The sequence below is a fragment of the Elaeis guineensis genome, chromosome 2 (assembly GCF_000442705.2).
Source record: "Elaeis guineensis isolate ETL-2024a chromosome 2, EG11, whole genome shotgun sequence".
In the NCBI taxonomy this organism is placed as follows: domain Eukaryota; kingdom Viridiplantae; phylum Streptophyta; class Magnoliopsida; order Arecales; family Arecaceae; genus Elaeis; species Elaeis guineensis.
Window position 1 is genome coordinate 120250870 of NC_025994.2, and position 53324 is coordinate 120304193.

The following is a 53324-nucleotide window of genomic DNA, read 5'->3' on the forward strand; positions in this document are numbered from 1 at the left end:
GAAAGAAGAGACCAACCTACATTACAGTTGTCCAAGTCTACAGTTTGGAAAATGCCCCATCCAAAACATTTACTTGCTAAACTGAAAGGTGTGACCACCGGAGCATGTTCAAATTTGACTATTAAATAATCAAATATCGAACAATATTTCTCATCATTAATGTATTTGCATTTAGAATTGTTATTAACTATGATGATACTCAGTGATATCATGATGATGAAAAAGATTTTGCCATATCGACTGTTTCACATTTGAGAGCCCCGTTTGGCTGTCACTAACAGCAAAACATACCATGTCTATGCCCACTTGCAAAATCTCATAAACTTCGTACGTCCGTGACATGCCATCGTGACACATCACTATAATATCAGCTTTTTTTTTTTTTAACCCTTTTGTCTTGATTCTTTCTCTCCTCGCTCTTTCCTCCCTTGGCGTCTTCACCGACGATCACACCGTCCCACGCGATGCCTCTCATCTTTCTCGAGCTCAATACCAGCTCGGACTTCTCCTTTATTCCCCCTTTCTCCAATATCTCTCCTCTCCCGTCTTCCCCACCTCCGATCATCAGAGCTCAGTCCCAACACCAACCCGGATCGCGGCCACCTGTCTTCTCCATCCTCGCTGCAGCTTCCTCCTCTAATTTTTGTGGATCTGGACTCCGTTGCTACTTCACCCGGAATGGCGGCTTTGATCGGAGAATTGAGGGAGGTGAGAACGTGAGAAGGGAGCGACGGAAGGGCGATGTGCTCGTGTGCATAGCAGTACTCCGCCAGCAGCGTTCCTGGATTCAAACACGAGAAACTAGATGGAGGTGCGAGCATTCCCAGCAAAAGCTACCAAAAGAAAGATGCACGCCCAGTGGCAGGAGGGAACACTAGTATTCAGAGGGTTCGTGTGGTGTGAAGCTCCTGTCCCTGCATCATGACATATCAATTGGAGCTTTTCTTGGGAACCAGGGCTTTGGCCTCGAAGCATTTTTCCCACGAGCATCGATAAGGTGGCTGCATTATTGAAGGGCTGAGATAGAAATTAGATCAAGTGCTTTGAAACTCCGACGAGTATGAACCAGTACGCTTTGATATGCTGTACCATATGTAATTCTCGTCTGTAGTCAAGAAACATCCCCCCATCCACCCAAAAAAAAAAAAAAAGAAAAAAAAAAAAGGAAAAGGGGTAGATGTATGGCCATCAACACAAGCGTCAATGGTAAGCACACATCAACATCAGTTCTGCCTTCAAAAAAAAAATCAAGTCATGGACAGAGAGAGAGAGAGAGAGAGAGAGAGAGAGAGAAAGAGAGGCAGATATTGGTACTCTCCATCTTCGATGAGGCAAGTTCATATACTGACCTTTGGATTGCTACAAGACCAGTTATGATGACAAAAAAAAAAAAAAAAAAACGAAAAGAAAAAAGGAAAAAGCGACATTGATGAAACCACTAAATGAACCAATATATGCAAGTTACAGAGGATGTGACCCTTATTACCCTCAGCTTTTAAATACCGTAAACTTATATAAAAAAATGTAAAATTGAATGCAAAATTACTTTGACAGATCAGAACCTTAACAGCTTCGCATTAAGGAATAAATGCGCATGTACGGATACCTAATTCATAAATTTCCGACAGTTTGGAGCTTTGCAGAGACAGGGAACTTTATATTCATCACCTTCATCAGGATCAAACAAGTAGTCATACCTGCAGACAAACAGATTACAAAAACCTTAGCTTGCAAACAAGCTTTATGCAATCAGCCACTTGGGCATCTATTTACAAATCATGTGCGCACAGCTTGTTGAGTGGTGACCGGTATTATTTTCTGGTCCAGTGTTTTACCCATTTCAAGAAGAGCAAAAGCTAAAAAAGAAATGGTTGATTGTGAGATTATACAGTATAAGTACGTAAAAAGGAAGTATATTTCATCTTTTGAGAGTCATTTTCAATTTAATATAAGCAATCCAAGTCAATGATCCCATTTAAGAAGACTTAATCACCAACACACATGACCCCATGCGGGCCGCACGAGTAACTCACGGGGTGTAAGACGTAAACCAAAGTGCTCTGTGATTCACACGTCATGATATCTAGATACTTCTACAAGCTTGACGTATATGTGTTGAAGAGATAACAGATGAATGCCAAAGCATGCATTTTGTATGCACCTAGTAATGCTCAGTTTTCTGAAGGAAACAATGTAGTTAAGATGAATTTATGCCACATACTTTTGCTATATACAATACCAGTATTCATATCATATCCATGTCATTAATAATGTCCATAGATGTTTTGTTGTATCTTCATTCCACAAAGATCCATATCCATGTCAATATTTGGGCATCCTAGCCAAATCATAGCCTCAAAAATTGGCGAGGCAATCTTCCCACAGAGAAGATTTTCCTGTTGGTTATTCATAAATTCTACGTTATTATGCACCACTTTGAGTGGTAAAGAAAAGTTTTATGGAAGATTCCACGAAAGACTTGGTGACATCTTGAACCTCAACTCATATGAAATAAGAGAGAGAAATAATTCAACAGAAGTGAAATCAGAATTTTGAGTGAAGAGAAAAATAATAATACGTTAATTCATCTCCAGCAGAAACATTTGTCTTAGCTATTAAAACAATCCTGCTTTCATCATCACCCACGCTCATAATTCTTGCATAGCAATTGGGCATGCACTGCATAAAGAGTTTAATATTACATCAGTATAGGGCAGCACTCCCTCTACAAGCAATCAGAAGAAATTGGAGAAATTTTATGGAACGACTACTTACAGAATGATTAATTAAGCGTGCTATATTCCCTTTATCTGTAGCGTCAACCACTACTTCTTCACTGATTTTAAAAAGCTGCAAAATATGAAGAAAATATATGTTTCTAATCCAAATCCAGTTTAATGTGTGCAAGTAACAAAGAAAAGCACAGCTCTGCCCATGCATACCACTACTCATTCTAAGCAGCAAATGTAACAATTCACATAAACTAGATCAAAGAGTCAGTACCCTAATAAACAAATGTACCTTAGGAATTCAATGGAAATTCCTAACAAGGGGACCATTTTATACTAATCAAACATATTTTTCAAAGCAAAGGACAGACACATAAATGAAGGATCTGAGAAAGAGAACACTTTGCACGATGTCTTAAACCAACATTAGACCAAGCTAAAATTTCTTGATCACAGAGAACTGGAGGGTGCCACACATAGTTCAAGTTGTGCTCTTAGGAATGACTGATAATTAGTTGCTTGTACCAGTGCTTTTTTCTAGCTAAATTAGCTTTATAATCTATATGTCAATATCTTATATTCAAAATCAGGAATTTCATTGAAAACCCAAAACTTTCCAGGTTAAATTCAAACTAAGTCAATTAAATTCTTCATGCTAAATAGCAATTATAACCTTAGATTTATCCTACAATGATTATATTAAAAATGGGGATTGGAAATGTGGATCATTCAAGGAGTTTGTGTTTCAATAGTAAGAAAAAAAAAATGAAGTTATAATTGACATTTAACATAAAGAGATCTAATTTGAGTACGGTTGCAAAAGGACTAATCACTAATATGTTTGCACTACTTGGGAGAAAGGACTGTTATGTCCCATTCACAAAAAGAAGGGGGGAACGATTTGAGTGTCTTTTTACCAGAAAAAAGGTCTAATTTGAAGTTGCAAAATGATTAATAGGTCAGCATCCATTATTTTTTCCCAATCTCTCTGTGTGTGTGTGTTGCTTCATTGCTGAACAATTGGAAAAAAGATTCTCCCTTTCTATTTTTAAAACTTCCATATATATATTTAAAAAAGGATTTTTGAAGAGTTTCGAAGATATCTGGAACTGCATACCCAAGGCTGCCATAGATCTCAGGCATTAGAAGAGACATACTCAACTCCATGTTCCTTTGCCTCTACATGTCAAAACTCAAAGGTTCCATCTACTTAGCTAAAGGGACACCTTGAGAGTAGCCTTAAAAGAGTATGGAAATAGATGAGTACTTGTGTAAGTGGCAGCATTAACATGAGCACCTGACATTTCTATCACATTCAAGAATTCATGTTCTTAGTTGCTTCATCATAGTGAATTCTAAATAAAATCAAAACCTCTGAAGGTTTTCTGTCTAACTTTTTGGGAAAAAAAGAACTGACACAAAATACAAATGTATACGTTCAATCCTATGTTTCCTAACTGAGGTAGCAATTATTGATCCACTTAGCAAAATGGATTTAAATAGATAACCTAAAAAGCAGAACCAGTTACAACATCTACATTCAGATGCACCATCAAGCCTGTAAATAAATATGTTAAGATAATTTATCACATAGCTATTAGCTAATGAAAGAATTATTAAGAAGAAATTTATAGGTTAGCACAAATGCACTAAAAATGCACATCTGATACTTCCAAGTTACAGAATTAGCATACAATAAAAGATGCTGTCCAAACTCCAAACAGACAGATCAACATTGGAGTAAGTGTATCCACATCATACAAAAGTAATAAGTACTACTCTGTTATATATCAAAGACAGCTAACACATTTGCCAAAGCTAAATCTTAATTGATCACCACAAATTTTCAGTAGTACACTTATTGTTGTTTTATCAATATATTCTACATGAATTAAGAAAATTTCAGACAAAAAAAAGCCCTAATTCCAGTTTGACTTTCTTGTAATTATCATCACCAGACAACTATAAGAATAAAACAAGGATAGGCACATAAAGATGACTCACATAGCAATCTTTTCCTTCTAATCGATAGCGTGCTTCCCTCAAATCGGCAACACTGCGTCTGACCTGCTCCCCACGGTATTCAATGACCTGATTATAGGTTTCAAACTGTCATACTGCTTTTGAAATCAAGGTTTTTTACTGTCTTATACAACAAACTTATATACAAGTAATGCACTAACCTTTTTTTTTAAGCTATACTAGCAAAATTTAGACACCAACAAGATCTAGCACACAAACAAATTAGTCATAGAGGGCTTAGAACAAAAGATACACTTAACATATTTTTTGTCTACATGAATCCATGCTATTTCCTAATTACAATCATTTCTTCATAATTCTCCAATAGTTTTATTTCTCATATCAGCGTTCCTGCATAGATAATGTTAATTTATTTATATTTATATGTACACCTGTACACATATGCGTGCGCACACAAAATGATCGTTTCTAATGCTTCTAAGGCATAAGCATCATAGAAATTCGCTGGTGCCAGCATTTATGTCGAAATGAACCATCAAAACTGAAAGCATGCTATTCATCATGTTTTACATCATCCAAATGCCTCGCAATAAAGAAATGAAATAAATCGGTCATTTTAAAGTTCAACAAGTTGTCAAACAATAAATAATTTTCGGTAACAAGAGAGAGCATATTCTGATCCATATATGGTATCTATATATATTATTTGTAAAACTTGAATTTTATGAATTTTAGACTGTAATAGAAGATGTGGATTATCAATTTAGATGACACATCATGCATGTTGGCACCAAACATAACCATACATGGGGAATACTGAATCCATCAAAGACAATGATGAATTTGGAGGTAAATCTAGACAGACTAAATAACAATCAAGTACTCTTGAAAAGAAAAGAACATGAGGGAAAATTTACAGTCTGAATAGTACCATTTCTCCTTCTTGAATGTTCCTACGTGCAAAAAGGCCCCATCCATGTATTCCAGATCTCCCAAAACAAACTCTGCTATTCTCGGTCATCTAAAAGCATGAGTAGACAAAAAATGTCATGAGGATATTTTAATTAATACGTGAAAACATGTGGATCATAGTGCAATAGACAATTACTTGCAAATATTTAAGACGCTCCCTGAAAGTAGAAAATGATTCAGGATCCTTCTCATCCTGTTTTGCAAGAACATATACATTTCTCATGAATGCGCAATTGCTCGGCATCGAGTTCTAAAAAGAAAATTATGTGAAAAAGTGTAGCATAAGAAGAACAAGAGAATTACCCTAGGTGTATTAAGGCATCTAATTTCACCGAGAGGATGATGAATAGGCCCCATCACTTGGTGGGCAATGGTCTCTTCTTGTTTTCTCTATACAGCAGAAAAATGTAAGTAAAAACTGATTTACACACTTAATGTTCCATAGAAGAAATTTATCTTCCGGAAGCAGAAATCATTACTACTTTAAAAAAGAATATGATAATGAGGCTAAGACAAAAAGATATGATGATTATTATCCAGACAGCGCAAGAGCACATCAAGTATCAATTTTTACAACCAGCTACTTTCATGATGTTATATATCAAACCAATCATTTACCATATTGTTATTATGATCATGTCTGAATGGATATTTTAAAGCAAAGCACAAGTAATAAAGATCTTAAGCTCTGTCCATATCAAAAACATACATACATATTAAATAACAACTATCATGTCCTATTAGAAACAAAAACAAATTAAAGGATTAAAGACTAAGTCTACACACACAATAACTTTAAGAAATTCTCCCTCCATGACAATGATGATACCCCATTTGAGAAGATGCATCATTTTCTCATCAAACCAGCATTCTCAGGACACAGGCCAAGATTCAGAGAGAATGTTAAGTTCCATGCACCCGCTAAGAGTGCTTGAAGGCTTTAGCAGAGGGGAAAAGCAATATTAAGTGTAGCAGATTGCAAGGATAGCACCAAATAGACCATGCTTGATTATATGATTGCACAAGCAATAAATTTTTATCAAAGAGAAGTCCAAATGTTCTATGCCTGTCATACCTTAGTTTCTATTCTTTTATAGATCAGACACCTTGCAGCAGATGAGATTTCAGAATATTGAGAAGGTAAGTTTGGAATTTTAGGGATGTCTTTCCTAATCAGCCTTGAACCACTCTGCTTTTCGTTGGTCTGGAGCAACTTTTTGGAAGAGAACACCCCCACTGGGGTGCGTATGATTAAAACGGTATCTGGATTTGGAGCCCTGCACAGAAAATAAAAACTCTGCAGTTGCATTACCTCAATCAAAAGATAATTGATGCAAATTCTCGATAAATTCTTAAGAAGTAGGCTTGGAGTATAACACTGCAAAAAACAATAAAAGGAGATCCACCCCCCTCTTTTTAACCTTGATGACAGCAACTGGTTGAACTGCATATGGGTATATGACAAACACTGGACATTAACATCCATAAGAGGCGATTTCTGACATGTCATTCAGCTAGGCTACTGCTATTAAAATGCAACATAATATGGATTCTCAACATTGAGAAACAGACCACTGTCCAAGACACATAGGATAATTTGCTGGTGTGGCAGGTTTTGTTCCTAAATCTCAAGTCTAAATGTTCATAGACTGTTTATCTAGCAACTTCAAAAAAAGAAACAGATGGTGATAGAGGAAGGCATCAAAAGATACAGAAACCATTTCATTATTAACTGCCACCAGAAGAAGCTTACCGGTGATGTGCGCAATATGAGATCATTTTTGTTATCTGTTTCCCATTTCTCTCTAAGCAGTGCAACTGTGGTCCATCAACAGTGTATCAATATCAAACCATTTCTTGCATCAATGATTAAGCAAAAGACTGTGTTAATTCAATATCAAATGGAGAATTAAAACAGAAACTAGTATTTTGGATTAGAGGAGGTGTAAATATGCCAAACAGAACTGCAAACATGAAGGTGTCTTATATGTGCACAATGTACTCTTTCAGCCTAAGTCATGAACGTCATGCTACCTCCTCATTACTACTTGTCTTCCTAGGAGGATTCTAGTGGACCTCTTTTGCACAATCATACCTCTGACAAAATAAACTCACGTGCCAGCAATACTGCCTCTCTCTACACCTCAATGTTGCACGAAAATTACATCGGATAACATGCCAAAGTTTTGCACATTTATGCCACCACATTATAGTTGCAGTAAGAAATCAAAGAAAATTTTAAACTTCTTAGAATTGATATCCTTCTCTCACATGATTTGGTGGACACAAGAAACAATTTTCACAGACATTTTGACAACAAAGTTTTGAAATATCAAGCAATAGAAAACATATGACATATTACTTATCTATGACATTAGACCAGATCTTCCTTTTGATATGATTATGCAGGCTAATAAGTGTAGCCAATGGCAAAATCAACATTGATAAAACTTAAGGGCAAAACAAGAATTGTTAGATCAGCATGTCTTATGCACATCCACCAAACAACTTATTACGTACAGGAAGGGCCTCTGCTTCCTTAGTATGTATGGAGACTATCATTTTTAGAATTTCTTGGAAATTTCAGACTATTATAATTGGTTAATATATTAGTGTCAGTTTAAAAGAAAGAAATATCTGACTGAGGATTCATCAACAGAGAGCTTATACCAAAATTGTTATTAGAATTGATGGGAGTTTCTGAAATAATACTAGAAGCTCCTAATTAATAAATTCTATCAAACACTCAGCTTGAGGAGTCAAAATTATTGTTATTGTTAATGACCTACCTCCATGCGGTATCCTGCTCTTGATGCACACATGGCATGATAATAAGTGGAACATTTAAAGCATTGAGTGCAAGAGCCATGCATTTGCATACATATGACACAAACCTGGAGACAATGGAAAAACAAGTTATCAGTTAAATCTCTAATCTGATGCATATTATAAGATATGGAATAGAGCATAACAGTTTCCACATTGGAAGAAAGTTCTTAAAATAGTTTCTTAGTAGTCAGTGACTCAGTGTAATAAAATCCATAACCATATGATATTCTAACCTTCACAAAAGATTCAGATGGAATGTTCAATATGCCAACAGCAGGCTCCATTATTTCATCACTTGCAAAAGAAACCTGAGGCTGAAACCAGGCACACGTGACATGGACCCAAAATGCATCAACATCCGTCGGCTTTAAAGCACCACCTGAGGTTTTAAATGATCAAATCACTAAGATCTGGATTAACTTTAAAATATTTAATGAATAAAACCAATAGTTTCCCATCAAAAAATAAAAAGAAGAAATAATGAGTTAGTTGAATGACTCAAGACTTCGTTTCAAGCTATATATACTTATATGCTGAGGATAAAGTGGATTCTATTTGTGAATCTGGAAACCAGAAGAGCAATTCAATTGAACTGTCAGCTTTTGGATTGAGATATCTAGGTAACTCATTAACATGACTGATAAAAATTTTCATCATAATGCATAAAAGAATGCAGAACCTCATAGATGACAAAACAAGCAAGCAGTGCACTTCTGATAAAATGTGGAGACCATACCTTTTACAGGACAAAGGCAGCATTCCCTCTTTTGCTCTGGGGTTTCACAAGCTCGGCAAACCCAAGATGTGAAATCTTGTTTGCCTCTCACTCCATAGCATTCCTGGTGAACTGCTATTTGACATCTGGATATTCATGTGACTATTTGTTAATTATTCACAACTGATTCTCTTTTGCTTTTCATTTAGCATGGACTCCAGGAAGCAAAAATTACTAAATCTGCACCGAATAAGGTACTGCAGAATAGGTTTAGGATTGTATGAAATACCTGTTACAGATAATGATTTTATTGTAATCCCAGTCCTCAACCCACCTGCAGATTGCACATCGTTCTGTTGTCCATCTGACATAAACTGGGTCATATGCTTCTATCAAAATTGGAAACCACAAGCACTATCAGTTAATTCAAGGACTGGCACGCGGGATGCAACTGCCAAATGGGGCATCTCATCAAAGAACAAATAGTCTTAGAAAAATGGAATTACCTTGCAAGGAAGCAAGTATCTTTTGTTTCCTTACTTTTGGAGATGGGCGTTTAGCATGGTTTGCAGAAACAATAGTAGCCTGATAACGTTCTACCTGCAAGTTGGCAATATTGATAGTTAAACCACAAAGCAAGGATTTAACACTAATCTATGTGATCATTAATTGCAGCAGAAGTCTACCAAATCTAGATATACCAAAATGGAACATCACAAATGTTGAATTTAAATGCCTAAAATATGAGTGAATCAGAGTGATGCAGCAGCCAAAGCGCCAAACCCAAAGACCACATCCAGTACAAGAGAAACAAGCATACTAGGTGATCAAGAGCTTTACATAAAAATTCTTATGTACAGCCACTAATCAAATTTTCGATTTTCAATAATCAATAGTCTTTATCTATAAGTAATATTTTAAATAATCAACAGAAGAAATTCAGGAAAGTTCAACCTGAATATGCTGCATAACAAGAAAAACACTACAATAAAATTTATCATTGCCTTGGAAGAAAATTTCTTAATCGAATACAAACCCATTTTCCCAGTGGTGACATTATACTCTTGACTTTAACACTAGATCTCCAGTTTTTAGTTTTAGAACCAGTATGTCGCTCCCATTCAGTAAGCATGAACTTTTTCTGCCCCTTGCAAGAGCCACATTGACATGAGATTCTGTCCACATTTACAAAATTTAATAAGCATAATCACCAGATATCTGAGAAATAATAAACAATTAGACTGCATAAAACATGAACTCAAAAAGAAGGCAAAATAGGATAAGGAAGAGGATCAGGTTCACTAATGCATAGTTCGGGCAAATCAATACAGTGCTTTACAAAACTCTCCCTTGTCTAGATCTTGTCCAGAAGAAAAAGATGAGGGGAAGAACATAATTTTGTTAAGGTGGAACTCAAAAGGTTGAACAACCTAATCCAGACCACAAGCTAAAATACATGATAACTACTGTTAATATGAGGGTGGTAATTAAAACCAGCAATACTTAATCAGTGCATTGGCTAAGTTAGTCAGTCCATCTTCACTATTTCATCCAGTCAAAAGCTAAATACTGTGTCAAAGGTCTTTTGGCTCATTCAGGTTCTCTAAGGTCCCCCTGACCCTTGTTGAAATCATCTTGGCTATATCTTCCAACCAGAAAAACTAAATATGGCATTAAAGAAGACCCCTTAAAACTTTCTTACTGCTCCTGCTCCTACCACTGCCCCCATCAAGGTACTCTAGCTTCTAAGGTCTCTGAATCCTCTTTCCAACCATGCTAAGTGAATTTGACCCTCTTTATTACAGGACCTTTTTAAAATGTTGAGAACCATTTAAAGATGCTATCAAGATATGAAACACATCCTAAATTATCACTGTACTTGTGGTAGCATTTGAAGGAAAAAAGGGATCCAATCAATAACACAGTTTGTTGTCAGTGTGGTCATAATTAAGTATAACTTTTGCCAAGCAAAACTTTCTAATTATCTATAATATTGTAAGCAAGATTTGCCATACCGTATCGAACCGAGCAGTATGGACCATACCATACCATACTAGTACACAGTAGGAGGAAACACTGGCACTCAGTACGCCGAAGCGGCCCCGTATCAATATAGTAGCAAGTTGGCATTGATATGGGACCCGATACCGAGATGGCAAACCTTGATTATAAGTTCAGTAACTTATGATTACTTAGTCTTCTACATGTTGGAATGATAATTATTGCAAGTATAGAGTAATTATGAATATAAAACGATTCATTTGGTAATTATTTTGGTTCAACCCATGTCCTTCCTCACAAAGATAAAATTGGCTCATCTTCTTTAATGATTTATTTGACTTGATAGATTATACGATGAATTGCAGATATATTGAATAATATAAGGTACAAAGAATGACTGCTTATATCAAATTTTTCCTTCGGTCAAATTCACAAACTTCTAATACTTACATGTGTTGCTCTGGTAGGTAAGCCCCTTCCATCCCGAAACAACAAACAGTAATCTTGTTGGATCTTGCGTCTGGCCAACTGTTATTATAACGTGCTTAGAAGGTTAAAATAGAAATAACTAGCTCACGAAAATCCAGTTATCCTGAATATAGATGGAAAGTATAGATAATAAACAATATATCAAACAAGTCAATAACGGCATAAGCATACCTAGATTCCGAGTGCTTCTTCTCTGTATCTGATGATTCAAAATTTAACTTTGCCTTGCAGACAGGGCAAAGATATTGAGAGTCTTCCATATCCTTAAACATTGAAAACATTATCAGTCAACCTCATTTTTCACCATCTTTGATAATATCAAAAAATCATGATTAACACAATGCTTTCAAGATTAAGCTGAACCATAAGGTTACAGCTCAGATGCACCCAAGTTAGACATTCACAACAATGAACCTGACTTGGTTAAACTCAGGTATTAGACATTCAGGCCCAACCATTTAACATTAAATGTAAGCCTTACTTTAAATAAGAAATTAGCAAAACTTTTTCAGTTTGTGGATATCCTCTTACCAATTTCCCACCATCTTTGTGATGCCAAATCTTCTTGCATATTCCACAACATTGTTTTGAACTCAAATGCTGCAAATACAGCAATCATGCAGCCATAAAGTGTATAAAAAGATCAAGAAGAAAGGTTACGACAACGTCAGCTTTGGTGGATATTAAAAAAACAAAGAAAGAAAAGTTATAACAGCCACGGATCAGCACATTCAAACCTTAGCACAATATCTACACACGAATCCTTTGGATTTTTGCTTCATTTGCTTTGTGCTTTTGATTGGAAGGATCAGTCCACAACTCTCACAATGCATTCCTAATTTGTTTACGGCCTAAAAAATAAAATAACATAAAAAGAAATGAATTTAAAAAAATTCATGAGAAACTTTCTTCCATATACACACTACATTAGCAAGCAAAATATATACGATAGCAGACAAAAATTGCGGTTGTGCATAAACTTTTGGATGGATGGAATATACCATAAGTAGCACCAGAAGGACCCATAAAAAAGAAATCTATAAAGACAATAGTAAAATATCTGCATAAAAATTATATGTAACTGATGATTTTTTTATTACAATCATAATTATAATCCTAACCATCTAACCTTTTCCTAGCTATTTGGTGCTGGCTTTATGGATTTTTATCTGCCTAGTATTCGTATCTAGGGCTACCTCCAATGTTATTCCAAGTTTCTCTATATCCTTCCTCACAAACTCTATTCATGCTAATTTAAGGCTTCCTCCTACAACCTACTGTTGGATATATGCCCTAGAAGTCAATCTTGGCTGACGCATATCATATTACTAGGACATAGTTTTGTACTTAACGGACACTTATATTACCATTCATATTTTATGTGTCTATGAATCATCCAAGAAATTAACAAGATGATGATATATATTCTCAAAGAGTTGAGAATTTGAGACATGTGTCATTGATAGTTAATTCCTAAATTTCTCCTGATCATAGGATCATCATGGGGATGGTGATTAATTCAGATAGACCAGTACACGGATCGCTTCCTTCGGACAGATGAGTCTCGAGTCTGCGGTATAGTGACACTGGAGTAAGAGTGCAAGTGGTTGTTAGAGAACAACTAGCACTGAGTATGACCAACACGAGAAGTCACATGGATGTCTACTCACTCGTTAGTGACTTTCTCGATGCTGCAGTAGTATGACTGATCTTTTGACTTGCGGTGCTACAGCTGCTCGCAGTAAAGCTGCTGGAGTTTGACTACACATAAATATTGACTCAATGAGTCCTTGTAGTGGATGTTGGGGACAGTTGATCCACTGTAGGACTAGGATGTGCACCTAAATAGAATCTATCGACCCTAGCAAAAAGAAGTAGTCCTATGAAATTTAAGAAGCTGAGTCTTTAAATCTATGACCATAGCAGTGTGATTGATGGAAAAGAGTTTCCATAAAAATCATACATAGATTTGAGCTAATTGAATCTATCATATGATCGATGATGAGGTTTGACGATTCATCCATGGCTTGCCATCTGGTCGGGACTCACGATAGAGGGACTGTATCATACGTTAATTGCAACTAGAGATTCATCACCTTTTATTCTGCTGAGTTGCTACTACATACTGCTAGGTGTCACTGGTGGATTGTGGACTTATGAGCATTATCTCGATGATCGATGATCTTTGATGGATAGAGTTGGAATGGTTCCAATCCATTGAAAAAAATTTTAATGACATTGTGATAGGGATCACAATATATCTCACTACTAGACAGAATAAAATCTATGAAATCACACACAAAGAGGCTTTTGACTGATCAGATGATTGAATTATGATTATGAATCGTGATAAGATTTAATTATCAATTTGATTGATAATTAATCCAATGCAAAAATTATAATTAAGTAACTTGCTAAAGAGTTAGTGAGTTATAGGAGGATTAATTAGCAATTGGATTGCTAATTGGCTCAATTTGATTGAGCAATGGGGCTTGCATCAAGTCTAATTAAATTAGATTTAATTTGACTTGACATGGATTCTATTTGATTAAGCCTAATAGGGTTATGAGATAACCAAATTGCATGGGAGGATAACTCTTTATTTGATTAAGATTTGGATTCGACTTAATTCCTAATTAGATTAGGATTTATTTAAGAGTTTTTTTGAGTTCCTATTTGGACTAGGAATCCTCCTCTGATTAGGTAACTTCTAATTCCTAATTGGATTAGATTTTAATCTAAATAGTTTGGGCTCCTAATCAGATTAGGATTCCAATCTATTTGGGTCTAATCAATTTCTAATACGATTAAAATTGATTAAAATTGAATTGGTTTAAATTAGCCACCTAAAAAAGAGTCCTAAGTGGTTAGGACTCTCCCTCTCCATGCGCCATAAGGAAGCCCCATGCCCACTTTTAATTTGCACCTATTTTTCCTCCAAGGCGTGAGGTTTTTAGCATGGAAGAGTTCACGTTAAACTCCTTTCTCCGTGAGATATATTGGCACAAATAGGAAGGGTGGGCGGCATCATAAATCAAGAGTCCAAGAAAGTTTGGACTCTCACCTAAAAACCCTATCTCTTCCTATTTAAACATGGCATCATGTGGGGTGGTAGCAACTTGATGGAGATCAATTTGAAATGCTAAAAATCAGAGGAGCGTGCGTGAAAAATTTCTAAGGGAGAGGGCGCGGCATGAAGAGTCATGGCGTGAGGTTAGTTGGTTCCTATCCTTTCTTTCTTACCAATAACCAAAGATTGATTGTTAGAGCATTCTCTCTCTCTCTTTTGTCCAAGTTTGGATATGAAATTTTTCTCTCCCTTTTGTCCAAGAGTTGGATATGAATTTCTTAGATCTCTAGCATAGAGATTTTGTCCATGAATTTTAAGAAGAAAGAGAAGAAAGTGTTCTTCTCATGATCTCTAGCATAGAGATCATCATCCTCCTATTCTTTTCATCTTCTCTAAGAGGATCTTGAGAGAAATGAAGAGTTTTCAACTGTCAAGATGTGATCTCTGCAAGAGAGCTAGCACTCCGATGAGATCAAGAAGCTTTTGATCAGATCAAAGTCTCGTGTGGATATCCGTAGAGGTCGGATACTTGTGCAGTTTCAAAGAACCTTCGGAAGACATCTACGATCATCAGTTCGCAGTGTAGATTGACTCAAGCCAAGGTATGAAGATTAGATCTTCTCTATTTATTTTTCTCTATTTAATTTCTGTATCTGAATCTTATCTCACATATGTAGATTCTGTTTTATGATTTTAAGATTTGATCTTATGCATGCTTAGATAAAATTAGATTTAATCTAAATTTTTAAAATTTTTACTGCGTATTCATTTCAAAATTTTTACATGCATGAAATCATGAAATCCCAACACCTACAACACAAACTAAAGTACCTATCCTTACAGGAGCCTCTTCCTACAAGGTGAGCCACTTACAAACAATTTAAAACAAGCCATTGCGAACTTATCTGGTCTCAAAAAGTTTGATGTAGCCAGCTATTTCACAGAATGCATCAACAATCACCCAAAAATAGGATAAGCACATGACAGAATTACTACTTTGCACTGCTGAAATAATAAATCAATTTGCAAAAAATTAATCTTGCAAGCCTTATAACTTCACAAAGATTTTTGCATGTACAATAGGTGGGTCATATGTTCACTGTGTTAGTTGCTAGAAATGCAGTCAAAATATCTTAGCATCCTTTGACATCAATCCTCAAGCATCTTGCAAAAAGGAGCCCCAACAATTAAGGGTGTGCTTGTGAAAACATAAGTGTTATTAGAACTTGAGTTCTATCTATCTGTTTTGGAGGAAGTTGGTGCACAGAAAAAAAAATTAAGCATTAAAATAATTATTGGGTGATTTTAATGATAATTAGTGTTTAAATAGTGCTTAAATGACAACTTGTAATAGGAAAATATCATTATACAAGGGAATAGTGCAATATGGTGCATAAGTTTTATTTACTCTTTGTTTGCTGATATGGGGCAGTACAGCATGGTATGCACTGCAGTATGGTTGGTTTTCCAAACCTTGGTGGAAGAGCGTTAAAGTAACATTATATGCCCTTGCTCACCACATAGAACTTGATTTTGGAGACCACTCCTCTCTCTCTCTCAAGTGGGAAACCAAGTTCCCCATTTTGGGCTGAATAGCAGAGAAAGAAATGCCTAGAAGTAACTGTTCCTGACCCCAGCGTAGTTCAGGCTGTTTATTTGCATGGCAACAAACACAACCCTCAACAGAGGGTGACATGACAAAATCTCCTGGCATACCCCTCTCCATCTGCTAGATGATGGCAAAGTTTATAAGGTGACTCGATTCATCTAGCAGTCACCATCAAACCCACAACCCCAGCTGTCATTTTGGTTCAATGATGAGGACAAGGAGAAATTGCTGATGGTGCTTTGGTAAAGTATGGTGACCCTCAAGAAGTAAAGAAGGTAATGGAAAGAAAGTCTCTGATCAGAATGCATACAAAGTGAGGCATCATTCCTTGTATTGTAGCAAAAAAAGGCAAAATGCTTAAAAGAAATAAACATCATAAGACACTTCCTAATTTCACTCAATGTAGATTCAGTATTGCAAAAGATATTGGTGCCTAGAGTCCAACTTTCAGAAGTTGTTTCATGGACATTAGCAAGGGTAAAGACAATTGATCTAATGGTAGTGCTCCCCTCTATAAGCACATCCTTAAATTGAAAATATATGATCATGGAAGTCTATATCTTCTGCTCTACATGAAACATAATAGTGCCGGGCACGTGTCATGCACATAAAGTAGAAACTCTCTGCCACTTAAGCTTCCGTCTTTTTTCAGACTTGCAAGATAAAATTCTATAGACAAAATGAAAAGGGTATTAAAAGGATAAGTAAAAGAAAAGGAGTCCCTCTTTGAATGCCACATCACCCCTTCTGTTTCCTTCATATGGTCGGGATTTATAAGATGCATGCAAAATATCAAGAGGAGGGCAGCACAGGGGTGCAGGAGCCTTTTTTTTTTTTAATTTTCTTTTATCTTTTTTATGGGTCGCAGCTATGCAAAGGCTTCACTCTCTTGGTGCCGGCCATTACTTAGGCAAGAATTCCATTATAATATATAATATGGAAGATGGAAAACTATATCATATGTTCTCAATTAACACAACCGACCTTTCCATGTTATCAATTAATGCATGCAATGTGTCTATCTGAGTTGAAGTTGTTTAAGTTTTGGCAAAATTTGCAATAACCCATTAATGCATATGTAAACTGAATCAAGATGTCTTTACAGAACTTATATACAAACTGAATGTTTTGGTAATTTGATGGCAAATATCCTATCAAAGTATCCTTTTCTGTTGCAACCCAAGAAATATGTAACAAATTTCAAGCAAAGAATTCTTTTAAGGGTCCACAAGATTCACTAGAAGAGTATATTGAAAATGTGTTTGATCCTAATGCTGTAAACGACTTCTCTATTAGCAGATTATGATATTCCGGAGGTCACAATGTGCCGACTGAAAACCTTCCGCCCACAATATAATTATAGCAAAAATATCATAAATTTAATTTCAAATCAACTTGCCTGGATCTCTGATTGGCACTCCTGATCATGGTTCGAATCAGTGGCCTCTTGGATCCCTTTAGGAAAGGACTGATGATATGCAGGCTGCCCAGCCATATCATTGCCACCCGCTTGCACTCCTAAGAAACCATGCTCAGCTATGAAGGCCTCCTCTATAGCCAACCAAAAATCGCTTGGCTTGCACTTATGCAACTCTGTCTGCCCCTGAAACCTAGAGTGGAACTTCAAGGTTTTAGCGTAACCACTTCAAAATATTTTCATATTTTCCAAATCACGAAACTGACCTGTCTACGTAGTCTAAAAAAGGAAAGATCATCCCCTCCTTCACCCATGCATACTCCTGTTCCCGAACAAATGCTCATAATTAATTATAAATGACAGAACAACAGCTACAACGAGGATGAAACAGCATTAGCAACAAGTCAAAAGCATAGAAGCACATAACATTAGAGGGGGGATTTTATTAAGAAAATGGATAAAAGTTGAATTTTATTTACCCTATCGTTTCCATTTCCATAGTAACCAAAGAACATCACACAAACGGCCCCAGGAATGGAGGATTGCAGAACTGCCTCCGGAGCTTGCTGCATTGGATTAACCACGATCGCTGGCCAAGCAGGATACTTCTTCCCTAACTTAGCCCAAACGATATCACCGGGGACAAACTCCTCTGGCCAATTGAAATCTTTCCTCTGTTCTATGCTCTCCTTCAGCATCCTTGTTTCCCCTGTCATTGGGTCAGAATCATAAACAAGTGGAAACTCCACATCAACCGCCGGCGGCAGCCACTTCTCAACTCCCGCAAAACTCTCATTAAGAGATGTCAGAGTGCTCCGAGAAGAGGAATTTTTCTTGAATTTTAAATTTCTGCACGCCCAATACCGTTCTTCTTCGTCGAACAATGTGATTGAATTGGGGAAGACTGAGCCGAGTTCGGAATCTTGATGGATGAAACCTTGTTTCCTAGGTTCCATCAGGTCAGTCTTGATCGCAAAATCGGGGTCGAGCGCTTTCGCCTTGGGTTTCTCCTTCTTCCACGGGTCAATAAGGACGGAATCGTTAAACCTGGAAGGGAGCACCTGAACGCGCCCGCGTGACGTCCGGACGACTGGCGGTCGGGCCCGCGGTGGCGCCACCTCCTCGGGCATGTGCAGCCGATCCCTCTCTTTCTGCCTTGTATCTCTTGACTCCAACTCCACCTCACCGGAGCCGTACGAGACCTCGGTGCACCCAGAAGACGCCACGGCTATGCCGCTCATCTCCTCTCGCACGTCCGCGCCCGCCCGTTTGAATCCGAGGGGGAATGCCGGGAATCCGGCTGCTGAGACAATCCCGAGCACCTCCAGCGGAAAGAACCCGTCCTCACGCCGCCTCTTCCGCCGCCTCTCCCCGTCATCCTCGCCGGGGGCGGCGCCCTCTGCATTGCACCGCTTCAGCGTCGGCATTTGCGCCCTCTGGCTCCGCTTTATGATCATCTCTCCGGCGACGAGGAGCCCTAAATTCCACGGAGAAACCCCAGAATTCGATAGAGATCAAGGACGCAGAGACCTACCTCGAGGAAAAAAAAATAAAATCCTAGGAATCGCCGATGGACGAAGAAAGAAAGAACGGACGGAACGGAGAAACCCTAATTTATAAAGAGATTCGGAGGAATTGGGAGCGACCGTTGGAAAGGGGAGCTCGGGGAAGGGCGAGATCGGGGGGGTCGGCCCTCTGCTATGAAAAATAGGCGTTATTTCCTTCTTTTTTTTTTTTTTTTTAATAACCCGCCGGCTTCTCTTTAACGTTTTCTGATGTGATGATGAGGTTTTTTTTTAATTCATAGAGGTAAATATATTGTGACTTTGGTTCAATTTTTTCCTGATGCGAATTTAGAGGCGGAAGGAGAAAGAGAGGTGGCGGCATTGTCTCCGCGGGGTTGGGAAGGACAACCTTTCTACAATTCGGGCACGGTCCAGTCCAAGGCGTGGTAGCTTGTGATGGGCTCCAAGCTTGGGAATCGGAGAAGAGATGGGAGAGCTTTGTGCAATGGTCGTAATCCATGTCCTCATTGTTCAACGTTTCCTCGTGTGTAAATGTGCTCTGGTTAGCTAAGATGGAGACGGCGGCTATGGTAATTGTGGTGGTATGGTGGGTAGGGATGATGTTCTCCGCCTTCGAGTTCATCGTTAACCACTTCGAGTTCTTAAACATTGATCCGCGTGGCACTTGCTAGTTTTATTTGATCTAGCTCGTTTTTGATGTAAGGATGATCTATGGTATGGAGCTCTTGGGTGGAATTTAGATAAGAGTTGGATTGCTCCGAAGAAATGGGAGGGAAAATTTTAAATTCTGCCCCCTTTTTTGTTAAGATTTTTCTTTTATATATTTATTTATTTATTTTATTTTTGTGGGTATTTGCAGGGTTCTATGTCCCTGGCAGCTAAAACTGTGCATTTTAACGTTAATTTACACTTTTTCCTGGTAGAGGCTCATTTCTCAATAGCGCGATTGGTTACTTGGATTTGTGAAGGATCTTGTAACGGTTGCTTTGCATCCTCCTATTGTTTTGGTGTACTTGCCCTAGGAGGAATCTGGGGTGAGGTATGTGCTCATGGATTCGTCTTACATAGTGGGAAAAGATAATCTCGTTACCCGTCGGAGCGAGAGAGATCCAGACCCTGATCAAGTCGTACTTGGTGCTTCATCCGATTCGGGGGGCTCGCATATGGGAGGAAAGTTTAGGCTACGAGATCATGGTTGCTCGAGAGACCTACTGTCGCCTTCTTTGAAAATTTGCTGGTCGTTATGTGATTTTAGTTTTTATTGTTCCCTGGTACTTGTTGGATTTCGATGGGAGATGACACAACTTGGCTCGATTTTCTTTATAATCTAGTTCTTATCTGTGGAAATTTTGTATGGAGGCTAGGCTAATCTCTGCGTTGTTGCATGAGATTGATTGTTTATTTCCCCTTTCCATGTAGTCGCCCTTTAATAATTCTGAGAGCAGGGCTATAGAACAAGCTAAGAATAAAACATTAATGATGAGGAAATGGAGATATTTTTTCTTTATTATTATTATTATTTTTAAACAAAGAGAAATGGATAACTGATAGATCAGCTTGGATAAGCTAGAAAGGTAGCCATGGCGGTCTCATAGGCAAAACTGACAGTCCCACCTTGCGACGCTGGTCGGAATCGGAATCTTCCGACGGCGGCGCTGGTAGGGGTTCCACCATGGAAAGAACTTGGATGGAGCTGACGATCTTGTGTAGCTGTAAAATCCGGGTGAACAGTAAGGTGGTCCGGTGGTGACGTTTTTCCGGCACCACAGCCGCCATGTTAACTTGATCCGAGCCAGCCACATGAGCTCCCCAGCTGTCGGGTATCCTGTAGCCCGTGACATCCTTCTCTAAAAATTATGAGGTACTTGGCTGATGAGCTTTTAGTTGTCAGGATGTGGATGGATTGACTTGGAATTGGGGGATGGAGGAAGTTTGGACTGCTATTTTGGAGAAACTTTTAAGGTCCTCATTTTACTTTGAGAACCCATGTTGGCATCTACAAGAAATTATAAACAATCAGCTACCAAAAGCACATACTCTCCCTCCCCATCTCTTCCATGGGAAGTCCCGGGCACCAACTAAGCGATGGCGATGGGCACCCACCAAAGAGATGGTAGCTTTTGAGCAAGGTGGCAAACCGGGCATACTTGGACATGGCATGTCTCGGGAGAATTTAAGGTTACATGCACACGAGACTCATCCTTGTGTGCCGCTGAACGCGGTTGATGGAAATCCGGCGGCAAGTAGGAAGGAGGCTGCGGGCGCGAGGAGGGACTGCGAGCATGTGAAGAGGTAAACTAGGATAGGTAGCTTCTCTTTGGGCATGAGACCTGAACAAGTTTTGGGAGAACCTCCATGAGCCAACCACTTGGTGCCAACTGTAGGTAGGAATAATCCGGTGAGCTTGGGGAGGCTTGATTGAAAGGGGCCAGCCCTTATTTGCTAAAATAAATAAATAAATAATTTTGGCTGCCTCTATTAGCACTTGCTGGGGGTCTGGGATGGTGGGTGGAACTTGGAAGGGGACTGGAGAACGAATCATTTAGCTCGTCGGCAATCTACTTAATTTTCATGGCCTTTTTGGCACTGGGACGTGCGAGTGAAACTTTACATGCCACGCAACTCCAGTGCAAAGCAAATCAATCTGAGGACCGGCTTGCGTGGGAACAGATGAATGGGTTGTATGTTGTGGACATGAATATACATTATATCCCTTCAAATCCAACACCTCATCAACTAATATATACCAAAGGATTTAAATGGTGTTATTTATTTTCACAATTGCATCTGACAGGGTAAAGGTACAGAAGAAACAAAACTATATATTGTAGAAGCGTAGAATAATTAGAGAAGCAGAGTGGCGGAGAAGAGTGGAACGATATTTATATGGGCTAACTGGGTATAGCGAACCAGAGATGATGGTAGATTTCGGATAGACAGAGGGGTAAGATTTGGATGGTGAAGTGGATGCTGGTCGGATAGCATCAATAAGCAACGTCGCACATCCGTGCAGCACCAGAGGGCGGCCTTTCGATAACGCTGCTGACTTGGTAGGAGGAACAGCGCTAGGAGGAGCTTAGAGGTGTTGGGACACTGTATATAGTGGGAGCAACGAAGAAACAAAAAGCGAAGAGGAAAGGGAGTATCAAAAGAGGGTTGGCTAGCTCACTCATCGCTGGTACCACAAGTTAAAGAGGCAAACGGAGAGAAGCCATCCCCACCATCTCTCCCGTAATCGGGTCCCTTTTTTCGTCTAATGATGCAAAGAATGATCTACGAAGCTCTTGACGTCGTCGGAAATGGCCGTCATGGAGGCCTCTATTGCTACCGTCCCCATGCTCCTAACCTCTATGATCGTGGTCTTGTCACGTGTTAGAGAGGCAAACGAAGAGAGTTCGAAGTCACGTCCGCCATCTCCCCTGTTACGCATCCCTCCTCTCATCCTTTTAATTCCGATGCCGATAACATCGACAACTCTCTCTCTCTATGCAATGCTATGACATATCTACGAGACGATCATGACATCGCTGGACGTGCCCATGACGTCCAACGCCTCTGGGGCCACTGTAGCACTAATTTCCGCCGCTAATCTTCCATCAACGTTGGACTCGGCTTATCTCCGTCTCTCTCTCACGCGTGGTTAAGCGAGAACCTTTCGATTCAGAAACCAGCAATCTTGCGGCTATGCACTATAGAAGTAGAACATTCAGCTCTTCAAAATAAATAAATAAATAATCAGGCTAAATTGCAATTGAAAGATAAATCTTAGAACCAAGATGCCCTCCTACTAGGTTATCGAATTAAGCTGTAAACTAAAATAAAAGAAACAGATGGCAGATGTTTGGTATATGCATAAATAGAAATAAAAATAAATATAAATACTGGTTAATTTGATTATTTTTTTTAATTGTGTAAGTTCAATCTCTCTCTTTTTCTCCCTTTCTCTATGTTTTTGAATACACCTTTGTTGGCATATGCAAGTTTGAGCATCAGTTAGTAAAGCTTGTACAGGCATGCATGGCAATGAGCGACGTTATTAAGTTTTTGATATCTCGTACAATAATAAATGGAGATAATGTCGCAAATGCTAGTAAACCAAGTTATGATATTTTTACTTATTGGAATATTGGAGAACTTTAAAAGCAAGTCGTTCTGAAATTTGTCATGTATACTGTATACATGTGAGGTAATGTTTCATTGTTTTTTAAGTAGCAAGAATCATAATATCTAAATAGCTTTTTGTTATATTCTTAGACTAAGATAATCTGCACTCTACCATCTATATTGTTGTAGTATTTTGATCTTCAGGTGGATGTCTCATGGTTTTACTTAGTTATATAAAGTTTAATCTACAAACAAATGAATAAAAGAGCTCTGATTCTTAAAAAAAAAAAAAGAGTACTTAAAATAAATAAACATATGAATTTTATAAACCCCTTGAAAGTTCAAGTGTCACCGACTATAACTTATAGAAATAAATGTGCATCAATTTCTATAAATATAAAAGAAATTAAAAATCTAGGCATAAAGTAAAGATATTACTTTATCTCATAGAAAGTATCGAAAAGATAACATCATTGTTTTTTTTTTTTTTTTTGTAACCCTGTTACAACACTCATTAATTTAGTAATTATTTTAACACTGAAAATTTAAAATATATTTTTGAGACAATTATGATCGATATTATCGTCAATAACTGTTTTGGTTATGCGACGGTTGGCACGTCACTTCAGACCATGCTCCAAATATATTTCCCGTTTGACCCTTCATTTGAGCAAGACCACGTGCATCTCACGGTCCGATCCCTGGCTAGGAATGTCTCGGACCCAGCGCCACCGAACCAGCCTGGCCTGTGAGAACGAGAAAAGGCTCCATCAATCGCAGCAGGAACAAAAGATATTTTCCGCCCGTGATAACCGACGGGGTGAAAATGCTATCGACCGACTAATCTCGATCAGACGGACGGTGCACTCAGTTTATACATTGGACGATGTTGGAGTTGGTGTACCAAATTAAAGTGGGAGAGATTGGATGGCATCAGATCTAATGGACCAACTGCGTGATGTCTCTTTTACTGGTGGCTTGCGGCAGCTGATCGCGAGAGCTGGGAAGGTTAGGGGGCAGATGAAGCTCCGGTGAAACCCATAGATCCCTAGGGCTAGGAAACCGGGTAGTCCTCGTTAAATTACCAAAGCACCCTTCGTTTAGGTTTCATTATAGATTTGGGTTATGCTACGGTGCTTTAAAGAATTTTTAAATTTTTTTTAGTATTTATCTATTTCTCACGTGATTGATATGGTAAATATTTTAAAATTTAAAATTATTTTATATCATAATTAAATTGATGGTACATTTGGTTACATTTTTTTATTTTTTATTTTTATTTTTTAAAAGATATATTTTTTTATTTTTGCTGCAAAACAAAAATAAAAAAGCAAAAAGTATGTTTCGTAACTAGTTGCTATAAAACAAAAAACAAAAAAAAATATGCTTGGTAAGTACATAATATTCTGCTATTATTTTATATATTAAAAAATAAGATCCAAATCACTGAATCAAACCATATGCTCGAACTAATCTATTAGCAATTCTATCTCTAATTGCACATATCTCTCATCGAGAGTTAGCAGTCCTGTCAATACTTGTAGTAGTTTGGTTAGAAACGTCAATCTCATCTTCAATAATAATATTTTTATCTGCATACTGAATAAAAAATTATCATCTCGTGCCTTCTTCCTAATATAATTAGAACTACACATACAGCTATAACAATTCGTGCTTGTTTTTGTAAAGAATATGAAGGTATCTTTCTTAAAATAGGAAACCGTTCTTCAACACTCTGCTTGAGCACAGTAGAGTGTGTGCAAGCTAGGAGCATGCTTGCAATTGTTACCTAATTTGGCTTCACATCATTACCACCTACCGCATCTCCTCAAACAAAGTCAATGCACTGTCTGCCAGCCCATTTTAAAAGTATCTTGATATCATCGCAGTCCAAGAAACGACATTTCCACTAGGCAATGCCACAAAGAGCTCCTCTACAGTCTTAAAGTCCCCGGCTTTCATGTATCCTGCAATGAGGCCATTCCATGATGAGGTGTCTCTAATACTCATTAAATCAAATAGGTGACGCACATTATTGATCTCGCCATATTTAGCATACATATTGATCAAGGAGCTACCCACATGGAGGTCCTACTCGAGACCCCACCTCAAGTACTGGGAGTAGACAGATTATCCAAAGGGTACATAGCCGACATCAGTGCAGCATTTGAGCACAAATGGGAAGGTGAAGTGGTTGGACAACAGGCCAACGAAGAGCATTTTGTTGAAAAGCTTGAGGGTATCCTCCGATGTGCCATAAAGAGAGTGGCCCCAAATGAGGGCATTGAAGAGGAGGGAGGAACGGTGAGGAGTATGGCAGAGGAGGAGGAAGGCAACACGAAGATTGCTGGAGCTGGAGTACATGGCGGCGATCCTCGCAGTGAGGACGGCATCGGATTGGAAGCCTCAGAGGGTGATGTGGGCATGGAGCTGGCAGCCGAGGTGGAGGAACTTGGGGTGCAGGTAAGGAGCTGGAAGATTGGGATGTAGAGAGCCGGGGGCAGGAGGAGGTGGCGAGCATCGGGGGAGTCAGGGTAAGTTGGGAAAAAACAAAAGTAAATTTTAAAAAATAAAAAAAAATTACTTTTCATAAAAAATTATTATTATTATTATTATTATTTACTTTTTGTGGTGTTACCAAATATTATTTTTTAATTTTTATTTTTTAAAAATTAAAAAATAAAAAAATACTTTTTTTTATGGTTAACCAAATGCACCATGAATTTTTTTTCCTTTTCAAAGAGCCTTCTTTATTTTATGGAGGTAGAGAAGCCCAGTGGGGTGTGCAGAAGCAACAATGGCATTGGAGGGAGGGGGGCGGTGGGTTGCGGTAGTGTGGAGACGGCCCCTATCTACGCATCACTGCAGGGAGGAGGGGGGGCAGATATGAGGTTGTGGGGTGGCACCGAAGCCAGGGGCAGGCGCAGGGGGGTGTTGGAGAGCGGCGCAAAAGGCGAGGGCAGGCACATATAGGAGAGGACAATATAGAAGCAGCGGGCACTAGGAGGGGGGGTGTGTTGGGGAGATCAAGGTGGAGGAGTGCGGGCACTCGAGATTGCGGGGTTGGGAGGGAACTGCGGGTGTGCGTTAGGGAGGGTGGCGCAGAAGCTGCAGGCGTCGAGATGGGGGGGGTTACGGTTGAGGGGGCTATAGAGGGCGGAGAAGCCACGAGTAGCGCCGGAGTGTGGGGGTGGGAGGTCGGGCACGGAGAAGCTGCAAGCAAAGAAAGGAAGAAGAAAAAAAAATAATATAAAATATTTTTTTAAATAATAATAAAATATAAAAATAATAATGTGTAATGTTTTAAATATTTTTTATAATAAAATATTATAAGGAACACCATATCAAAACCCTTGTAGATTATATTAGTCGATAGCATTTTACATACGTACATATACTTGATCCCTGTATCATCCATATTAGCTTTATATCTACATTTTTACTTTTCTCAATTTAAAACTTATTCTGATTAGGAATATTGGTGATTGAAAGTTCACAAATCTGATATTGAACAAGGAAGAGATTTGATGGTTTGGTTATATTACTAGCATTTAGTATGTCTTCTGTACTTAATTTATATCACTAAGAACGAGAGCAAGGAGAAAACAATGGAGTCATTCCTTGGCACGGGCTCCAGCTAACTGGAACTTGGGGCAGAGCTGCCAACCTCAGCATTCGTACTTCTTTGCAGGTCCTGCAGCGTGGTGGAACCTGGGGGTTAGAGAGGCGACCCGTAGTAGTAGATGTCACGGCGAGTGGAGCCGGATATTGCATCGGCTGAGTTGATTAATACTGTTTGATAAAATCCAAAAGCTTCTCTGATGGATATTGTTTCTGTCTTATTCAGGCTGATGGATATGGTACTCACTTTTCTAGAACATAACAATACACAGTTTGTGATATTCATAAAACTATGGATGGTTGGATTATGTTGGTTTGTTTGGGCAGCCTATGGACACAGTTGTTGTCAACACACACTAATCTCACATTCTTGCTGTTCGTTCTTTCATCACTCATGGTATCAGCAGTGCATAAGATATTGTTTACATATCTTCATATGTATCTTTAATGTGTGCCAGAGCTTATCTGAATTGTGTTCTTCTGGTGTTAATTATTTATGTTGTATGTGGCCGTCATTAGTTTCATATTGCTGCCAGCTCTGGTTTAAGATGAACTTCACAGGATTTTACTTGGCAATGCAGCTTTCATTGACCGATTATAGGGGTGCCTATGCTTTCTTTATCCCAGATGATGTTTTAACTGATGGGATTGGCAGTTCAATTCATTCTTCCCACCTATTATGGGATCTTGATTGGCATTTCATTTACCTCCCAAATGATGTTATTCAAGTATTTGATACTGATGGGAGTTGGCCCTTATTCCAAATTTTCATTATATCTCAAACAGTCGGCCATCCTAGCTGTTCCGCTTCAGAGGTTGCCTCAGCTATTGGTTGGGATATGTTACAAAAGGGGCATAGCTGGTATGGTTCTTCTTGCTTACTTGCTTTGTGCTGCTGGTATTATTTCCTCCCAAATGATGTCTCAATGAAGGTAAATACTGATGGGAATGTTTACAGCAACTTGGTTGGAATTCATGCTCACTATATCATTTTCAATATTGCCGCTGCCTCATCCTTGATATATGTCCATGGCTGTCTAGAGTGCTCCACATTTGCCTAATCTTGCATATGCTTGCATTAGTAGTTGCTCATTTACATCTACTTGCTACCAGCAAGGTTTATGGAGAGGCATCAATTTCTTCACACACATTTAACGAGGTTTTTGATAGATTATAAAGACTTATGGATTATATAAACTGTTGAAAAACAGAAAAAATAGAAGAGAAGGTAAAGATGAGGATTCAGAGGAAGAAGGAATACTTCTCTAGGACCAAAAGGACCCTTTTTATTAATTTTTATGGGCTCTATTTAGGAATTATACAAATATATTTCTCTCTAATTAGACGATTGCATTCCTAATTAGAGGGATTCAATTTAAGAATTATACAAATATATTTTTCTCTAATTAGACGATTGCATTCCTAATCAGAGGGATTCAATTTAGAAATTATACAAACATATTTCCCTCTAATTAGATGATTGCATTCCTAATCGGAGGGATCTACAGCTCATTTCAACACTCCCCCTCAAGATGGGTTATAGATATCGTAAAGACCCATCTTGTCATGAATAAATGAAAAAGAAGGCACACTAAGACCTTTGGTCAAAATATCTGCTAGTTGACTAGCAGATCGCACATAAGGCATACAAATGATTCTGACATCAAGCTTTTCCTTGATAAAATATCGATCGATCTTGATGTGCTTCGTCCGATCATGCTGTACTGAATTATTAGCAATATTGATTGCTGCCTTGTTGTCACAATATAGCATAAGGGGCGATGACTGATAAAGACCTAGATCCAATAACAAGATCCGCAACCATAAAATTTCACACACGCCATGTGCCATAGCTCGATACTCTGCTTCAGCAGTAGATCGAGCAACTACATTCTGTTTCTTGCTTCGCCAAGTGACAAGATTACCTCCAACAAAAGTACAGTAACCTGAGGTAGAGCGACGGTCATCAAGTGATCCAGCCCAATCAGCATCTGTATAACACTCCACCCGTAGGTTGCCATGATAAGAATAAAGTAAACCACGACCAGGACAGCTTTTGAGGTAACGAAGTATCCGTGTCACAGCATCCATATGAACTGAATGTGGATCATGCATAAACTGACTTACCATACTACTGGCGAACGTAATATCAGGCCGTGTATGAGATAGATAAATCAAACGTCCTACCAATCGTTGATAACATTCTCGATCAATAGGGACACCGGTATCGGCTACTAGTCGATGATTTTGTTTAATAGGAGTAGCAATAGGTCGACATCCCAACATTCCGATTTCTGTAAGAAGATCTAGAATATATTTTCTTTGGGAGAGAAAATTTTTTTTTGAAGAACGAGCAACTTCTATCCCAAAAAAATATCGAAGATGTCCAAGATCCTTCACCTCAAATGTCTGTGCCAGCTGAGTCTTCAAATGAGCTATCTCCTCAGAATCATCTTCTGTGACCACAATATCATCAATATAGACAATCAAAACAGCAACTTACCCTTGTTGTGCTGAAAGAAGAGTGTGTGATTTGCATTGCTCTGTTTATACCCCATCTGAATGATTGCTCGTCGGAAGTGATCGAACCAAGTACGAGGTGACTGCTTCAGGCCATAAAGAGAGCATCGTAACTGGCATACTTTGTCCACTGTCTGAGCGGTAGCAAATCCTGGAGGAATATCCATATATACCTCCTCCTGAAGTTCTCCATGAAAAAAAGCATTCTTTACATCGAGCTGGAATAGATCCTATCCAAAGTTAGCAGCACATGATATAAGGGTTCTAACAGAGTTCATTTTTGCAACAGGCACAAAAGTTTCATCATAGTCGATGCCATAAGTCTGTGTATATCCTTTTGCTACCAAACGAGCTTTATACCGTTCAACAGTACCCTCAGGTGTCTGCTTAACTGTAAAAATTCATTTGCATCCCATAATTTGTTTACCAGCTGGTAAAGATACAAGTTTCCATGTATTATTTTTTTTCTAGTGCTCGCATTTCCTCAAGCATAGCGGCTTTCCACTTGGGGTCTTCCTTAACAACCTTCCAGTTCTTGGGTATGGAGACAGAGGACAAAGAAGCTATAAAACTCTGATAAAATGGAGAGAGAGACTCATAGGATACAAAGTTAGTGATGTCATGTTTGTACTCCACTCCATCCTTAAGTCGAGCAGGAATACCAGCATGACGAGTAGGTTTACGTAAAGCAATAGGAACATTTAGATCATCATTATCTAATATAAACTGAATGGGAGGTACAGGAGAATTATCATTTGTCGTAGAAGATGAAACCGTCAGGACAGGAGAGGAAGATCTGGAGACTGAAGAATGCATAATAGGCTCTCAGAGAGGAGATGAATCAGATGAAACTGAAGTAGCAGGCTATGTAGCAGGCTGTGAGAGAGTCTCAGATGCAGTTTTAGATGCTTCTTCTTGAGTGTCAGAACTAGCATTAATAGAAATAAATTCTCCCTGAGTATCAGATCCACCATTTGTAATAAACTCTCTCTGAGTATCATATCCACCATTTGTACCAACATCCACAGTAATAGGACTCCCTCCAGAGAACTCCCCCTCTCGACCAGTTCCAGAGGTGACGGGAGAGGAAGAAGACACAGAAGATATATAGAATGGCTCAGACTCCCGAAATATTACATCCATGCTGATAAACAACTTTCGCTCATTCGGACACCAACATTTGTACCCTTTTTGAGTAGAGGAATAACCAACAAAAATACACTTGAGGGCACGAGCGTCAAGCTTGCCAACCGAAGGTCGATAATCCCGAACAAAACAAACACAGCCAAATACCATGGGGGGAATTATGAAAGAATTAGTTTCTTGCAGACATTCAAGAGGTGTCTTATAGTCCAAAATTCGAAGTGGCATTCGGCTAATTAGATACGCTGTAGTTAACACTGCCTCTCCCCATAAGAACTTAGGAACATTCATAGAAAATATCAAACATCTTGTCACTTCAAGTAGGTGTCTATTCTTTCTTTCAGCAACTTCATTTTGAGCCGGTGTGTCAACACAAGTCATTTGATGTATAATACCATTATTATGTGTATACTCCTCAAATTCTTTATTAAGATATTCTGTCCCATTATCAGAGCGAAAAATCTTAAGAGTTGCTCCATATTGAGTACCAATCATTTTATGAAAATCTCTAAATGACTGAAACACTTCATTTTTATTTTTCAATAGATAAACCCAAGTGCAACGACTAAAACAATCAATAAAAGTAACAAACCATCGATGACCAGAAATAGCGGTGGTCCCACAAGGTCCCCATACATCAAAATGAACTACCTCAAATATTGCTTTACTACGCCGGTCTGAGCTTGGATAAGCACTTCTAGTGTGTTTAGCTAGTTCACAGGCATCACATACAAGCTTCTCTTTATTATATGATTCAAAAATAGTTGGAAACATACGAGCTAAGAGAGTAAATGGAAGATGACCAAGCCTGCGGTGCTGGAGTAACAGGTCTTCCTTTTGTGAGGATGAAACTATCAAACTGGTTTCTGAGTAGCCTCCGGACACTCCTCCCTCCAAATAGTAGAGCCCATTACGCATTATGTCAGTCCCAAGTTTTCTTCCTATCCTTGGCTCCTGAAAGACAATGTGTTTTGAAAAAAGTTACGGCATAATCAAGATCATTCGTAATAGCACTAATGGATAGAAGATTGATAGAAAATCTAGGGACATGTAGAACAGATGATAAGGGTAATTCGAAAGTGTATTTGATAGATTCTTTCTCAGAAATAGGGGTAAAGGAGCCATCAGCAAGACGAACTTTATCACGATCAGAACAGGGAATATAAGAAACAAAATCTCTAAAGGATCCAGTCATATGATTGGATGCTCCAGAGTCAACTACCCATGAAGAAAAATTACTACAGTTAAGAGCATGAATTTGATCATCGCTACCTATTTGGACAAAATTATCCTGATAGAGAGAACTGGTTGGCTGGTTTGAAGAATCTTCTGTGGAAGTGCTGCTTTCAGAAATATTTACACCAGATCTGAATTTTTTTAAAAGTTGCATTTCTTCGACTGATAAATCTCCCATAGAAGAAAAATGAGCATGATTATACTGACCTCGGCCTCTACCAGAACGACCACCTCCACGACCACGGCCTCTAGTTGGATGACCATGCAGCTCATAGCAGTAAGCTTTGATGTGGCCCGGCTTATGACAGTGGTCACAAATCTTAACCCCGCGAGGTCAGCGGCTTCCGTTCTCAATCCCGTGGTTCACGGATGGATACGGCAGTGGCGTCGACGACAGTAGCAACATTGGTGGCATCGACGGCAACGGCGGTAGCAGTGACAACAGCGGCAGTGATGGAAACAGCGATGGCGATGGCAGGGTGTGGGAGATGCCGGATCCGGGGAAGATTTGAAAAGATCTGAAGAGGTGCGGACGGTCGGCAGTTGAAGAAGTTTAGGGATTGAGATGAGGTGGAATAGAGCGTATTCATGAAACAGAGTGCTCTGATACCATGTTGAAAAACAGAAAAAATAGAAGAGAAGGTAAAGATGAGGATTCAGAGGAAGAAGGAATACTTCTCTAGGACCAAAAGGATCATTTTTATTAATTTTCATGGACTCTATTTAGGAATTATACAAATATATTTTCCTCTAATTAGACGATTGCATTCCTAATTAGAGGGATTCAATTTAAGAATTATACAAATATATTTTTCTCTAATTAGATGATTGCATTCCTAATCAGAGGGATTCAATTTAGAAATTATACAAACGTATTTCCCTCTAATTAGATGATTGCATTCCTAATCAGAGGGATCTACAGCTCATTTCAACATAAACTTATAGATTGGTACCATATTTTCTTCTACAACAGTCAGCTGGATTTTATTTCTGTAGAAGTCTATTTCCTGGCACGTCTTCAACAGACAATTAATCCTAAGTCGCCTTGTTTAGCTATTCCTCTCTACTTAGAGCTCATTGTGTTATATAATCCAAAATGTCATATATTGCTCTCTGGGTGCTCATATCATCCTTGGCATGTCTTGGTATTTGAGCTGTGGCCTCTGGGCATGGTTCCTCGAGTTTTCAAATTACAGAAATACATCGCCAATGCTTGGTTTAATTATTGTCGCATATGGTCTGCTAGACTATTTCTGTTTTATTGGACAGGATATCGACATAGATGCTATCAACGCATTCTAACTTCAATCTTCTGTTGTTCATCCTTTCTGTTCGAGGTCTACTGCCCAGTCGTACCAACCCATCACCTCCACCCAATCGTGAGGTATTGTCCGCTTTGGAACGGGGCCCAGGTCTTTGACCCAGTCAGCACCCCGCCCCTCACGGTTTTGCCCCGCAAAAGGCGCCTCACGTGGGAGAGGGAGGCTGGTAGTACTTAAGCAGTAGAGTCTCTTGCAATTTTCCGGTATGGGACTTTCAGGCTCGATGCCCCCGATGCCCATCCCACAACAGAGCCCCCCTGCAAGAGAGGCTACTGTGCAGGTAGGGGACGGGTTCCCACAGACGGCGCCACTGTTCGAGGTCTACTGCCCAGTCGTACCAACCCATCACCTCCACCCAATCGTGAGGTATTGTCCGCTTTGGAACGGGGCCCAGGCCTTTGACCCAGTCAGCACCCCGCCCCTCATGGTTTTACCCCGCAAAAGGTGCCTCACGTAGGAGAGGGAGGCTGGTAGTACTTAAGCAGTAGAGTCTCTTGCAATTTTTCGGTATGGGACTTTCGGGCTCGATGCCCCCGATGCCCATCCCACAAACGCACCGCCGGTTGTTGCTGGAGACTCTTGACCGCGTCCATCAGCACGGTCATCTGCCGTATGATTGCCGCGATCTGCGCCTCCGTGGTCACCGCGGGGTGCGGAGAGCTGGGTTCCGCCGCGGAGGGTGGCGGAGAGGCCTCTTCCTGGCGGGAAGAGCGCCTCGCCGACCCTGTGACCCTCGATCGTTGGGCTCTTGTCTTTGTCATTAGTATCTTCCGCTTGAGAAGACTTGGTGCCGCCTCTCCCCCCTACCTGACAGCGCCGACCGATGTCCCCCGGATGGGCGACACGTGGCGGCATCCGGGCCCTCCTTTTGGCCCGATGGTCCGGCGCGCCCATCCCGGGAAGGCCGCACCGCCCTCATTTAATGTGGAGGACGCCGGCCCCAACCACCTTCGATACGTGGCAAGAGGGCCGCGGTTTCGAATTTAGTCGCCCGCGGTGATTCGCGTTCCCGATGGGACGCCTGACAGCGCCCCGCGCTCCCAAGACTGGCGCTTGGCGGCGGTTTGCGTTCCCCAAAAGGCGCCGGACACCCGACCACCTGACACCAAATCGTTCGGCACCCGATTGCTTGACACCAAATCATCCGGCACTCGATCACCGACGTAACACCTGATCCGACTGGACGGAACGTCTGACACCGACGTAACACCTAACGCCAGCGAATCGCTCGGCATTTATGAAGACACCTGGCGTCGTATCAACTCACGGTACGGTCAAAATTTGGCCTGCGGCGAATCCACTCCTTTTCGCCCGGCGTTGCTGTCCAAACGGAGGCATCGGCCAGCGCACCGTCCGACTCAGGAGTGGAGGGGGGCAACTGTTGGGGGATACCGACCGACCACGCTCACGACGGCTTATGATCGGACATACCCGACCAACCGACCGACCGATCGACCGACGGACCGATTGACCGACCGATCGACTGACGGACCGACCGACCGGACGCCATCACCGGCCGATTAACGGCCCTTTACCGACTGAGGATATGTCGGTCGGGCAGACCTTTTCCACTCTCCCGACCGACTGAATTGGGAAGTCCGATGGCCGACTCTCGCAACATGCCCGGCTGATTATCAGAGGGGCCCGAATCTTCGCCCGACGCCACACAAATGGCCACCGACCTAGGGTCGGTCGACTCCTCCGATCGCCGTACAGCTGCCAGAGACTGTCAGCCCTGACAGCGACATACGGCACTGCCACCTAAGGGCATTATCCCACCTAGGGCATTGTCAACCCTAGTGATTTGACAGCCCCACGACGATGTGACACTTTCACGGCGACTCTGATAGTCTACAGTGAGTTGACAATTCCTCAATTGTCCGCGCCATTAATGACGGCGCCATACCACGCTCCACTATATATACCGGGGAAGGCAACAGTGCAACGGGCTGGGAAGAAAAACAACAGGCTGGCTCTCTCCCTCTCTCTCTCTCTCTCGATTGAGCTCTCTGTCTTCATTTCACTGTTGCCCAGTCACCTCTCTGACTTGACTGTCGGAGGGTCTCCGCCGGAGCCGTCTCCGATCAGTGTGGACTTCTTTTTTTGCAGGCGCTCGTTTCCGGCGGCCAGGCGACGAGGGGATTGGTCGTAACACTTTCAACACTCATTATTTGCAGTTTTGAGCTCGAAGTATGTTACCCTGTATCGTATTCTATATCTGCTGGGGCGCAGTGTCTATCTATCAATGTGGAACTCTAATTTACTGATTTTTCTCATTACACATCAGCTTATGGTTTGGAACCTGTCCTCTTACTAGGCCTATGAGATTACCTCTTGCCTAAGGTGTTATTCTCTCATCATGTATCAACAGTGGCTGCAGTGTTGTTTTGCAGACCTGGATCAACATCTTCTTTACATGGCTGGTAATTTTTACTTTGTATATAGGAGGTCAGGTTGTTATTTTGCTTACACTGACTTCTGCTCCTTGTACAATCTCTTTACGTTTGGTGTTCAAAACCCTCTATTCCAGTAATGCAATACATATTCTTCCTACACACCCCCCACCATCACAACCAAAAAATAAAACTCTCGAGTAGCCTCAATTTTTTTTCCATGGTGTGCTTTTTATGTTGAAAGGAACCGATTGGACTTTATCCGAAGTGTCGAAATTGATATAATTGAAGTTTTCCTTGGCCATTAAATAGATATAATTTACGTTGGTGGTGACAGAATCATTCTCCGGGTCCAACTAAGATTTTGTCCTCAATGATTTCATACCTGCATCGAGTAAAGAACATCTGGTGTGTCTCATCATTTTCGAAGCAAGCCTTGTTCACTTTCTCGGTAGTTGATTCAGTGTCAGGGTTCAAATGGATGGAACTTTAGAATACGAAGAGAATCGCCTTCTGGGCACCTGCTCAAGGGCTTAGAACCACTGCATCAACAAACAATTTAGGGGTAGCAATCTGAATAAGTTGGCCGAATACAGATGAATCGATTGGATTAAAAATTCAACAGTCCGAATTCAATCTATTTATTAAATAAATAAAAAAATTATATTTGAATTGAACATATTTATTAAATAGATAATCTGATCTAACATGCATAATTTATTTATTAAACAAGTGGAGTCAGATTAAATGGATGAAGTGGGTTGTTAACGAGTTAAATGATTTTAAACAAATTAAATGAACCACGTTAAATAAGATAGAAACAAGTTAAGCAGATTTTAAATAAATTAAATAGATTTTAAATAAATTAAATTAGTTAAACAAGTTAAATAAATTATCTCATCTAATCTAATTTAAATATTAAATAGATTAGATATCTGAAATCCAAATCTGATCCAAATTTTAAATAAATTAAAGAGGTTATTCTGTTTTCCACCTAAATCCATTTAGCACAAACTCAAACTTGCTTATCGCAGGTTGAGCATGGGACAAATTGGTGGGTCAATTCATATTTTGTAAGCTCTAAAACAATCACATATTAATAGTTACATCATATTGGAGCACTGGTTATCACCATCATCTGTGCATTCGAAAGCTAAGAAGGCTCAGCACCCGGATTCACCAATGTCCAATATGTAGGGATAACTGGTGCTACAATCAAACTAGACCGATCACCACGGAGACCTACGTGCAGAGGTATCCAACAAATATGATATCTTCAGTGGAGAGGGCCATCCGGAAGATGAGAACACCGGTTGGATATCTGAACATCACACGGCTATCAGAATACCGGAGAGACGCGCACACAATAGTGTACACCTCAAGGCAAGGGATATTCTGCAGAGCAGCGAAAGCAACCTGAAAGATATGCCGACTGTAGCTGTTGGTGTCTTCCAGGACTACCTGATACTTGGAACGCGCTTCTGAATGCCTCCCTCTTAGGAACCCCATCCCCCATATCATAGATCATGAAGAAGTTGTTGATAGATGTTTAGTCAGGACACCACCTCTCAAGATTTTTTCGATATCGCACATTACAGCAGGAAGAAAGAAAAAATAAAACAAAAACGATCAAATACGTGGATCAGCCAAAAAAAAACTCGTCTCCACGGGGCATGCAAGCTTCACTATGAGAAAATAAAAAAATTACAAGAAGTGATCACACCCTCAATCCTTGTACATCAATCTCTTCCTCATAAGAAGCTCTCACTCACAAAAGCTCTCTCTTTAAAAAAATCCTCCTAAATCCCTGAAGTGACCGCTGTCCGCCATCCAACAGTCTGCTGAAACCCCCTGCTCCTGCTCCTGTCGGCCCCTCGCCTCTGCTCTCTCTAGGTTCTCTACCGAGGAAAACCGCATGCACCCCCTTCTGTTCCTTGTTCCATAAACAGGGCCTTATAAAGGCTTAAAAGCCAGGCTGCATCGGAATCACACTCCTGAGGGGATCTATGAAGATTCTTGGCCATTCGATCGTGCCTCAAATTGAAAAATGACCATTGGATTGTATCCGATTGTGCCAGATCACGTGTCTATTCTCCCAGGAATGGCTCATAGCCGTCCGATCGCAACCACAAACTTCCTAAGCTACTCGATCGTGCATCGGTCTACGAAATAATCCGTAGACCGCGAGAAACGGAGGAGAAACATCACCCGGTCCATGGTGGACTGTGAGAAACCCATGAGAAATGAGCGCCCGGTCCACGCGCGCCGCCCATGCACCACCCAGTCCACCGTGGACCGGGATATCTAGGCGCCTGATCCCCCGCACGCATGGGCCTGGGCCGCTCCCGCATGCGTGCGCTCGGGCCTGGGCAGCGCTCTGCACGCTGAGCTACGCTCCCGCGATCGGGCCACGCGTAGCCGTGCCACCGTGGCCTCCGCAAGCTCGCCGTCGGTCCTCCACCACTTCGAATTTCGTGTCAACTTCAATCGAGCATATCTCAATCATATGAACTCCGTTTGAGATGATCTTGGACTCGTTGGACTTCGTTCATCGTCGCGGACCTCGCTGTAGGCTCAATATGGATCCAATCTCGAGACATCAAATCCTAACAAAAGTAACTCCATGTGTTAGGCTTGTTCATAATCTGAGAGTATGAATGACCAACTTAAAGCAGCATTAACGTCATTACCTCTTGTATACCCACGTCTCAGCAGCACAAGAACCAGCTTGGCCATCATAATTGCATTGCATTACCACCATGTTTACAGGAACTCCAAATCAGATTCAAAGGACTTGTAAGGTGATGGTATCTTGGGGTATACAACCTCTATTGGAACATATCATGCCAAAATTCCTGGTCTATTTTGCGTTCAAGTATTGATGCCGGCGCACAATTTTTGTGCCTGTTCGTTGTGCTTTGATAGCGGGGGCTTTGAACGAGATGCGCATTTGACTTTCCTTTGAGGAAAAAAAGAAAAATATTTGGCAGTAATCTCCTGACAACTGAAAGGTAAGACCATAATACAAGCAACGACCAAATATCTAGGTTGACAGAAATTAGCCTGCTCCTTGTGATCCACCACTTGTTGTAATTGCCAACGGCGGGCAAAATTGGGTAATATTTCCATCACCAAAATAAGCTGTTTCAGCAGAGTTCATAGCATATGAACTTGTTGCATGGGTCTCGGGTTGTTAAAACATCATTCTATTCTTCCGGATAGGACTATCATTTGCAAGAATTTAGTTTTAGACTAAGTTCTGGATTAGACTGCATGGGGTTCAGATTCACATAAAACTTCACTTAAGATTTCTTAATCATTACAAACAGATCTAATTACACCACACCGCAATGTAACTGACAAGAATTTAGTTTTAGACGAAGTTGTGGATTAGATTGCTCAGGGTTCACATCCATGTAAAACTTTACCGAAGATTTCTTAATCATTCTAAACAAATATCTAAACACACCACTATGAAGCTTTTTCTCTCATAGGGAATCTCAGTATTACAGTTCAGAGAGTCATGAGTCTTTCCGCCAGTTGTCCTCAAATTTCGTATGAAAAGAAAAAGTTCATTGGAGGAGGTTCTAGCATGGATCTATATTACAATGATGCCAAGATGGCTTCATACATATTAGAACGGTTTGACAAGTTAGTTACTATGATAATTGCATGTAGGACCATAAAGTAAAAGTCAAGTAAATTGCATAACTATTGGTTGCCGTGGACGTACGTCCAAAAAGAAAATGATAATAAAGAACCATCATAATGTATGTTGCCCATGAGGATGAGTAGATTGACCATAGTCGGAAACAGAACATGGATAAATGTAGCTATACATAATAACCAAGACTAAACACCATGGTTGTACTTGTATATTTATGTAATATATATATATATATATATATATATATATATATATAAAGCAATGCTCTGTGGAGGAGTATTATGGTATTGACAACTCAGCTTCTCCAAATATTATAGTGTTGCTAACTCAGATTGCTACCTCACATGGACCTTCTCCCTGTTCTGCTTGGACCTCCTCCCTCTCTGCTTGCCGCCGCCTCCCGCTGGTCTTCACTGATCTCCTTCCTTGCCGAGCTCTCACGGACGGCCACCTCCACCGTCACCTTCCTTCCTAATAGAGCTCCACCCACCTCCATCCACCTCATGTGCTAAGATGAATTTTTATTAGAAAAAGCAAGTTCTACCTAAAAACTTCTAATCCAAACAATCAAATCCTATAGATGAGATTCGTTCTCAAAAATGAATTCCAGCAAGTTGTCCTTTCATTTTTCTCATCCCTTCTTGACAAAGCACAAGATATTCCCTAAATCACTCTAAAATAAACTACTACACATAGAAGAAATCCAGGCTAAAGCATCCACAATGAACAAAATTCGATCTTTATAAACCAAATCTATAATGTAGATCACAAAATTCCACCATCATCAACACCATACAATCATTCAAGATAAAATAAACAAATATACAAACAGAACATACCCATCATCTACAACAATCTGATCAAAGAATATATACCAATATACAAACAAAAGCTTTACTTGCTCAACCAAAAATATTGTTTGTAAGTCAACCAAAAATATTTATCATCCCGAAAAAAAAAGAAGAAGCGTGAACAAAATTTTTTCAATAAAAAGAATGAACAAATCAAGATCAAGAAAGCATATCTAATGACATTAAAAGATAAAAGAGGACTTACTATTTCTTAAGATTTCTGTTACAAAAAGAAACATGCACAAACGGACAGCTAACATCACCAAAATCTTCTTCCAAAAACTATACATAAAAATATATGAGTAAATTAATTCGGAGGCCATCTTTACCATATTATTTTGAAATAACCTCATAGCAAAACACTCAATCATGATTTAATAATATTTTAAAAAAATAAAACAAATAATAACATGTTGAGATAGCTCATCCTTAAAATAGAGAGAAATAAAGAAGTGTATATAGCTTTCCATTGTGAAACATGCAATGTCCTTGGAGAGGACTCACTCTAGATCATGATTGATATCCATGTCGTTAACCGATAATAAAGTACTTAGTCGTGCATGAGAATAATTTGAATAGTCAACTTAAAAAAGATATACCATATAATATCTAAAACAAAACTCAAAAGCTATTCTAGTCACTACATGTGAAACCTAATCAATTAAAATACCTTGGATATGTCTAATTTCTTCAAAGCTTATCTTCCTCTTTTTAGTGTTTTCACTCTCTAAAATCCTCTATAAATTTAAATCATTGACATGCATTATGAATATGAGAAAATACCTAAAATAGCCAATGGTAAATATAATCTGAATGGCAAAATCCTAAAATCTAAATGAATGTAATTTCGCATATTAGTTTCTCTGAATGCTAAGATTTAGATTCATGCAGCTCTATACCTTTCCAGACTCAAAATTTAACTATTTTTCCAAATTAAACCTAATCTGAATGACAAAAACTTAAAGTTAAACGGATGTTGTTTATTATGATGGCTACCCTAAATATTAGGGTTGAGTGCATCAGGCCCTGTCCTTTCCAAAGTCAAAATTAAAATATACTTTCAAGTTATACATGATCTAATGGCAAAAGCTTCAATCTAAATGAATAAGTTTTGCATGCTAATTACTTTGAATATGAAGGTTGAAATGCTTGTAGCCCTATTCCTTTGTGGAGGCAAAGTATAACTATACTTCCAAGCTTCACAGACATTTCAAACTAAATAACTTATCGAGCTACTCTATTTTCATGTATCATGAAGACAGCAAAGACAGCAAAATCAGTAATCAAGAAAAAATGTGGCTACAATGAGAATAATTCAAAGTCTTATACCGCAAAAAGGCTAGTTGACCCTCCTTGACAGGTGATTCCTCTAACAGTAACAACTCTAGCATCTCTCACTACATATGCAGATTAACCTTTGCTGTATTCCCTCCCTACATTATAGCACCAAACATAAAATTAACAACTTAAAGCTCTTGGAAATTTCATCCCAAAAATTTAATAGAACACCTGGAATGTGTACTGCAAAAAAACCTTACATACATCAGCTAGAAAGTGTTAAGTTTTCTCCTTGTAAAACTCCAAAGAAAAAACAAAATATCCCTCAAAGATAACGTGAGTGAGACCAACACATGCCCATCATCACATAAGCAACCTATCAGTCTTTGATATCAGCATAAATTAAATACATATAAAGCTATAAAGCATTTAATCTATCACTCATTTACATATATACTTCAAACTAAATAACATGTCAAGCTACTCTATTTTCATGTATCAAAAAAATAGCAAAGCCAGCAAATCAAGAAAGATTGCAATTGCAATGAAAGTGATCAAAGTCTTACATAGCAAGAAAGCTAGTTGAACCCTCTATGATAGGTGTTTCCTCCAATAGTAACAACTCTAGCATATCTTGCTATATATCTGAAGTCACTTTTGCTATATTCTTTCCTTGTATTATCATATTATTATGTCAAATATAAAATTAACAACTTAAAATTCTCAAATATTTCATTTCAACGTTCAACAAAACACCTGGAATGTATTACTGCAAGAACTTACAAGCTTCATCTAGAAAGTATTAAGTTTTCTCCCTGCAAAACTCCAAGAAAAAAGCAAAATATCCTAAGGGATGATATGGGTGAGACTAGTAAATATCCACCAAGACATAAGCAATCGATAGATCTTTGATATCGGCACAAATTAAATGGATATAAGCTATAAAGCATCAAACTTTGCTATTTTTTTATCATGATAAAAAATATGGCAGGACTACCATATTCCATATAGAAAAATGGCAAATATAAGAAGGAAACAATAGTAAGAACCAAATGGTACAGTGATCGGAACCAAGGAATCTTATTTGTTATCCATTAAAGATCTTAATCCTCAACATCAGTCAACGCTACAATGAGGCATTTTGACCAAGATGATTACTTTTTCTGGAAACGTTCAACATCAGACCAAAATTATGGAAAACCTAAAAGAGCATTTAAAAAATGGTGTAAATGTATTGAAAAATTCTATTATCAATTAAGGAGAATTAAACTAACACAAATGAAAAATCTAATAAGATTTTATTTTTCGAAGATCTATGGGAACAAAAGCATCTAAAGGAGATCAGAGAGGAAGGCCGACATCGGTGACAATAAGGAGGAAGGCGACGATAGAGATCAGTGGGAGGTGACAGTGAGGAGAGCAAAGAGGATGTCGGTGTCTCTTTTTTTTAGAGATCCATGGGAAGAAAAGCACCTGAAAGAGATTGAAGAGGAAAGGCCGATATTGGGAAGAAGGCGACGGCAGCAGGAAGTGGCAATAAGGAGAGTGGGGAGGAGATGGACATCCACCAAGGCTCGAGAATGGTTTGAACCAAAAAAAAAAAGGTGCTACCGCTGCATGAAAAGGTAAAAAAAAAAAAATCCACCCGATTAAGACTCCTAAAAATGGAAAAGAAACATAGAAAAAATGGGAGAAAAACATAGAAAAAATCAACTAAAACCAAAGAAAATGGACCAATTAAAAAGCAAGACCTTTTCCCGCATAGATTGATCAATTTTTTTTCTATTTTTCTTTTCGGAGAGGATAACATTGTGAGTTCTAAACTCTCCCTATACAATTAAAAAAAAAAAAAAACTGTACAATGGCCCCCATTCATCTCTACCATGCCTCCATTGAAAATGCCACCCTTTAGCGATCCCTATCAGGTAGCCCCCCATAATGTTATCATAAGAACAAAGCCCCATAAATTGAAAATTTTGTGGGCAAAGAAGAATCCATTAGATCAAAAATCAGCAAACCCTACAAAATATCATGCTTCTACCAAGATTAAGCTCTCAAGACTTCAAGGAACCAACTCACAGCACCACAACTCGCACAAAATCCCATGTACTTCAGATAAAAGCCCATTCAGAACCTAAGAAACCCCTCTAATCTCTCTCAAGTGCTCTCCTTTCGCACAGTTCTCTGAAAAATATCATGAGAACACAACTTACTTTTGCAGGATATTTACCAAATGAACACCATCGCATGGTTGCCAGTGTGTCTCTTGGTTCTGGTGGGAATGCTGTACCTTGGCCGGAAGGTAAACCAAGACCTCACATTCCCAAACCAGTGTCCACATCATGTGGACATGGTACCAGGGATAGTGACTCCAACGACGTTGCTGTGATGTCACCAAAGCAGCATACTGCATGCTGCAACAACCATGTGTTAAATAGCATTGGTGATGAAATGAGGCCTACCATGTCTAAGATTCCTTCTTAGAGAATAAAGTTCTCGATTCTGCACTTGTTCATCCCAGAAATGTTGTTGAAGCAAATAACGAAGCAGCAGCATCTGAAGGATGCATGGAGTCCTGTTTCTATGGTAAGTTTCTGAGCCCTCCATAGCTGGATATCGAGCAGAAATGCGGCAGTTAAAACAAACAAATTTCATCTGGAATCTTCATGTCTCTAGTTTAACTTCTTGAGTTGACAGGTGATATGCATTCGATGCCTGATTATCATGAGAACAGAGCCCCATAAATTGAAAAATTGTAGGCAAAGAAGAATCCTTTAGATCAAAAATCCCCAAACCTACAAAAATACCAATATTAAGCTCTCAAAACCTCAAGCAACCAACTCACAGCGCCGCAACTCGCACAAAATCCCACGTACTTTCGAAAAAAACCCAATCGGAACTAAGAAATCCCTCTAACCTCTCTCAAATACTATCTTTTCCTACGTATCTCTGAAAAATATAATAAAATGAAAGGAAAACGAAGCGAAAAGAAAAAAAAAAATCATGGGCAAAGTTTTTACCCTTAAATTTTTTCCATCTTTTTTTTTGTTAATTTTTCTTATGTTTTCCCCCATTTTTCTTCCAATTTTTTCTTTTCTCAGGAGTCCCAACCGGTTGGGAGGCTTAGAGCGGCCGAATTGGAAGCTTAGATGGAGGCTGTGGTTTTGGACTGGGTAAGTTATTTTTTTTTTCTCTTTTTATTTCTATCTTTTCCAGAGATTTATGGAAAGGAAAGAACTTGAAGGAAGCCAGAGAGGAAGACCCACACCATTGATGATGGGGAGGAAGACGACGGCGGACACCGATGGGAGGTGACGGTGAGGAGAACAGGGATGAGATCGGCGTCTTCTTTTTCGGAGATCTATAAGGCCCGACGTCGATGACAATAGAGAGAAAAGCAACGGTGGAGACCGACAGGAGGTGCAGTGAGGAGAGCAGGGAGGAGGCAGGCGTCCGCGAGAGGTCAGGAAGAGTCGAGAGGACTCGAGGGGAGAAAAGAAAAGCTGTCGGAGATTTTTTAAAAAAAAATCCAAGAGATCTATAGGAAGGAAAGGAAGGTCAGAGGAAGGCCCATGCCGATGACAATGAGGAGGAAAGTGATGGCGGACACCAGCGGGAGGTGATGGCGAGGAGAGCAGGGATGAGATCGGCGTCTTCTTTTTCGAAGATCTATGGGGCCCGAGACCGTTAACGATGGGGAGGAAGGCAACAGCGGAGGCCGATGAGAGGTGGCGACGAGGAGGACAGGGTGGAGGCGGGCATCCGCGAGAGGTTGGAAAAGAGTCTATGAGATGCGGGAAGGCCTCGAGGGAAAAAAAGAAAGGAAAAAAAAAAACCTTGTCGGAGATTTTTGAAAAAAAAAAAATACTGTGCTTCCGTTTTATACATTGTATCATGGTTATAGTATTTTGACTTCATGTGATGTCTCATGGCTTTATTTAGTTACATAAAATTTGATCTACAAAATGAATGAATAAAGCAGCTCAGATTCTGTTAAAAAATGAGTATTTAAAATAAATATATATATATATATAAATTCTCTAAACCCTTCCAAAGTTCAAATGTCATCAACTCTAACTTGTCGAAATAAATGTACACCAATTTCTATAAATATAAAAAAAATAAAAATTTTGGCATAAAATGAAGATATTACTTTATCTCATAGAAAATAACGAGAAAATAACATCTCTGTTTTTTTGGATAACAGTCATTAATTTAGTGACTATTTTAATACTGAAAATTTAAAATATATTTTTGAGACAATTATAATCGTTATTATCGTCAATTACTGTTTCGGTTATGTGTCAATTAGCACGTCATTTCGGATTATGCTCCAAAGATATTTCCCCTTCAACCCTTCGTTTGAGCAAGACCACGTGCATGTCACGGTCGGATCCCTGGCTACGAATGTCTCGGATCGGACGCTACCGGAATCAGAAAACGTGCGCCCGCCTCGCCGATCAGAACGAGAAAAGGTTCCATCGGTGTCAGCAGCAACAAGCGATATTTTCCACCCGTGACAGCCGACACCTTTCTTATCCATTACTTTCGGACAGGGGTGAAAATGCTATCGACCGACCGATATCGATCAGACGGACAGTGCACTCTGCTTATACGCGGGACGATGTTGGAGTTGGTGTACCAAATTAAAGTGGCAGAGACTGGCTGGCATCGGACCTAGTGGACCAACCGCGCGGTGCCTCTTTAACCGGTGGCTTGGGCAGCTGGTCGCGGGAGTTGGGAAGGTTAGGTGAGGCAGGTACAGTTCCGGTCAAACCCATAGACCCCTAGGTATAGGAAACCGGCTAGTCCGCGTTAAATTACCAAAGCACCCTTTGTTTAGGGTTTCACTATAGATTACATTAATCAACAGTGTTTTAATGCCTGTACTTGATCTCCGTATCATCCACAGCAGATTCATGTTTGCACTTGTGCTTTTCACAATTTAAAATTTATTCTGAATAGAAATGGTTGGTAATTGAAAGTTCGCAAATCTGGTATTGAATAAAGAAGAGATCTGATGGTTTGGTTAATTATAATACTAGTATTTAGTTTGTCTTCTTTTTTTTTTTTTTTGATAAAAGGAAAGCTGTATTACAAGAAAAGTCAAAAATTATAGAAAAGTTGTATCAACCTTTATAAAAGAAAGGAAATAGTTACAAAAGAACGCAAACAATTGAATTTTAAGATTTCTCATACATTGCTGGAAGCCAATCGATTGGCTGACTATATGACAACCAATGCTCTCTGCACTCTGGAGATCTCATTCCAAGATGATGCTTATGGATTTGCATTTCAGCACCACTGCTGTTTCCATCCACTTTATCCTATGCTTCATTAGCTAGTTTCTATTTCCACATGCTGCTGCTTTCTGGAGTCTCTATTTTGTTGTTGGTTCTGTGATGGTTTGAATTTTCTATTCTTTGTTAGTCTGCTTCTCTATATTCCTTAATTTTGCTACTCTGTCAGGTTGCAGGTGCTGTTCAATTGATTTTATAATTTATTTCTTATTTTCTGCTACAATTGCTCTTGCATAATATGGTCATCGCAAAGCTATTTGGTTGCTTTTCGGAACTTCACACCAGATACTTGGCCATATGTCAGATTCCAATCCATTTCATCTTCTTTGGCATTTATATGTTCTCTTGCTAACAGATTTTGAGCTTGACCTCTTTTGTTTATGGCTACTTCAAGCAGACCTCTTCACAGTTCTTTTTTGGTCCAGCCACTTGTATATGTACATGAATCAGGTCATTGATTCATTTTTGAGCTTGATCGGGCTTCGTGCTACTCCCTTACAGTTTTATAGTCGGTTGCGGCCAATCCCCTCATCATCTGGTCGCCGAGAACGAGCACCTGCAAAAGAAAGTCTGCACTGACCGGAGGTGGCTCCGGCGGGGACCCTCCGACGGTCAAGTCAGAGAGGAGACTAGGCAACAGTGAAAAGAAAACAAGGAGCTCAACGAGAGAGGAAGAGAGAGAGAGAGGGAGCAAGCCCAAGAGTTTCGAAGAGACCTCTAGCACTGTTGCCTTCCCCAATATATAGTGGAGCATGGTATGGCGCCGTCATTAATGGCGCGGATAATTGAAGAATTGTCAACTCACTGAGGACTGTCAGAGTCGCCGTAATGGTGTCAAATCACCGTGGGGCTGTCAAATCGCTAGGGTTGCCCCATGTCTTAGGTGGGATAATGCCTCTAGGCGGCAGTGCCGCATGCCGTTGTCAGGACTGACAGTTTCTGGCAGTCGTACGGTGTTTGGGAGGGCTGGCCGATCATACGTCGGTACTCGACTGTCGAGACATCGGGTGATGATCCGACGGCACCGTCGGCTGATCTGGTGTCTTGCTTAAGTCGGACGTCGGCTGCCACCCCCGACAGTGAGTCGGTAATATCGGTTCGACTGCTCGATCGGTCGGGAACAGCATGGGTCGGTTCGGCCGACACACCTTCGGTTTATCCGACACACCTTCGGTCGGATATTGTCGACAGCCGTCTGTCGGGGTCGTCCGTCGGAGTCGTCCGTCGGGGTCATCCGTCAGTCGTCGGTCGGGGTCGGTCGAGGTCGTCCGTCGGAGTCGTCCGTCGGGGTCGTCCGTCGGAGTCGTCCGTCGATTGTCGGTCGGGGTCGTCCGTCGGAGTCGTCCGTCGGGATCGGTCTGTCGCAGTCGTCCGTCGGAGTCGTCCGTCGGGGACGGTCGGGGTCGTCCGTCGGAGTCGTCCGTCCGGATCGGTCTGTCGGAGTCGTCCGTCGGGGACGGTCGGGGTCGTCCGTCGGAGTCGTCCGTCGGGGTCATCCGTCGGAGTCGTCTGTCGGTCGTCCGTCGGAGTCGTCCGTCGGGGACGGTCGGGGTCGTCCATCGGGGACGGTCGGGGTCGTCCGTCGGAGTGATCCATCGGGGTCGTCCGTCGGAGTCGTCCGTCGGGAACGGTCGGGGTCGTCCGTCGGGGTCATTCGTCGGAGTCGTCCGTTGGGGTCATCCGTCGGAGTCGTCCGTCGATCGTCGGTCGGTATATCCCAATAGTTGCCCCCCCACTCCTGTGTCCGATGTCGTGTTGGCTCGCATGAACACGTGGGCGACGGCTTCGGACGAAAGGAGTGGTTTTCCGTCTCGTCTTGCCCCGACTCTGACGATCACATCAACGAACGATCCAATATCGGTCGTCCCGACTGTAGGTCGAGCATGCACGTCGGGTCAGAGGTCGGCCAACCTCCGAACGTTGCTCGTCGACATGATCATTCCGCAGAATCTGATGGTCGAGTAGCGTCCGACGTATTCGGATAGGATAACGATGGCAAGTCGAATATCCATTGTCCAGCCCTTGGTCGGACGTATGCATCGGGATGTATGATAAACGGTGGCAAGCCGAATATCCTTCGATCGGTCGTGACCAGATCGGTATGTCGCGAATGCGACTGCGGTCGTCTTGGCGTTTTGCCCTTCTTAGTCGAAGCTAGGTCGGCAAGTTAGCCAGCCGCATTAGTTGAAGCCCTTTGCCTTCAGAGGTGGGGGCCATCGTAGATATTCCGCCCCTTCGATCTCCGTCGTAGAATCCGATGTGTCCTCGACGATCGAGACGTAGATTGAGCCATTGGTTCGGCGATTCGACGATCAGGCCGACGACGGAGTCGTAGATTCGGCGATCGACAATCGAGCCATGTTGGTCAGGGCCTTTTGCCTTCAGAGGTCGAGGCCATCGATTTCGACGATCGGTGATCGAGCCGTTGATTCGGCGATCGATGATCGAGTCATGTTGGTTGGGGCCTTTTGCCTTCAGAGGTCGAGGCCGTCGGTTCGGTGATCGGTGATCGAGCCGTTGATTCGGCGATCGACGATCGGCCGTGTTGGTCGGGGCCTTTTGCCTTCAGAGGTCGAGGCCGTCGGTTTGACGATCGATGATCGAGCCGTTGATTCGACGATCGACGATCGGCCGTGTTGGTCGGGGCCTTTTGCCTTCAGAGGCCGAGGCCATCGGTTTCGACGATCGGTGATCGAGCCATTGATTCGGCGATCGATGATCGAGTCATGTTGGTCGGGGCCTTTTGCCTTCAGAGGTCGAGGCCGTCGGTTCGGCGATCGGTGATTGAGCCGTTGATTCGACGATCGACGATCGACCGTGTTGATCGGGGCCTTTTGCCTTCAGAGGCCGAGGTCGTCGGTTCGGCGATTGATGATCGAGCCGTTAATTCGGCGATCGACGATCGGCCGTGTTGGTCGGGGCCTTTTGCCTTTAGAGGCCGAGGTCGTCGGTTCGGCGATCGGTGATCGAGCCATTGATTCGGCGATCGACGATCGACCATGTTGGTCGGGGCCTTTTGCCTTCAGAGGCCGAGGTCATCGTAGATTCTCCGCTCCTTCGATCTCTATCAGGATCTACGCACGAGGAGCGGGGAGAGGGGTGTAGGAGTCATACCTGCGATGCGTCAGTCTCGGACTCCGTCGTCGGGGCAAGGCCCGTCTATCGGTGGAGGGCCTGCTGGGTTCAGCATGGGCCCGACCTTTCTTCCGTTTTTCCTTTCGGCCCGTGCCTTAAGTCAGGCGCCGGTCGGAAGCTCCTTCGTCCGTGCGCATGTACTTGTACGCGCGCTCCAGTAGTTCGGCGTATGTCCGGGGGAGGGTCTTGTCCAAGGAGTATGTGAAACGGGACTCCCTTAGCCCCCTCTTCATGGCCGAGATAGCCATGTCTTTGTTGAGGTCCCGAACCTCAAGCGTGGCTGCGTTGAATCGCATCACAAAGTGTCGTAGAGTCTCATTTTCTCTCTGCTTGAGGGAGAAAAGACTGTCCGAGGTTCGTGGCGGCTTCCGACTGGTGCTGAAATGGACCACGAAGGAATGTTCGAGCTGTCCGAAGGAGTGGATACTTCCCGAATGGAGGTCGGAGTACCAGGCCCTGGCAGCTTTGCGGAGTGTGGCGGGGAAGCCGATGCAAAGAAGAGCGTCGGTTGCCCCCTGAATTGTCATGAGAGCCTTGTAGCTCTCCAAGTGGTCGACTGGATCGGTGGAGCCATCGTAAAGCTCCACGTGTGGCATCTTGAACCGATTGGGGATCGGTTCGTCGAGGATGAGTCGGGAGAGAGGTTGGGTGGTCTGGAAGTCAACATCGTTTGAGGACTTCTGTCCGTCCACCTGCAGCTGGGCAAGCCGACGGTCGATTTCTTCGAACCTACGTTCGTAGTCGTCGACCCGTCGGTGCTGGGAGACCCCAGGAGTGGAGTCTCCGAAAGAGTCCGAGAGAGAGGCGGATGGCGTTCGCGGTCGCTTCTCCTTCCTCGCTCGTTCTAACTGGGAGGGAGAATGCCGTCGGGATCGATGGGTGTCGCACCGTGGCCGCCCCTCCTCCTCCCTGTGGGAGTGCTGTGGCAGGTGCTCCTGCGGAGGCGACAGAGATCGACGCGGGTGTCGGTGGCTGCTCCTTGAGGGCATCGAACGTGCCGTCGATTGCTCGACCGGTGATGGCGGCAGCTGGACCGGCTGTTGCTGAAGGCTTTTGACCGCGTCCGTCAGCACGGTCATCTGCCGCACGATCATCGCGATCTGCACCTCCGTGGTCACCGCAGGGTGCGGAGAGCTGGGTTCCGCCGCGGAGAATGGAGGAGAGGCCTCTTCCCGACGGGAAGAGTGCCTCGCCGACCCGGTGACCCTCGATCGCTGAGCTCTTGTCTTTGTCATCCCCCCTACCTGGCGCGCCAATCTGTTGCGGCCAATCCCCTCGTCGTCTGGTCATCGGGAACGAGCACCTGCAAAAGAAAGTCCGCACTGACCGGAGGTGGCTCCGGCGGGGACCCTCCGACGGTCAAGTCAGAGAGGAGACTAGGCAACAGTGAAAAGAAAACAAGGAGCTCAACGAGAGAGGAAGAGAGAGAGAGGGAGCAAGCCCAAGAGTTTCGAAGATACCTCTAGCACTGTTGCCTTCCCCAATATATAGTGGAGCATGGTATGGCGCCGTCATTAATGGTGCGGACAATTGAAGAATTGTCAACTCACTGAAGACTGTCAGAGTCGCCGTAAGGGTGTCAAATCACCGTGGGGCTGTCAAATCGCTAGGGTTGCCCCATGCCTTAGGTGGGATAATGCCCCTAGGCGGCAGTGCCACATGCTGTTGTCAGGACTGACAGTTTTTGGCAGTCGTATGGTGTTTGGGAGGGCTGGCCGATCATACGTCGGTACTCGGCTGCCGAGACGTCGGGTGATGATCCGGCGGCACCGTCGGCTGGTCTGGTATCTTGCTTAAGTCGGACGTCGGCTGCCACCCCCAACAGTGAGTCGGTAATATGGGTTCGACCGCTCGGTCGGTCGGGAACAGCATGGGTCGGTTCGGCCGACACACCTTCGGTTTATCCGACACACCTTCGGTCGGATATTGTCGGCAGCCGTCTGTCAGGATCGTCGGTCGGAGTCGTCCGTCGGTCGTCGGTCGGGGTCGTCCGTCGGAGTCGTCCGTCGGGGTCGGTCGGGGTCCTCCGTCGGAGTCGTTCGTCGGGGTCGTCCGTCGGAGTCGTCCGTCGATCGTCGGTCGGGGTCGTCCGTCGGAGTCGTCCGTCGGGGACGGTCGGGGTGATCCGTCGGAGTCGTCCGTCGGGGTCATCCATCGGAGTCGTCCGTCGGTCGTCCGTCGGGGACGGTCGAGGTCGTCCGTCGGAGTCGTCCGTCGGGGTCGTCCGTCGGGGTCGGTCGGGGTCGTCCGTCGGAGTCGTCCGTCGGGATCGGTCTGTCGGAGTCGTCCGTCGGTCGTCCGTCGGAGTCGTCCGTCGGGGACGGTCGGAGTGGTCCGTCGGAGTCATCCGTCGGAGTCGTCCGTCGGAGTCATCCGTCGGAGTCGTCCGTCGGAGTCGTCCGTCGGGGACGGTCGGGGTCGTCCATCGGAGTCGTCCGTCGGGGACGGTCGGGGTCGTCCGTCGGGATCGTCCGTCGGGGTCGTCCGTCGGATTCGTCCGTCGGGAACGGTCGGGGTCGTCCGTCGGAGTCGTCCGTCGGGGTCATCCGTCGGAGTCGTCCGTCGGGGTCATCCGTCGGAGTCGTCCGTCGATCGTCGGTCGGTATATCCCAACATAGTCCATCTTTGCTTTGTATGTCTTCTGTACTTGATTTATATCACTAAGAACGAGGATAAGGAGAAAACAATGGAGTCATTTCTTGGCATGGCCCCAATGAACTGGAGCTTGAGGCAGAGTTGCCAACCTTAGCGTTCCTCCTTTGCAGGTCCTACAGTGGAGTGGAACCAGGGGACAGAGAGGCGACCCCCAGAGTAGTTCCTATTTTAGTAGTAGTAGATGACATAAAGAGTGGAGCCTATCAATAATTTATATCGTCTGAGTTGATTTAGTTATCTGAAAGGTTTTCTTAACCTCACAGAATCACGGTAAGATACCTAAAATATTATGCAAAATAGTTTTATATATATGTCAATCAAAGATATCCAAGGAACATCTATGTGGCAAGTCATACCAGAAGTATTATGAGATTCTATATCTGATCTTTCATCTTAATTTTTGAGTATTTTATTTTTTGATTCTTATCAATATATTTAGTTTAGATTGATTTAATTTTATCCAATCCATCAAAAAATATGGAAAAACAAGGGCAAAAAATGGCTAGGATATTAGCTTGATTCATATCTTTTTATCCACTGAATAAAAATAAGAATATGATTATCAATTTAGTGCTAAATTTTGTGCCCATTTTTATTTTCAATGGACTACAATACGAAATGGATACCAATAAATAGAACTATTAATGTGCATATAAATCAATTAGTGTTATAGGTAAACATTTTCTGTTGTATATTTTTTAAACTAATTCTAAGTACATAAACATCCCTTCTTTTTTTCTATTCCCATTAAAAACAAAC

General features: G+C 41.4%; 2 protein-coding genes across 3 annotated transcripts; one reads left to right on the forward strand and one right to left on the reverse strand.

The window, feature by feature from the left end:
* Window positions 1-211: 211 nt before the first annotated feature.
* LOC105039150 (histone-lysine N-methyltransferase ATX4) lies at window positions 212-19594 on the reverse strand. Its single transcript, XM_073253054.1, has 23 exons — window positions 18294-19594; window positions 18081-18136; window positions 17797-18007; window positions 12456-12569; window positions 12250-12318; window positions 11890-11981; window positions 11680-11757; window positions 10265-10403; window positions 9735-9828; window positions 9518-9617; window positions 9250-9374; window positions 8747-8892; window positions 8474-8578; window positions 7438-7502; window positions 6760-6961; window positions 5988-6074; window positions 5821-5877; window positions 5644-5733; window positions 4734-4820; window positions 2776-2850; window positions 2579-2679; window positions 1607-1697; window positions 212-1017 (listed from the first exon to the last, which is right to left on the reverse strand). The coding sequence occupies exons 1-22, from the start codon at window positions 19269-19271 to the stop codon at window positions 1607-1609; spliced, it is 3162 nt and encodes a 1053-aa protein (XP_073109155.1). The 5' UTR covers window positions 19272-19594; the 3' UTR covers window positions 212-1017.
* A 5916-nt stretch (window positions 19595-25510) lies between these two features.
* LOC105039144 (uncharacterized) lies at window positions 25511-28258 on the forward strand. 2 transcript variants are annotated; one of them, XM_010915165.4, is made up of 2 exons: window positions 25511-25907; window positions 27136-28258. In XM_010915165.4, the coding sequence occupies exons 1-2, from the start codon at window positions 25527-25529 to the stop codon at window positions 27223-27225; spliced, it is 471 nt and encodes a 156-aa protein (XP_010913467.1). In that variant the 5' UTR covers window positions 25511-25526; the 3' UTR covers window positions 27226-28258. The 2 variants fall into 2 exon arrangements, 1 of the variants encoding a protein (XP_010913467.1); XR_012138416.1 differs by having other exon boundaries at window positions 25804-25978.
* Window positions 28259-53324: the final 25066 nt, after the last annotated feature.

What these genes read in the sequence shown, in the direction of transcription:
- LOC105039150 (XM_073253054.1), bottom strand. Translation starts at nt 19,271, where the DNA reads ATGATCATAAAGCGGAGCCAGAGGGCGCAAATGCCGACGCTGAAGCGG. An exon ending in GAGCAGGATACCGCATGGAG is followed by an intron (nt 7,503 to 8,473) that starts GTAGGTCATTAA and finishes GATGGACCACAG; the next exon opens with TTGCACTGCTTAGAGAGAAA. An exon ending in CACGCTTAATTAATCATTCT is followed by an intron (nt 2,680 to 2,775) that starts GTAAGTAGTCGT and finishes CTCTTTATGCAG; the next exon opens with TGCATGCCCAATTGCTATGC.
- LOC105039144 (XM_010915165.4), top strand. Translation starts at nt 25,527, where the DNA reads ATGGAGGTCCTACTCGAGACCCCACCTCAAGTACTGGGAGTAGACAGA. An exon ending in TGGAGGAACTTGGGGTGCAG is followed by an intron (nt 25,908 to 27,135) that starts GTAAGGAGCTGG and finishes ACTTCTTTGCAG; the next exon opens with GTCCTGCAGCGTGGTGGAAC.